Here is a 72089-nt window from a genome sequence, read left to right on the forward strand (position 1 = left end):
GTGTGGGAAAGTGTAATTTATACATGTAGGTTTGTTACCTGCTGTTACTGATTAGATGTATAACACTGGCTCAAACATGATCTATCTATCAATCTATTGATCTATCGTAATCTCTGAGTTTCTGCCTCTAGTTTATTTTTGCTTTACGACGTTAGAAAAGTTCAGGAAACCTTACATGTTTCTCTTGCTTAAACCACAGATGGGAGTCTGTATATAAATACTGGCAAAGTGCTCTGCATGTCCTTCATTTACCCGAACCATATCTCGCCAAGCATGTAGTTCTTCAATGGCACTGTAGTCATTCAGAAAATGCAAACTGCTCAACAAGTATATTTAATTTTCCTAGAAGACAGCATTGGTACCATACAAAGAAGACTTTTGCATCACATAAGTGACAAATCCCATTAGTGATTTGTCATCCCAGTAGAGATTTGTCACTAAACCTATTCAAACAGACCTGGAGCACAAACAGACCTTAAAGGACACACAAATGGTAAACAGTAAATATTAATCACACAGATCATACAATTGTCCCTCAGAGTTTTTAGATTTGCTCTTCTGTGATGTCCCCGTTTTCATGCACTAACACTACTAGCACTGCAGAGCAATCATTTCTTTTTGAAAAGACTTCGGAGTAAAAAGAGTTCTGGTTTCACGGGTCAAGTCTCAAATTAGCACTAAGGTGTGTATTGTCACTGTTATCTTTTTTTTCCTCCAAGTTATACAAAGCTCAGTTGTAGTGCTTAGGAGGTTGTGGTCTCCATTGCTGGACAGCATCTCCAACACTGACACACCCAAGTTTAGGGGGAAAAAAACAACCTTGATTTTTAGCACAAAAGTTTTTTTGCTCACATTTGTGTTCGTGCCACCTTTTCCTCCACTGGGGATTTCTTAATGAGCCCATCATGACCATGTCTCCTTTAGCCTTTTATGTAATTCTTATAATTTTCCAGTGTCGTGCTCTTTAACATACAGTTTGTTGTCCCTCTGAGCACTGACAGCATTTCATATGTGACATTTAATTTCCTTAACATAACAATTGGGTGTTGGGTCAGCTTCTACGGCGGCTCGCTTTACAGGGTGATATATCATCTGGTGTGAACCAGGTCAGTGCCTACAATTGCTGAGCAGCCGTCAGCCAACAGAGGAGGAAAATGGCCAAGGAAAGTATAAAACAGATGAGCTTTCAATTAGTACACAGCTTTACATTTGAAGAGCCACAGCCTGTGTGTGTGCGTGAGTGAATAAAGTAAAGCTTCCTGTGAGGAAGTTAGTGCTGCTCACCAAACCTCTCCTAGAAATTCCCCTTTTTAGTAAATGTAAACTTTGATTAGGTAGCTCATGTATCCTGAAATATCAAACTGTTTATTTTTTACTTTCTCCAAGTTTCCACGTCTTGTATTTTTCTTTTTTCTAATGTGGGAAAAAATATAAAGCTTTTGTTAGACCGAAGCCACAGAGATACAAACTTGGAAGTTGTGTTGACTTTCTTTAAGGACTAACCTGCGTGAGTTTCAGATACGAAGTCAAATCAAACTAAAAACTCTCACATTGTCAGTTAAGACCTGACCCTTGATCACAGCTTGCCTTTTTCATTTTCCAGATTATAGTTTTTTATTTAAAAGTTAAAATATCTTTTCAATCCATTCAAAATATAAAATTAAAAATAAAAAGCTAACAGAAAAATCACAAAAATTCTTTCATATTTAGCAGGAGTAATAAATAATGAGCAAAAGAACATATGAAAACAAATGCAAACTACAGTTAAAGAACTTGCACACTCTTGCTGATCTCACTTCACTTCCTCTGTTTCAAAAACTATCGTCACCTTGCTTCTGCTAGCCGCTAGACAAAATAATCCGTAAGGTCCAATCAAAACACAGGGTCGTTTGGTCACGACCTGCGTAGTAAAAGAGAGACAGGGGTTGTATTTTTCCTCCAAAGAGAATTCCCACCTCGTTTCTCCGTCTTTCTCCATGTTTCCGCCTCTGCGACTCTTCAATGCCACAGACCCTCTGGCTGATTTGGCGGCTCAGGCTATTAATCACATGGTTTTAACGGTGCTGCTAAGGCAGAGGTGAGCGAGCAGCAGAGCAGGTGACCCTCCCTAACCGCGCTCCCGACCCCCATCAACCCCCAAACACCATGTCTGTGCCCCGATAAATTCACAGCAGGACTTTGACTGAGTCTGTTTTTCATCCTTCCTCTCACTTCCTGCCTGATGTCATCACTATATACTTAATAATGGACAACAAGGAGATCTAATGAGACTGACAGAAGGTGTGTGTGTTTGTGTGAGTGAGTGTGCAAAACAGAAATAACTAATAATGTAGAGCACTCACATTTATATAGTGCTTTTCTATTTGACATTCATGGCTGATTTAGAATCACCTGGAAATTCACACACATACAGAGAGAAAATGCGAACTCCACACAGGAAAACCCGGGTGGGGTTTGAGCTAGGAGCTTTCATGGCGAACCTTCTTGCACCGCATACATGGTTAAATTTCTTTATTAAATCATTTTTTAAACGTTTTTGGAATATATGTTAAAAAAAAAAAGAATAAATAAACTTCTCAAATTGGACATTTTTATTATTTTCTTTGTTTTATTTTCAGTGTAATATGAAGTTTAAATGATTGTCTGAATAGGCTACTGCATTTTATTTTTATTGGTTTAACTTGTGTCTGCCAGGAGGAAAGAAGAATGTAAGGATTTGGGCAGAAATACAGTGCAATGTAAACTACCTTGGTTTTATATACAGTGGTCTCTCGCTATAATGCGGTTCACCTTCCGCGGCCTTGCTGTTTCGCGGATTTTTTTGTGCAATTTTGCATGCTTCTTTTTTTTTTCTCTACAGCGCATTGTGTTCTGTGTCCTGATCGGCTATAGAGCATTGTCAATCAATCTCGTGCCGTACAGTACAGAATGCGTTCAGATTCAAATTTACATAAATCTGCGATCGCTAGCTTGATGAAGACTAGTGTCTTAGTGTGACTTTGAAGTGCTGTACTGTAGGTTTGTAAGTTTTCTCCCCAACAAACACAACGTCGATGAAACATTTTGCACCGTCAAAGGCACCTGCGGCAGCACCCAAAATGCAGAGGAAGATGCTAACCATCGCACAAAAAGTTGGACTTCTGGACATGCTAAAGGAAGGTAGAAGTTACCATATTGTTCAGACCATCAGGCACACCAGATTATAAGGTGCACTAAGCAAAACAAAACAGTCAGATAAGTCAAACTTTACTCAACTCATTCTTCTTGCTTCCTCTACCTCCATACCATTGATTCATTAATGCTGAATTCTCTGACAGCTTCTCTGTTCCCATGTTCTGGACCTGAAAACAAGGTTTGATCTTTGGTTTCATTTTATAATACTGGACTTATTTTTCTACGAAGGTTTGATCGTTGAGAGTGTTTGAACAAGAGAGAAAAGTGTATAAATGTTCATGCCTGTATAGTGTGTAGTGAGGGGTTTTACAGCTGGCTACTTCGCAGATTTCGCTTATCGCGGGTTATTTTTAGTAACTCTCGCGATAAACGAGGGACCACTGTATTTGCATATTCTGGTATAGTATGCTGTGTATATGTAAATTTAATTTATCTGACTACTTTTTAGATTGCAGTTGTTCTACTGTTCTTCTTGCCTTTTTACCGACTATTAATATAACAACATAACAGGCTGATTCCCTTCCCACATATGATGGTCATTGATATTGCCTTCTAATTTACATTTAAAATGGCTTCTAAAGTGAGTTTTTCTGTCAATACGTTGTCAAGAAACCCACACAGGATTTCAACCAGGTCATTACTATTGTTTGTGGCACTCAAATGAGGTAGGAGAACTGTCACAGCATTGTAATTGCTGGTCAGTGACTCAGCTCATGTTTACCTACTGAAATGGGGTTTTGTAAAAGAGGACATGGAATTTTATATTTAAAAACATAATCAACAAAAGAACAAGCCCATTGCTTCTGCATTAAAGAAGGTAAGGTGCTTCAGTTACTGCCCTTAGGATACAGTCCAGATTGGAGTTCTTCTGCTACATACAATGCAGTTGTTACAAAGAAAATGAATGCTTGACCTTGTTTTGGGCCAATCCCAAAGCACATACTTGTGTATAAAGAGCTTTGAAAACATAACTTTGACTTCATGCAAACTATGAAGGCTTTCCAGCTCATGTACAAGTCGAGATTTTTAGCATGTTGAAGACAAGGCTGCAAAAGAATGATGAAGATTATTTTACCTTTTCTTTCTCTGATAGTTACAAGTAGTCAGAGTGTGGAAAAGAGGCACGATGGCCACGGATCAATGACATCGCAGTGCAATGCGGCACTTCAGCCATTGAGCTTGCAATTGAAATCTGCCCGGTTATCTACGCTGGCTACAATGAGACCCTCCTGATCCTTAAACACATGTTGGACCCACTTTGTCGAGCCACCCTAGATCAATCTGTGACTCCACCAGTTGCTCGTTTTCACTTTCCACTAAATATGACCCACGGCTGTGGAAGCATATTCAGGACCACCAGCGCTCCTGGGACAGGTATATTCTCTGACTTTTCCAGCATTGAGACAATGAACATCAGTGGTGTGGTCCAGTCTTTTGAGCCCACAACAGGAAAAATTTCCTACAAAACTGAGTTGATGTACTACTATTCCTGTTCCTACCCCTTAGAATATATGATCAACTACACCCAGCTTAATGTGTCAGCCACCTCTATCATAGTCAAGGACAACAATGGCAGTTTCATCAGCACCTTGAGCATGAAGCTGTTTAGTGATGCCAACTACACCCAACCACTGGTAATCCCACAGTGGGGAATTGAACTGAGGACCGATGTGTATGTTGAGATCAAGGCCACCAACCTCACACGCCAGTATAATGTCCTGCTGGACCGATGCTATGCCACCATTTCCCCTCTGCCATCCAACTCTAGCATCTTCAACTTGTTTGTCTCCTGCTCTAAGGATCAGTTCACAAACATGATTGAGAATGGAGACAGCCAAAGAGCTCGCTTTAAGTTCCCAGCCTTCCGCTTCATCGAACACGAGAAGGAGCCTGTGTCCACCTACTACATCCACTGTGTCATTCGTCTATGTGAAAGGAGCACCTGCAGCACATTCAAGCACTGTGCACAAAGAATGAAGAGGAGCACCCTTGATACTTCTGAAGTGGGCATAACCAAGGCTTACACCATCATCTCTCCAAAGATCATTACCAAAGCTGAAAATGTTGAGTCCAAAGAGCAGCCAATTGTTGTAGAAAAATATAATTCTGATGTCGGGCTCGGTGTGGGTGTTGGTGTCCTTGCCTTTGCTTTCTTAATTGCTCTCATTATTGCAGCTGTGTTTTATAAAAGGTTCAGGAAACATTAAAAAATAGTAGGGAAAACAGCAATCAAATGTCAAATTCAAATATTTGTAAGATTTGTGAATGTGTGTGAGGTCTTTTAAAGCAGTCAGAGTATCCTAAAAAAAAAGCTTTTTGTCTTTCGCAAAGCAACTTGTCAACTTTCTGTCTAAGACTAACCATTACAGCATTGATGATACTGATTTTTGAAAATGACTCTAAAATCCAGCATTGACTTTGTAATCTCTATACTCTATTTATTTATATTTACATTGATGTGTCAAAGCATAGGTCAAAGGCTCATGCTTTTTAGGACTTATTGTTCCTCGTGCATATCTGTAGATAAAGTTATCAGTGTGCCTGTAGGACAGGGTTACGAGTCCAAGATGCATAAATACAAAAAAGGTAACATGACAATATATCCTGTAAAATCCATGAACTTGTATATTAGCTTGAAAGAAATGTAGTTTGCACAATATCTAAAGGATGGAAGAGATAATATATGTAAAACATAATTAAAAAAATAAAAGCAAGAATACCAAATTAACTATATTGTTAATAAAGCTAATTGAGATAAAGATATCCTGATGTAAGAGAGGCTTGAGAACAAATTACACTAAACCCAAAATTACAACAAAGAAATGTATTCATCAAACTAGAATCTTAGTATGTCAAACTCTAAGGTTTCTCTCCATATCTTTTCCTTTGTGAAAGTACTCACTGGTTTTTCAAACTGACGTCATGCCCCATAAGGCCAGTGTATATGTCAGAGGAGGAAGCTGCCTACCTATGTGCAGTATATCTCTGACCCCACTGGGCTACAACTGCCCCATTGCTGTGTGATGTCGTCTGGAGACAGGCTGATAAATGGAAAGAAGAGCCAGAGCTCCCTCGTGAGAGATTCTTGACATGTGACATCTTTAGTAACAACTCCCTGTTTCTCATTTAGTGCTTTTGTGATGCTAGACGGATTGTTTCCTGCTTCAAATAAAAACAAAGAAAGATATGCCAAAAGTCATCACCATCAAATGATCATTTAAGAATTAAATGCAAAATGCTTTAGATTAGATGGAGGACCTGTAGTTAGGAGTAATTACATAACTTGAAGAAGGTTAAAATTGTAAATTCATTTCAAAGTACCTCAGTTATCTAATTATGATAAAACTTATTAAAGTTGGCTATAGGTAGTTTTGGTCACTTACTAAAATCCTGGTTAATCGCAAATGAAACAACCACATCACATCCTGGAAATATAAGACAGGCAAACAGAGAACATTAAATCTTCTTTGACTGGAAACACTGTTACTGTTTCAGCTGCTGTTGTGATACACTGACTGAGATGGCCATGAAGTGTGAAAGTTCACAATACAAATGAAATACATAAATCACAACTACAAAACAAAGCCAGAAGTGAAAATAAGAATGAGAATAGGTAAATCTAAAATTTAATATCCATTTGGCAGGTTTTGGATCCATCCAGTTCTCAAGTAAGTTAAGTTTACTTCAAAAAATTTCACTTCAGCATTTGGGTCCATAGCGACGCCATACCAGTTGTAAATGATGGGCTAGTCATCACTATCTGTCAGTGAAATATAGACTGGATAAAAGTGAGGTGGAAAATTCAGAGTTTCAACAGAAACATTTGGCATTGTTGTACAGCCTTTACTGTAAACCTACCCACATATGCGGGTCACTTTCACACACAGCACATGGAGCAAGTTATTCACGGGCTTCATACTAAACCCCGAACCTGATCAGATCATTATTTTTGCTGTAGCAACGGGCAAATCTGGAATTGAACCACTTCCCAGAGTCATGCAGGATTTGATCTATGGCAGTTTAGCACCAACAAGGTTTGGCAGGGAAATGATAAGAGCCAAAGACCAAGAGGAAGGAGGCCCATTTTTTGATTGGTCTCCTGTGTATAGGTATTATATATTTTGAGATATATTCTCTAAGGCTTTATTCAAGGGAGTTTAGTTTACTGGGAAGTCAATTTATCTGCTCGACTGTCCCTGACTCCAGCTGGCATGTGCATGTATGTACATAGCAGATTGAATTTCATTTATGCACAGAATGGAACTTAAGTTCAATCTCAGAGACAGAGATCCTCTGGAGGCAGAAAAGCTCACTGGCTGAGTTAAATTTCAAAGAGATTTTTCTTGTTGGCTTGCAATATACTACAAAAGAAGAGAAAGGGACAAAAACAAAGTTGTTTGCTCATTCTGAAGATACAAAAATAGATACAAAATGAGGTGAACAGGTCTGCTAACTAAGAGTGATCTTTTTAGGGTTAAGAAAAACAAGTCCTTAGATTTAGATTAGGTAAATAGTGTAAAAGTATTAAAACATTGTCCCAAAACTTGCAATGAGTTGGGTAGAAGGACAAATATGAATTGTGCTAACATGTTAGCTTGCCAGAGGAGTCCCTAACAGCCATGAAGTACTCTATTAATTCTCAGATGATATATACTTAATAAGCTCCTCCAGAATACTATATTTTTATCTTCTCTCTCAGTGGTTACCACCTTGGCTGCATAACACAAATGGAGAGACCACAGAACAATTTTCATCTAGTAGATGAGCACTTATTGTCAGCAGCACCAGTGATGGTGGAAATCTAGCTAGCTAGCTAACAACAGATTGATTTTTAGGTACATAAAGTGACACTTTAGATGCTTTATCGCATTAGTTCATGCATCATTGTGCTGTTCAGTATTTGCAAATTGTCATTTCAGGCAAGTGCACAACCTGTTCTTTTCTGTGAGATACCACTCTGTTAAAATTCAAATGCTACATATGGATTTATGTAAGCTATGTCTTTACTATGTGAAAGGATATCGAATAAAAAAAGAAATATTGAAATTGACTACCTACTGTTAGTGTTGCTCATGTCATTAGCAATAGCTCATTGTGCTGTTAAGCATGAATGACACCATATCTGAAGAAGAACTACAGTTCCTCTTAGCTAGCTGGCTAGCCAAAAGGCTATTTAGAGGCTTTTGTCCAGATGCAGGGCTGAAAGGTCTAAAAAGGGGGCTAAGGTCTGAAAATGTAACAGACTCAACATTAATCATATTGTATTTTTTATTGAAATCAATATGATACTTTCTGGTTCACACTCAGTAGCTAAATATTTATGTATAAATGGTAGGTAGTTTGAATCGCAGAATCTGAGAAGAAATAAACAACATACATAAAACAAAACAGCTGCAATATAAGCCTGAAAAGGAAAAAGAAACTATCTGACTTCTTTGATATTTCATTACAGATACTTAATATTAGTGTTCCATATCCTTGTGACGGCCTATTACGACCCGGCTGTGCTGATATGGTTACACCCAGTGGCCTTCAGAAGCGGTAGTGAGATGACGGCTGAGCTACAATATGCTAAACATATTATGTGAGTTTATGACTGAACAGCAGGAGGCAGGCAGGCGGGAATCAGGAAACAGGAGGAGGAAGGCCTGCTGTCCATAAACATTGCCGTGTATGCATGTGTGGGAAAGTTTGTGAATGTATAAGAATGTTCCTGAGAGAAAAAGAGAAAAAAATAAACATTTTGAACCCCATAATTTTAATCATTTATTCTTTGGTAGGTTTATGCATTAAGGCCTGATTCTCACAGTAATAATAATAAGAGAAACAAGATCAAATAAATTTAGTTTTTATATCATATACGAAGAAAATTTTGTAATCCATGTTGACTGAGGTCTGTCTCCTTATCTTTTTGTTACCCTTCCTCACTGTGTGCAGATAGTGAAGATGGAAGGGGAAAATAAAAGCATGCAGTTTCAGATCCATAAATCTGGACTTCCCTGCAGAGAGAGATGAAACTGCCTCCTAAGGAGCTGGCATGGGCAGACAGTGGGAGCCTCATATCTCATATCAGCAGCACATGGACATCCTGCAGTTTGAGTTAGAGATGGACAACCTTACTGCTCTCTCAGTCGCTGTCTATGTTTATGTTTAACTTCCAGTCTCCAAATTTACTCCCTTTTTCTCTGGCCTTTAGTCCAATAAAATGCCATACGAATGACAAATGATTTTATAAACATATTTTGTTTGTAAAACTGGTTTATCTTGCTCTGGGTCATATCAAACCCGGTCCAATGGGCACTGTAGCTCCTTAAATTCAGGACTGAGCTTGGAAAAACTCCTTTTCAGTTTTTATGCTCAGATCATCTGGAACTCTTATTCAATCTAAATTCATGACTACAAGCCATATTTTACAATATTAAACTATTTATGGGAATTACAATACAAACAAACATTGAAAATGGTCAGGGGAGATAGGATTAGAAATGAGTACATCAGAGGGAAAGCTTACGTTGAGTAGTTTGGAGGTAAAACTATACAAGCGTGGCTGAGATGGTTTGGACATGTGCAGAGGAGAGATAATGGATATATTGGGCAAAGTATGTTGAATATGAAGCTGCTCGTCAAAGTCAATTAAAAACTTAACATCACTGAAAATGAAGGCTAGTCTCCTGTGATTTTTTTAAAAAAGTTGATTACATTGAATTAAAATTTGTTAATGTCTGTTAAAAATATCAAAGTCTATTTTTGCAAGGTCTGATTGCTAAACACTAGACAGCTTCACCAGGCTAAAGGTCCTTGGTCATATGTGATTCAATGGAAATAATAATGTTATGAATATTGTAAATGCTGAGACCCTAAATCAGGCTGAATTATGACATTGTGTGGGCCAAACATCAGGACATTAGCAATGTAAACACATTGGCTGTTGCAGCACAATACCATTAACAGTTTTGTTACCACTTGTGATATCTGAAGAGTCCAGTATCCCATCAGAACAGCTTGTCATATGGTCAAATAATCAAACAGCAACCTCCTGGCTAGTGCTGAAAGCTACAGTTGCTGGAATGACTGTCCACTTAGACTATGCTTAAGGGGAGGGCCCTTAGACACCCATGTTAAAATGTCCAATTTGATACAAATAAAAGCATCTCTATATCCTGGTCATTCAGGCCTGTTTACACTGTAGTCAGTTTAACCTCCTCCAACTGTCTAACATTACCGTTTCTCATTTATCCATTCAGTCTCTGTAGTATATTCACTGAGCACTTTATTAAGATCACCTTTTATCTTCTGAACTGCCTTAATTTTTAGTGGCATAGATTCAACAAAGAGCTGGAGACATTCTTCAGAGATTTTGGTCTATAGCAGTGGTAGGCAACCTTTCTGATGGCGAGGGCCATTTAAAATTTCCTCAGAAGTCAGTGTGCCGTATGATTGCATTAGCAATAAATTTAATAACGCTCTATGAACAGTTACACAATATATAGAACCACTTTATAGAATTATATTTGTTTGCAGATGTTGGCAGCTATCAGCGAATAGTTATCAGCTATTTTGAAACAAAAAAGACACTTTTTATCCATAACAAGAACTCCATAACAGCAAATGAACTGTACAACGGAAAATACAAATGCTATTTATGGTCTCCTCACAACAATGATAAGAAAAATAAACTAAGCCAATATGGCATGTTTGTTAATACAGAGACACATATGTTAATGTGATCTCTGGCTACCTGAGGACACAACCTGAGATATGTAGAGCCAAGTACTGTCAATAAGGCCTGTGCAATGTTCTGAAGACAGTTAAACTTGTCAGGTAGTGATGTCCAGCAGGTGAAAATGAAAGCTCCATGCATTAACTCAGCCAGTTAATGCGAGACAAATCTAGCTGCTCATTAAAGCTTTCTGGTTTGATCAGAAAATAAAACATTGGTCCATACACCTGAAAGTCCCAAAAATGCATTGTGTCTCGAGTCTACGGATGTATCCGTGTATTTCCGTGGTGCTGATGCTGCGCTGAGCGGAAACCTCCTGAAGCTTTTGAAGTGTCGGAATGTGGAAAGCTAACAACGTCCCTCTTACCAGTAGGCCAAGTTATTTTTAGCCAATTACAAGTTGAATCTGGTAGCTGGGGTTGTTAGCTAAGATACCGTCATTAAGAAGAGGAACAACTAATGTGTCTATGCGAGCTGATTTGCGATGTGTACCTCTGGTGCGGCCATTTATTTTTTGATGCACATTCTCAGATTAATTCACTGCGTGTCGTGCCCAGGGCTGGACTGGGACAAAAAAAAAACAGCCCGGGCATTTTGACTAAAGACCGGCCCACCAGGTATTAAAGCCATAAAGCCTTTGAATGAAAACAAACGCTGTTGTGACAGTGATGTACAATCTTGTTGGTATATGTATGATTTCTATACATTTTATGTCAGATAAAAACTTTGGTTGTAAGCTTCAGATAATTATTTGATAACAGCCAGACATTTTAAATGAGAATAAGAAAGTATTTCTTTGTGCCCCTCTTTCCCTGCCCCACCTGGCCCCCCTGGCAGAACTTTGCTAGACCCACCCCTACACAGTTACCAGCCGTCAGCTACATAGAAAAGTATCCTGATGTTATTTGTCTCTCAGAAACAGTTCATAACTTCCCTTCAACTCATTCATGTCACCTAAAAGGTAAACCTGTTTCTCCATCATCTGTTCAGCTCTGATGATTCAGTAAGGACATCTCCTGGTTTCATCTTCATGTTTCCCTCTCACCAGCAGTGTTGGGAAGGTTACTTTTAAAATGTATTCCATTACAGATTACAGAATACATGCCCCAAAATGTACTCTGTAACGTATTCCGTTACGTTACTCAATGAGAGTAACGTATTCTGAATACTTTGGATTACTTAATATATTATCATGCTTTTTACAACTACATGAATGTACTATTGCTGTGATTTATTACTATTACTGAAGGTCCACGGCTCCGAACCGTAGTAAAGGGACCTCTGGCTAATATGTCGGGTTCTATGTCAGGCTCATAGCTGAAAAATAGCTTTACTTTGTTGTCTGGGTCAAGTTTGCTAGCGAGAGACAGAGAGAGGCGTTGAAAGGCTGCTGCAACGGAACTTATTGTTTCGGAGGAAAACACGAACACAGCGTACAGTCGAGTCTTAATCCGGTTGTTCAGTGATGACGCGACGAATCCTACTTCCGGGTCTAAAGTAGTCTGCGTTTAATATGGCTTTTGTGTTGTTAACATGTTTAATGTTATGTATTTTCTTCTATTTGATCTCAAAAAGCTCCTAAAACAGTCAGTGATCCCTGTTGACCTCCCTCGGCTTTTATTACCGCTAATCATTTATTTAAGCTCAGTTTTTAAAACCTTAGGATGTAACTACAGCCCAGCCCATGCAGCAGTATATGAATGACTAACCTCGTATTGTGGATGGATTATCTCAGTTGTTCTCCTGGCTGAAGTTTGGTCCTTTTACAGCATCCTGCCATGCGATTACATTTGTTTCTGACCACCGAGAACACTCACGTTAACTTTTATCGAGTGGAAAAAAAAGTTAGCTTGTTTATATTATGCTAACATAGCTATGTCGCTAGCGGTCACGTAGCACATCATTATATACCAGCTAGCCCAACTTCAGTAACCCTACAAACGTCACTGCTGTTTAGTTTTCTGTCTTCATTTATGCTGGAAGTGATAGCAGAGCTGTACGTTTTAATTTGTTTCCAAAACCCCGCAGTCAGGACATGCTATATTGTATTTAGATAGAAGCTAGCGAGCTAACTCCCTGCTAACTTCTAACTCCGTTAAATGTCATAAATTCCGTTTTCATGGATGCCTGGATGTTAAACTCAATTGTTACACCTGGTAGAGCAGAACGCTGATCATTTTATTAAAGATGAAAGACTTTAGACAGTTTTTCAACTCTCAGTAATGCCACAGTGATCGTTTGATATATGGACCTGCAGCGGAGTTTAGACCCAGACACGGCTAGTGACGTCAGACTGAACAACCAGATAGCTTACTTACAACTGGGCTCGTCAGGCACTCTTCTTGGCTGAAGTGGTTATTATTATATTTACATGCTTCCAGCTCCCGTTTCTACTCGATGACAGCTCGTACTTTTCCACTCTCATTTTTCTCCCTCCTTGCGTTCACAGACACATAACGGGTATGGCAGTCCATTCTCCCTGCAGCACGGACTACACTGCCCATGATGCTACATTCTTTAGGGCTATGCCTGTAGCATTCTGCCTATTAGCTTAGCACAACAACAACAACAACAAAAAAAGGCGCTCTCTCACCCGGGAAACACGCAGTCGCAGAGAGTGCGTGTCACCATGGCAACCGTAACGCTGCCGCCTGGAACAACAGAACTTGGCTGTCAAACAAAACCCAAACAGTCCTGACAGTACCGCCGTGTAATCCATTTATTTCAACAAAGTAACTGTATTCTAAATACCACCGTTTTAAACGGCAACTGTAACGGAATACAGTTACTCATATTTTGTATTTTAAATACGTAACTGCGGCACATGTATTCCATTACTCCCCAACACTGCTCACCAGATATACAAACTGACATCATGGCCAGCAGCTTTACAGCTGTGACTCCAGCAAACATCAGCTGATACTAGAAACTAATATTAAATAAATTCTAACAACAGCTGATCAAGCTTAAACATGCTGCTGTTGTTTAGCGTGACATCTAGCGCAAAGTGGGCAATAAACAAACAAGAGAGAAAAGCCGATCAGCTGATCATTGATCAGTTTCATGATTAAAGTAGCAACAGGAGAGGGAGGGGAGAGAATGAGAGAAGAAGAGGCAGCCGTGCAGCAAAGACAGAATAACTCCAGCTTTGTGTCTTTTTCCATTCTAGCTGAAGTATGGGACAAACTGCGTCCCTTCTCAGCTCAACACGAAACACGTAATAATTTCTCTGAATGCGGGAGGATTCCGTCTTTTTACAGGACGATTGGCAACTCTACTAACTAACCTTATGAATAAAATAAAGTTCACTATCAGTAACATCAAAGCACCCACCCAGCTGTATAGAAACTGTCATGCTAGCTAGTACGCAGTACGAGTTATTGTAACTGACTGTAAAAAGTTAGCACAACGAAAATAAACTCCACCTAAACTTGGTTTATATCTGACCCAGATAGACTGCAGGTCATAACTTCTTACCTGAAGTTCAGTTCACCTGACAGTCGGAGCGGCGCTGCCTCGGGTCTCTGCTCCTCCTGCCTCCCCTGCTGGCCTCCACCACTCGCTAATGTTACTGAATCTGTGGAAGCTCCGCCACAGCCACCACCAAACAACTGAGTTATTTTTACACACCGGCCAGCATCTGGCCAATCCACCACCTTTCGTTGTTTATATACTGTTACAAAAAAATAAAATAAAAATAATCGGCCCACCGAGCATGCCCGATGGCCAGTCCAGCTATGGTCGTGCCATCAGTTAACCCTTCAGGTGCCAACTGTGGCACGCGTACCTGGTCTATAGTGATATGACAACAGATTTGTGAGCTGTAAATCCATGATGCATATTTCTTGTTCCCAAACACCTATAACAGCAGCTTGCACAAACTGCAGCCTCAGTTTTCTGTTCTTAGCTAACAGGTGTGGCACCAGGTGTGGTCTCCTGCTGCTGCAGCCCATCTGCTTCAAGGTTGTGCATTCAGAGATGCTCTTCTGCATACCTTGGTTGTGGTTATTTGAGTTACTGTTGCCTTCCTATTAGCTCAAAGCAGTTTGGCCATTCTCCTCTGACCTCTGGGATCAACAAGGCATTTTCACTAATACAACTGGTGCTCACTGGATATTTTCTCTTTTTCGGATCATAAACATGGCTGTGTGGGAAAATCCCAGTAGACCTGGAAACACTCAGACCAGCCCATCTGGCACCAACAACCATGAAGCTTTCAAAGTCACGTAAATCACCTTTCTTCTCTATTCTAACACTTGATTTTAACATCTGCACGTTCTCTTGTCCATGTTTGCATGATTAAATGCACTGCCATGTGCGAGTTGCTGCCATGTGATTGGATAATAGATATTTGTGTTAACGGGCAGTTAAACAGGTGTACCTAACAAAGTAGCTGCTGAGGCTAAACCTCCTGTATAGCACTCCCCAGCTGACAAATTTTGTTTGCATAACCTTGTTTCCTATGTTCTTCTAGTTTTTCCTCGTGTTCCTGTCATGTTTATTATTGATCGCCTCCAGTATAAGCATGTTTTTCTGTTTTATGGACTTTTACTGATATACCAGTGTATATGACTCCCGCCTGGAAATAAGTCTCAGTTGTCCTCTTCTACTGATTGCTACAACAAAAATGTTAACCTCAAAGTTTGAGAAAGTTTAGAAAAAATAAGGATTACCACTTTCATGGAGTTGAGGTTTAAACTAATCTATTGATATAACTAATGAAACTCTATGCTTTCTGTTTTTATTGAGACTTTGTGCTGGTTCTTTTAACATGACATTCACAGTCCTCAGTTTCAAAAGAAAAGGATTTGAGAGTGTAGTGGTCATGTGGTGCAGAAAAGGACCCAAATGTAGAGTCTTTGAGGCAGAAGTTACTAACCAAAAAAAGAAATAAACAAAACCAACCTTTATATTTGTGGGTCATGAAGTTCATTAAAATTAAAATCAGCTGCAGAATATAAAGGTCTGAAGCAAATGCATATAAGGCATAGGAGAGTAAAATAGGCCTGGAGCATAGACCATCTGACATAGGATAAAGAAAGACAGTGACTATACATAGCAAAGTGCAGACACCTAGATACAGGTGGACAGAATCAGGTAATAAGACATCGGGAAGTAAAACTAAAGCGTGGCACAAGAAACAAATTAATATCGACATAAAACAAAGTAACAAGACACAGAGGTAAAGACTTGGCAGCAAGACATGAGAAGACACTGGGGAACTAGACCAAAATGATGAAACTAGTATGAGTAACTATATTAGCAGAGACCAGAACAAACATCAAGTAATAATAGCTAGAGACATGACACAGCAACAATGAGCCTGATACAAAATGAAAGTACAGAATACAATGGAATGAAAAACCCTGGGAATAAGAAGAAACAGGAAATAACAAGAATAAACACTAGAACTGGTAAACAGAGGCCAAGACAAAGAACAACACAAACCTATTCAATTCAATTTTATTTAAATAGCGCCAAATCACAACAACAGTCGCATCAGGGTGCTTTATATTGTAAGGAAGGCCCTACAATAATACATACAGAGAAAAACCCAGCAATCAGATCACCCCCTATGAGCAAGCACTTTAGTGACTGTGGGAAGGAAAAACTCCCTTTTAACAGGAAGAAACCTCCAGTAGAACCAGGCTCAGGGACGATTGGGGCCATCTGCCATGATTGGTTGGGGTAAGAGAAGGAAGACAGGATAAAAGACATGCTGTGGAAGAGAGCCAGAGATTAATAACAAGCAATTTCAATGCAGAGAGGTCTATTAACACATAGTGAGTGAGAAATGTGACTGAAAAAGAAATACTCAATGCATCATGCATCAAACCTAAAAACCAGACTGACGGTTACAGAAGTAAAGAAAAACTGGACTATAAGCATTCTAAACAATGAGATTCTAAAACCATAAACAGAATATTTAATAATAATCCAGAATTCAAAATAAAAAAACAACTCAAGCTTACAGTTCAAAACCCCAGAACCATGACAATATTCTGGATCATAGCTTCATTAAAAATGTACTTACGTGGACTTGGATGAAGCCCGCTAAACCAGTTGAAGTGGAATTTCACACACATGTCGTTTGAGTGCAGCATGTAATAAGTACCACACACAAGAAAATATAGCATTTATAAGGGCATCAAACCCCTGATTGAGCCAAGCTTTCCGTTGGTCTCACTGCTTGTTGAGATGCCAAGTCTTCAAGTGTCCCAGTTAGACTCCACAAACGTGACCCTACAAACTGAAGGGAGATTTATGGTTTGGTTAACAGCATCATGATCTGGGATCATGTGTTTTGGATTTCAGTCTAAAAAAGGTTTTCATTATTTTGATCATTAAAACAAAGCGGGAAACATTTCAGCATTAAATTCTCCTAACCTCAACCAAACACAGTTGTGTTTTCTTTTTAAAGCAATCCAGCCTGGAGTCTGAGTTTGAAATTTCACCCACTTGTGTTCTCCAGTGGGGTGTGTGGCTTTTAGTATATAAGAAACTAACTAAAAAGGACATCTAGTTTGTTCTATTAAGAAAATTAGATGATCTGCTACTGATCCCTCATAAATAACTGAAATGTAAGTGCCACTAGACAAGTGCTTGAACTTGGCTGTGGTAAAGTAGTTTCCACAGGTGTCATCAGATGTAAAACATATGATGAAGAAACAGCTGTCTTATGTGATTTTAAAGGCATAATAAATCAGAGATTACAGGTATAAAAGATAACTTATCTATAATTGGGCATTAAAATGGGTAACAAATAACAATAATAATATTAGAAGAAGAAGAAGAAGAAGAAGAAGAGAACAAGATTCGGAGCAATTCTGGACTGCATTATTGCATAGGTTATCAGCAGAGTCTCTAAATTTCTTTCACTGTGTAACCCACTTCAAGGTCCAACCTATGTTTACAGTACAAAGTGTATAACTACACAAGTAATCCAAACCACATGTCCAAATCAGTGGGTATTCCCCACTTTAAATCCAGACACAATGGGTCTGGGCCATATCTTAGAACAATTCTAAATCAGTAGATTTTTAAGCGCTCTACGTATGCATGTGGGTGGTTCGGGAGATCCTGGAGCAGAGCCTGACAAATAAAAATATTGCTTGGAATTAGTTTGTATAAACTTTATATAAAAATACACTTTAGCAATGATAAAATATCTGTAATCAGTTTACTTTTAAGACAGGCTTGTTTGTTTTTTTTAATCATTTGCATCAGACCTGAGGATCTAGCCACAGCTTTCCAAGCAAGAGGCTGTCAAATGGGTGGATTTGTGTGGATGAATGTCTAGGCAAAAAAAAAAAGAGGCAGCAACTGTATGATGCTATCATGTCAACATGGACCAAAATCTCTGAGTAATGGCAGATGTACCTAATAAAGTGTGTAACCAAAGACTTGAGAGGCTGAGAGTAGCAGTCCTTATCTAATTTTATTTTAAAAAGCCCCAAGCATTAAATAGTTCCTCACTGCTTCTCACAGTAGACATTTCATCCCTCTGTTAAGGTGAATAAACCCTGTTCTAGTGTAAATAAAAATCGATATAATAAACTGCTGTGGATCATCTGGATAAAAGGGATCTGAAAATCTGTAACAAAATTGGAAGCCAAACAAAATCAAAAAGTCCAAAAACAAAAATTATACAATAATTTTTACTTCCAAAATTTCCAATTTAACTTCCTGGACCCCATTTAGACCAAATGCCTGTACTTCTATAGACACACACCTTGAACCTCACGTTTCTATATGTTCAAGTGTGAGCAGAGAGCGACGTGGTGAGTGAGGACTCCATGTTTATTCCTCCATGGGGAGACAGCTGTCATTGCTGAATTCCTGTGAATGAAGTATGGAGTCCAATTCCTGTGAGCTGGATAATTCACCTACGTTATATGTCTGATTTATCCAACGTGGACACGACACTTCCACAACAGTGCTGAGAATTCACACGAGGCCCAGCCGCGCAGACTCCCACGGAGCCACTAATGCCGGCAGTTTAAGAGGGGCAATCACCAGCAGATATGACGAGCAGCCCGCAAAGGTGTTGAGTTATTTAGATGCCCAATCCAAGCTGTAACAATACCAGAGGAGGTGAAGGAAGAATGTGCCACTGGGGAGCTTTCAGTAACAAATTAAGTAGGATAAATATGAATGTGTTCCTGAATTATAATCAGTGTGTAAATCCCATAAAACAAATGGACAAGCTCAAGATAAACGTCCTTTAGGTTTAGGTATTAGTAGCTGTAGTAGCTAGTTTTATATCAACGTGCCATTTTTACATTTGTCAAAAATTTGTTGTGACTTGCTCAGCAGTTCAGATCAGTAACTTTTCTGTAATTAACTAATGGAAATGTACTGTATGTAAACATTTTCTTGAATGCATAGTATTCAAGAAATACAAACATACATAATTACAATAAGGTACTTCTAACAGGCTTAATAGTGATTATGGTAAGTTACTAATATTGATATTAGTGCTCTTGTAAAATGTCTAAATTACATGAGGTAAGCTGGTAAAACTAGACATGCACATGTATTTATTTATTTATTTTTAACTTAGAATAATGTGATAAGTCATTTTAATTCATGCATGTGACAGAAAACTGGCTAAGCATTTTTTTTAAAGGCACATTCTGTGGTGCTGGAGAGGTGTCTTAGGCTACGTCCACACGTACACGGGTATTTTTGAAAACTGAGATTTTCCGTTTTTGTTTTAAAAAATAATCCCGTCCACACGTAAAGGCAGAAATGAAGGAAAACGCTGCTAGGAACATGCCAAAGTAAAAGGTGGCAATATATTCCTAACCGTGCAGAAATGTTGGCCAATCAGAAGTCTAGAAGCCTCGGTGGGAAAAAGTAAACAAAGCTGGGGCATAGTCAAAGGAGCTTGCAAAGAAAAGTGTCTGGACTTCTTTAAGTTACTTGAAGATGTTTCACCTCTCATCTGAGAAGCTTCTTCAGTTCTAAGGTCAAATGATGGAGAGTCCCAGATATAAGCCTAGTGGGAGTTTCCCCCCACAGAGGGACAAAAGGACCCCTGATGATCCTCTAATCGCCTGAGCCAAGGTGTGAAACTGGGTGTGGGTCCCAATCAGCCAGAGTTTCGGGTGAGTTCATTGTGAAACCTGGCCCCACCTTATCATGCGAATTCCTGAGATCAGATGGCCCAGGATGTGAGTGGGCGTTAAGGCGTCTGGGAAGAGATCTCAAAACTGGATTATAGATGGCAGAGAGTTGGTGTCGTAAACCCCCGCCTCTGTTCAAAGATGGTCGCTCACAGTGGACATAGATGGCTTCTTTCACTCCTCTTTCAAACCATCTGTCCTCTCTGTCCAAAATGTGAACATTGGCATCCTCGAAAGAGTGTCCTTTATACTTAAGATCTCACAACATGGCTGTGCCATGGGCTCCCCCGTGTCACCTATTGTAGCCAACCTTTACATGGAGGAAGTGGAAAGGAAGGCTCTTGGCTCTTTCAAAGGAAGAGTACCCAGCCACTGGTACAGATATGTGGACGACACCTGGGTCAAAATCAAGACACAAGAAGTGGAATCCTTCACTGCGCACATTAACGCTGTGGATAAAAACATCAAGTTCACCAGTGAAGACACAAAGGACAACTGTTTGCCTTTCCTGGACTGCGCTGTGCACATTGAAGAGAACGGCAACCTCAACATCGAAGTTTACCGGAAGCCCACACACACGGACCAGTACCTCCTGTTTGACCCCCATCACCCTCTGGAACACAAACTTGGAGTAATTAGGACCCTACACCACCGGGCAGAACATGTTCCCTCTAAGCCTGAAGGGGAAAAAAAGGAACACACACATGTAAAGGAAGCACTCAAAACGTGCGGCTATCCTAAATGGGTGTTCTTAAAGTCAGCAAAGAGGCACAGAAAAGAAGACCAGACACCAGCGAGGGAGGATAAGAAAGACAGACGCAACAACATTGTCATCCCCTATGTAGCCGGTGTATCAGAAAAACTCAGGAGGGTTTTCTCCAAGCATGACATCCCAGTGAATTTCAGACCCAGCAACACGCTCAGACAAAAACTGGTTCACCCGAAAGACAAAACGCCAAAACACAGACTTAACAATGTGGTGTATGCTGTACAGTGCAGCGAGGAATGCTCAGACCTCTACATTGGAGAGACCAAACAGCCACTTCACAAGCGCATGGCACAACACAGAAGAGCCACCTCCACAGGACAAGACTCAGCTGTCCATCTGCATCTTAAGGATAAAGGACACTCTTTCGAGGATGCCAATGTTCACATTTTGGACAGAGAGGACAGATGGTTTGAAAGAGGAGTGAAAGAAGCATCTATGTCCACTGTGAGCGACCATCTTTGAACAGAGGCGGTGGTTTACGACACCAACTCTCTGCCATCTATAATCCAGTTTTGAGATCCCTTCCCAGACGCCTTAACGCCCACTCACATCCTGGGCCATCTGATCTCAGGAATTCGCATGATAAGGTGGGGCCAGGTTTCACAATGAACTCACCCGAAACTCTGGCTGATTGGGACCCACACCCAGTTTCACACCTTGGCTCAGGCGATTAGAGGATCATCAGGGGGTCCTTTTGTCCCTCTGTGGGGGGTTACTCCCACTAGGTTTATATCTGGGACTCTCCACCATTTGACCTTAGAACTGAAGAACCTTCTCGGATGAGAGGTGAAACATCTTCAAGTAACTTAAAGAAGTCCAGAAGCTTTTCTTTGCAAGCTCCTTTGACTACGATGACCTGGATGACTGAGAACCTTCACAGACACAAGCTGGGGCATAGAAGCCGAACCGAGTCGTATGTGTGGAGGGACAGTAACTGTTTGTGTATATGTAAACATTTAAACACTGCAGAGACTACAATTAACAGTAACAGTATTGTAGAAATTCATTTCACCGAAACAATAACGTGGCGCACAGTGTGAAGTCAAAAAAGGCGCACACCTTTGACGCTGCATTTTCTGCGTTTTTCTCGTCCACACGTAAATGCAAAAACTGAGTTTTCAAAAATATCCACCCTGGCCGGAGTTTTTAAAGATCTCCGTTTTCAGTGACCAAAAACGCCGTTTACGTGTGGACGTAAATCTGCGTTTTCAAAAATACCCGGGTACGTGTGGACGTAGCCTTAATGTCATGAGACTTGCTAGAGTTTCCTCCCTGCTTCGGTTTGTGTCACATCCAGAAAGATGTTTTCTCTCATCAAACATGAAATCCAACTTAGCCTGTCGCTTCTGGGCTTCCTGGGGTTCTTTGGCTCTGCTGAGCAGAGACAGAATTCCTGTGCAGCCCCCCGAAGGCTGGCCCCGAGGCTTCAGTCCTGTTCTCTTACTGACAGTTTTTCTAAGCAATTGTAAACTGTCTCAGGTTTTCACCTACTGTGGCCATGAAACCCAAACTGGCTGTAAAAGCCAAAAACAAACCAAAAAAGAACACGAGAAAAAAATGACTTTGTCCTTAGTCTCTTCCTGCTTGGAGAGCAAGTTATTTGCTGCTTTAGAGCGACGCACTGTTTGCTTTAAAACACACTCAACTCTCTCCAGTATTCATGAGTGGGAGGCCATTGTACCGGAAATGAAGACAGCGCACTGGACTCCACTGCCATGAAAATGAAATGAGCATTTTTCCAGTGCTTTTGCCATATTATACCTGTGGCACAGCTATCAGTGTTGCTGTATTTTACAAGGATAGAGGAAGATAGAGCTGTACTCCATGAAAGGTATTTAAAAGGTCTACACCCTTAGTTCCCATACTCACACATACACACTATCACCCTACATCTTGGCATGTCGGACCTGCAGTGGAGCGTGTAATCGTAACACCATGTCCAAGGCTGGAGAGAACTCACAGGACAAATTGTCCATGTCATCGCCCGCTTCTGGCTGTGAAATACTGGATCTGACATCATCAAGGGCACAGAGGGGTGAGAGGTTGTAGTAGGGTGGGTGCTTATATAGAATACAGAAAGATGGGGGAGTGATGAAGCTGTGGGGAATGTATCTGTAGAAGTCATTACGTCAGGTTTTCTGTGTAGACACATAACATTATATCTTGGTTTCTTTTTAGCCTCACCGTTGCTTTCTTCCACTTTCTTTTTCTGTCTTCTTAATAATCTGCTTCACATCCTCCTACTTTACCTCTCTCATTCGTTACTTCCTGTTTTTTTCTATATCTGGATTGTCTTCTCAGGATATGTACACTCAGACTCTTCTACTATGAAGCCATGCTACTGTAATAGCTCCAGTATGCAGTTGAGCATTGTCTTGCTCAAATATGCAAGAGCTTCGCAGAAAAAGCTGTCATCTAGGTGGGACTATATGCTGCTCTGAAACCTGTATATACCTTTGAGTACTTTTACCAAAATTCAACCCTCCATTACAGTTCCTTGCATCTTGGTTGTATTGTCCAGAGGGTATGTATCCCAATGCACATCAACATTTCAGTGTAATAGCAACAGTCTTCTTTATTCCCATCAAAGTGACAACAACCCAACAAAAATCTAGTCATTGCAATTTGGAGCTTTTTGTAGTTATGTTTTAAAGTTTGGACCATGCATGTGATTGCAAAAATAATATTAATAAAAGTTTGATTGCACTTAACAACATTCATTTTCCTGAAGTTTACTTTTGTACACTTCCGGGAAGTGAAGATGACTCACAGAGAGCCTTCAGAACAAGAAACATTGCTGTTATTTTCTCATATTTCATAAAATGTGGCAAAATCGGACGTTGATATTAAACAATCTGATGTCAGTGAACTGCTCACGTCTCAGGAGTCTTACTGTATTTGGGAGGAACTGATTTAGAACCTTTTAACTAATAGTGGATGGTAACATATTAAAAAAAAGATTAAAATGCACTAAATAAAGGAGTAAATAAAAACTGAAGCATCACAAGTAAAAAACTGAGTCCATTATGGCACTGACATTTCTTATTAATTGGTTAATATCAGGTGGTGTTCAACTTAGATCAACATGCCTTTTCTGGGGCCTCTGTCATGATTGTTGTAGATGGGCAGCTGCGACCTCAGGAGACCCACTGGCTCGCACTGGTTCTTTTTAAGTGCTTGACAGGTGAAATATGACAACCTAATCTCTCTGTCCCCCTCAGGGACACGGACAAAGAGAAAAACATTAGTCCTGACCTTGGCGTTTCAGATTCAAATATATTCTAGAGGAGACAACCAGTTGACACCCTGTGATCTCCATAGTTTACAATACACGTGTAGATATGTAGATAAACACACATACAGAGGTATTTTCTCAGAAGAGAACAATGACTCCGTTAGGTTAGGGAAAGCAAGTCCACACACATCCATAAAAACACAGCCACACACAGGTAACTGTACACCTGTTAATACTTATTCATGCCTGTTTAAGAAGAGGCATTTCCACAAACTATAAAAGGTCCCACACTGTTTTCATTAATCCCACAAAATATAAAACCATGCATAATACAAGCTAAGGCCAGTCTTCACTTAGACGCCAAATATGTGAAATCAACAGTGTTATAAACAACCACTCTTTTTGGTGAATAAAAACTCACAGTCCTTCTATTTGTAAGGTGTTTTTTATGTAACAAAGTAATCTTCCAGGTTTGTATCCAGCCAATGTGAGAGCTCACACACAGTGAATCCCACTGCAAGGCTCTAAAGATGGGCTCTGTTACATTTTGGCTGTTTTACATGGAAATGGCTGTACCATATGTATTTCCCAACATTTTAATAAAGCAAAAAGTTTTTCTGTGACTGCTGCTCTTGACTTGTTTTAAGACCAGGAGATAACTTGAGATGCTTTCATAAAACATTAAGTGTAAACTGTCAATTCTATCTTCAGGATATTTTGGGATGTTTGTTAAATCTAGCCGGGTAAATTTATTGAAGTAAAAGTACTTTAATTTTATAGTAAAATCACCTGCCTAAATGTAAAATGACTTGTGTAAAAACAGTCTGGGATAAAGGTAAATAAAAGCGTGTCATTTAAAGGTACAGTGTGTAAAATTTAACCACTAGATGTCAGTAGATTCCAGATTGCAGTCAACTGAATTCAGCTTTTTTTACCACTCCCAATTCAAGTGCATAATCCTATCCATGGTGACTTCTTCAGGAAAAACAACTCAAGCTGCTATTCATCTTTAGTGAGTGTAAGCTGTCAGTCTGCTGCTTACCTCAGCCGTCAATATGTGTTGACATCACTTCTGCACTCACCTCTGCTGTGGCCTAGAATGTCTCAGGGGGATTGTTACTTGCCCCGTGCAATGCAGCGTCACTGATAACGGTGGGGCAGGGAGACCTAGTAACTGGGTCTGGTGCTTGGCCTGGTCCTGTAGTTTGTCAAGTTGTGCTCCCTGCGTCACCTCCTGCCTTTTTTGTATTGCCACAATCTCAGCCAGCATCTGGCCCAGCAGCTGGACTGGCTGTGCGGGCTGCGGATCCAATATTGTCAATGGGGTTTTGGCACCACTTGTTACCCCAGTAAGGACCCAAGACACTCAGTGTGCTTGTGATGGTTTTTATTCACAGTTACGTGCAAGATTTTTTTTTTTTCTCATCCCGTCAGCTTTCCAGCTGTCTCCACCTGTTCCTCCCTCCTCCACGTCCCAGAGTCACTGAAAAAGGGAGAGTGTAATTGTTGAATTGCTTCCAGCTGCTCTGCCAGCCTCCCTGGCACTGCCCCTTTGAGCCCGCTGCACCACCACCTCCTCTGCAGCAGAGTCACAGACAATACCTCCGCCACATGCTGTTAGCCCAAGTTCACAGAATGACTGCAGCTGTGAGATGAGTCAGAATGGTGGAGTGCCCGCTGAATTCTCCAGTGAAAGAAAGGGGTGACTGATTGCAGATTCCATTCAAGATTTTCTTAACAGTTACCATACGTTAAGACTATTTCACACTTCCTGTTGCTGTTTGCAAAAGTTAAATAAAAACGCAGCTTTCTACTTATGGCCATTGAATCTGAACTTTCTGGCAGCTGGACTTCACCTATTTTATGCACTTAGAGTTGGAATACTTTTAAAAATAAGGATGTTAATTAGCTTCATGCATCTGTCCCCTCCCTTTCAAAAGCATGGGCATATGTGCATGCATCATATGTGATCAAATCAATGCAGAACCTTTGGCTTCATGTGATATTTAAACCCCAATGTCTTTAGCTCTTTCCCTGCCTACTCATTCCCTCTTACTGCTCGCTGGTACATTGGCATTAATAGCAGACACTCTACACCAGTTAAACATGTTATTAATTGAAGGCTGAATTGAGATTTCATGTGTTAAACAGCTTAGGATGAGATTGGGTTACACAACGTCTGCTCTATCTGTCATGTCTGACAGGGACCTTTTGAAAAAGTCTTTGAGATTTCAGGTTGGGTTAGTTACAGAGAACAGGTGGCGGACACCTGCTTCATATAGCCTTCTTCTTTTTTATACAGTAAAACTCTTTCATCAAAAGACTTGCAGCGCCTTTTGTAACAGGAAAAATCTGGGTGGTGAAGAGGACAAAGGAAGTTCTGCTTAATGGACGTTTATACCCCGTATCCTCTTTGAAAGTACAATCTGTCAAGTTGAATATTGTAAACATGTCCATGTCTAGGTTATATCAAACAAGAGCTAAGTTAGAAAGGAAATAAAATGAAGGTTGGACAAAAATCAAGAAATGAGGAAGATGGCAGGGAAAGAAAGAAAATGTGGGCGACAGAAAAAAGGAAGATGAGCAAAGCCTTACACTACTCGTTTTCTAATACATGATATCTGAGTGAAGAGATTGAAAGAAACAACGGGAAAAGGCTAGGACCACACAAAACCTGTGTACAACACGTGCTTTCTCTGAATCTCAGGGGAACCCTAAGACTTACATGGATGTAATTCAGACCATCTGCAGGGAGATCATGCTGAAATGGGGGCCCTGCATTTTAGCAGAGCACGGTAAACCAGAACTGGAGGGACGTCTTTCTAATATAGCACCAGAGATTATTTCATCAGCAGAAAGAAGAAACTGGAACATCCAGAGAGAATCTCAATGGAGATACCAGTATTTAAAAACAGCATAATACTAGTTTACTGTTAAAACTTTGTTTGTATTGTATTCTTATCTTCTTTCTTCTTTATTTAGGAGTCCCCACAATGCATCATCTGCCTCCATTGCAGATGATGCACCCTATCCCATGCATCCTCTCTTGTCTTCGTGCCTCTACATGTCACCTTTACATCCATGTGCCTTCTCTGTGGTTTTCCTCTGTTCGACCTGCCTGGCAGCTTCGACACATTTTGACCATCATACCCAGTATCTCTCCTCTGCATAATTTAACTTTAAGCCCCATTAGTAGTTTATTATTGTTAAATATAACTGTATTTGCATTTCTTGTCCTTACTGTACACAAGAACAACTAAAGACAAAATAGTGAAAAACTCATAACAAGAATTCAAAATCAATGTGGTATTGATTTCAGTATTCTCTCTATATGAACCAATTTTCTTGTCAGTGTCTTGTTTCCTATGAAAACAAATGTTGAGGACTCTGACAGGGTGTGGTTTGTGGCTCAGCTGCAGGGGAGGGGTGGACCTGTGGGTTCAGGCTGTGGTGTCAGGGTAGGCTGATTAGAACAGCTGATCTCCACCATCTAATCAGGCCTCTTCTATTCTGTGTGGGATGCCAGGACCTGAGAGGTGTGTAAGCTGCCCAAACTACAGCGTGAAAAGGCAGCTGGAAATAAACTTACACATGCACTTCAAGCCTGTGTGTGTCGGGTCCTTTTTATCACAATTAGGTTTTTTTTTTAAATGAAATTATTACTTTTCTTTGTCAGTACCTGTAAGTGCTCAGTACAGTGAATAAGTCAGTGAGATAGTCTGTACAGAGGACACCAGTGTATAAGAACCTGACTGAGTGTTTGCAGGAATAGAGTACTGTGCAAAAGTCTTAAGCCACCCCTTATTTCTTTATATTTTACAAGAACAATGGGAAATAGCTGTAGTTGTTTATTGAAACTTGCAAACATATATGGAAATACCATATATAACCAATTCTGTACAGTTCTAACAAGCTTGTTGAACTGAAGGACAAAGCTCTTCTGGATGGTGCCAAGATGATCACACACTACTTCATTCAAGTTGATTGGATTGAGGAGGCCAATCCTCAAGACTGATAGTGATTCATTGTGTTTTTCTATTGAGCTATGCGTTTTTTCATTGGCAGTTTGGGATGACTGTCATGCTGGAAAATGAAATAAAAGTCAATCAGACACTTTACAGATAGTATTACACGGTGATTGCCAACACCACCAGCTGAACTGCAGCCCCAAACCATGACAGAGCCTCGACTGAGACACAGATTTAAACCAATCCAATTCCAACTCATTACGCCGTCAAACCTGTTGCCACTGATTTTCAGTCCAGTTCTTTTGCAATGTGCCGTACATGGGCCTTTTTCTCCACGTTCCCCTTCCTTAAGAATGGTTTCTTGACAGCCACTCTTCCTCTGAGATCGTTTCTAATGGATCAGCTGACAGCCAGATGCATATCTTAGGTCCTGTGTCAGGTATTTGCTGTTGTGTCTGCTGTGGATAGATTTTTTGGTTTCTTTTTTGTCCCCCACTTCTCCAATTTCCTCAAATTTTTAGATTTCAAATTCATTTAATCAAAATGTCAGCAAGTCACCCTGCTAAAGCTTTGCAATGTAAAGGCTCTATGATTTTATGACTTGTGAAGTCCTAAAAGTTTTGAGAAAACATATCTCAGTACCTACTCACACACATACGTGCACACACACACAGACAGAGAGAGGAAAGAGACACACGTACTCATGTTCACTTGATCTCAGAGTCTATCAGTGAACCTCATATAGAATATCCCTCACCAAAGCCCAGAGTCACATTCAATTTCCTAATGATCGGCCAGTGGATATTCTTGGAAAAGGACTTGTAGCGAATATGTGCATGCTTAGTGAAATGCTAGGAGATACTTTAACCTCGCTTTTGGAGGGGGTCTTTTATGAGTGTGTGTGTGTGTGTCTGTGAGACCTCTGTTGTCATCTTCTTCTGTTTTTCAAGATTAGTGTCAATCACTCAATAAATTTAGCATAAAACTTTTTCTTTATAGATTATATGATTTAAACTCTTAGTGCAGCAAGATGAATTTCAGTGAGTGTAGCATGTAGTTCATGTCAAATACTTGCTTTGTTGTTACTCTCTCATTTCACTGCTGGAGCCTATCCCAGCTGCCATAGGGTGAGAAACAAGAGGCATAGTTTATTTTAACTTTAACTTGTGAATCCTTTCCATCTTTAAGCTGTCCACAACATTGGTAAACATTTGATCAAAACTCCACCTCAGACCTGACTGGACTTAGACATCAACAATGAATGAAGACAAAAGGATTGAATCAGATCCAAGCAGTTTTAGCACCTGAACCCTGGTGAGTACAATAAACGTCACAGGGATATTTATAGCACAGTATATGGAGAATGTGCAATTCCCCTCTCCGCAATAACACACTTGCATCTGCTAACAGCATCAGAGCAAAAACCCTTGCTCCATCTGAGAGGGATGAGGGGGGCTTTGGGAAGTGAAAATAGAAAAGTGCATCGTGTCAGCTCGTCTGTGGGCCACTGTGCACTTTCTATTAACTTACTCTTTAAGCCCCTCGTAACACAAACCCCAGCCAACTGCAAGCCATGCAGGCCCAGAAGGACCTCAAGACTAATATCGCTCTCTCTCCCTATATCTAACACTCACCTTTACAACTGCTGAGAGAGCACACCACACAGCAAGCTGTAACTCCATCACACTATACAGGAGCTTTCCTGACTGAGATCAACAGCAAAACAGCTGCTATAAGCAGCATGTGAATCCTTTAGTTTAAAAAAAAAGAATGAAGCACATATACAGACCACATAAAACTCTGAAGATCTTGTGAAGTTAATCTTTGTTAAGTTAATCTCCAAATGAAGCATCATTACACTGAAATGAAGGCATGCATTTTAAAGGAATAAAATATGACACTTTACATCATTTCTTGTTTGGCAGTGCACAGAGACAATAGATGATACCTCAGGGTGTTGTGACAAAGTGGATGAGCAGTTGCAATGGTCTCCATTTGTCCCATATGTGTTGACCTTTTTTTATACACATTCTTCTGTTTCTATTTATTTGCTATTTGTCAAGTAACATCGCTGCACTCACTACCCCGGGTTTGTTTGTGTAAGCGTTCTGTTGCCGGCAAATCAAACATTCTGCAAAATAAGGCAAATACTCAGTTACATGTTTCTTTATATTTTCTTATGTTACTCCTTAGGTCATTTGTTCATACTTACTTTGTTCTGTGTTTTCAGTCTTCACGAGGGTCAGGTGTGGGGAAACGCCCGCCTAGCGTTTCCTCATTTTAAAGTCCTGCTGATGTCACACATGACATCAGCAGGTTGAACCAAGTGGAGGGGTTTCTTTGTCAATATAAATGCTTCCTTTGGTTTGTGTCAAGGTTTAAAGGGATTTGTTGAATCTTTTTCTTTTTGTTAATACAGCCATTTAGTTGTGTAAATGTGCCAGTTAGAAGTGTGAGGTTTTGTGTCTTTTAGATCATCTGTGTAGAGTTTTAGTTCCCTCAGTTCAAGTGAGTGGTACTGGCTGGGCTAATTGAAGGGAAATTGATGGCCCTACTTAAAGCCAGTCTTTGCCAGATTCAGAGGAGAGGTGAGCTGTGTTACAGATCCATTGGCTGTTGAGGTTTGTTAAGTGAGCTGATTTTGTGGGGGGAGTTTTGTTAAGTTATACGTTAAATTAAGTTCACTGTAAATAAATTGCTCACCTCTGGAAACCTGAAATGTCTGCGTAGTCTGCTTCCCAACCACCTTCCTTGACGTTCGAGTCTGACTACCTCACAGGTGTACTCACGCTAGGTATGCTTGCCTAATCCCATGCCTGCGCATGATTATCACCACTCCCTGACTGGTCTGCAGTCACCCTGCAGTTAATGATACATTTCACAAGTATTGTCGAGTTGTCCTGGCAACTCCCCTCTCTGTCTTTCATGCGCACAAGCTTTTCCAAAATGCTTTAGGAGGGTCAACGAGGCATTTTCAGCATAAAACATTGCTCAGTTGGAGCGATTAGGCATGTGACACACGTTCCTCTCACAGGCCTTATAGATCTGTTAATTACTTAATATAGTTATTTCCATGGAGGCAGCTGTCACACTACATGCATATTGTCGTAGGTCGACATTGTCAAGCAGCACAGAGCACATATCCATGCCCAGGCACGGTACACAGTGATCATACGACTCAAACAAACTGGACTTTGAGGGTCAAACGTGCTTTGGCATTGTATAGATGGCTTAGTGTGAGTACACACTTAGATTAGCACACCTTAAATGGATAAAACACTGGCTCAGAACAAAGCCACGAAGATAAAGTCTTTACAGCAGATAACAGGGATGCTGTGTTCTTGCTAATAAATGCAACACAGTCAGGTTGTCACCTATTTGACAATAAGCGGCGCAAAACTAACCATATAGTAAATATATCAGTGTCACAAATGATGACAAATGCCAAAAATATTTCTATTGTTTATAGTTTTCAGCCACTATTGTTACTATACATTATTATACTTTTAATATCTGATACAGGCCCCAAAATGTAATTTCATTTCATATGTTCATTTAAAGTGAAAACACTTCTACATGTGATTTTAGGACTTTTAGGAACAGACAACCAGCGCAGTGTTTTAGTTTGAGTACTTATCAGCAACCACATCGTTAGCAAATCAGCACAGTGAATGTTTTGGCGTTTCTCAGGCTGTCTGGTATGATCAGATTGACTCTATCTCTGCCCACCAGTGCTCGGTCAGAGATATCACAGAATGTCCAAAAACAAAAGAAAAATTAACCTACTGTAATATTCTTAAATTGACTTGCAAACATGGTTCATTGCTATTATAATATCCCTGTTTGTGCAATATCAAGTTTTTCTTTTTGCTAGGTTGTTTGGAGTCAGTGTGTGAAGTGGCTCAGTGTTACTATAACAGATCAGAGCTTTATTAAAGAAATGAATCCTCTCCTTTCCTTTCTTCCAGCCTACCAACCTTCTCTGAGAACATTTTTTTTACTTTCAGTGTGTTACATGGTGAAATTGGACTGCTGAAAGAGTGTGCAGGCTGCTGCGACGGCTCGTTCGGGTATCTGAGAAAGTGTGGATGCAGTGTGAAAGTGTTGTGAATGCGACGGATCTCAGTGTGCTGACAGCATCACCAGAGATCCACCTGTGGCTTCACTCAGTCTCCTTTTGCCAGGAGGACATCAGACTGACTGACAGACTGCTGTTCAGACTTGTATCTGGATACTGTGTGTCCAGATTGTGTACACAGGAAGATGACTTACATTTCACACCTGTCATGCAAAGGCTACAGAAAAAAAACCCTTCTGAAGTGACAACTTGTAATCAGGTTTCATTTCCTAACTCGTATTTGATTTTTTAGAATTTATGGGTATGGTCTATTAAGTAAAGGAGTGTATTATATTATTACATTATAATATGGTAAAAACATACAAAAACACTTTCTATAGGGAAACTGATTGCTTTATCTCATACTGTGCATTATCTGGTCCCGTACAGAGGATAGGTAAGTATGTTATTCTGTTTTAGGAGGGCTTTTTTAGCATTAACACACCATTCCCACAAACACTGGGATTGCCACTGTGGTACCTCAGTGATCGATGTTTTTGGACCACAACTTTATAATTTGTATTTCAGCCCCTGGGCAGTGTCACAAGTATGCACGGCATCCCCTTGGCTTTTTACCAGAATGTAAAAGTTGGCTTTAGTGATTTTTCTCATATAACTACCACTCATGATTGTAGTTGAGGTTTCCAGATGCCAATCCAGTTCACCCCAAACACAATGATTTAGTCAGGCCATTCAAGTTCTTCCGCACTATAGTGGGAAAATGAATTGTTTTACTACCAAGCTAGGAGATGGGAGGACTGTCATATCCAAGCAGAACAGGAACACACAAGCTTTGCCATAAAATGAGTAAGTACACTGAACAAGTACACTGCATGTTGTTGGAGCATTTTTTTCAGTTGCTTATGCTGAATACATGCAAACATCCAGACAACATATTTTAAGCACGTAATGCATTCAGTAACACAGAACTTTAATGTTTAGTTTTCACTCAGCTCAGACTGGTCTTTGAAATGTTGAGCAGTATAAACATCTGCAGATAAAGAGAATATTGTAAATGCTGCTATTGTATAGTGTGACTAAAGCCAGCTAGTAATGTACTTACATTAGGCTTTTCGTCACACACTAGAGTGCAAATTGATTTTACAGGTAAGAATTGGTATCGTGTGCAATTCCGCTGCAATAACATGCACTTGTGTTTCACACACACACTCGCAAATGTCCGAGGCTTCAAAAAAGCAAGTGTGTGTTTCTGCTGATATAAATCATTTCTGCACAGCTGCAGTCTGCCGCTCTATCTATCCTCAGATAAGCCTTCTCAAATCTCCCTCCAACCATCATGTGGCCTCACAGCACTCACAGCCTGGCTGCCTCTCAAAGTTCTCAAGTTTGTATGTGTTTGTGTGACAGCATATGTTTGCCCTTGTGTTTAAGAGAATGTGCAAGTGCACGGGATGCTTAGCAGCAAATGCGGGTATGTGAGAGAACGTGTTAGAGTGAGTGAGTGTGTGATTATTGGCGTAACTAGTACCTACTAATCCCTGCAAGCTGAAAAAAAGAAATCCTCTGCTCTTTCTGTCTTGGCAATGGCAGCCAATGGGAAGAGGCCTTTCTTACCAGTTCACCAATTTTCCACTTTAGTTTTTTTTCAAATGAAAACACATTTACGTACTGCAAGATAATCCTGCGTATCCCTGCAATTTGTGATATATTGGCAAATGGCAACAGTTTAAGAAAGGTTGGTGCAAGACATGCAGAGAGACAGGTTGTGCACACAGTTTATTAGCTGCGCTGGTGACAAAACAAAATACCAGAGAAACCTGAGCAAGTAAAGCAGACTATCAGACTGTACACAGTGTGGAAATGTGAGAAATGAGTATCTTAAAGGGGGGCTGGTGAGAGAAGTGCGGGTGCACAGAGGCCACAAAGGCAGATGGAGTTTGCATTTAGGCTGCTGTGGATGGACCCGTCACATTTCATTCTTCACTGCTGCTGAGTGCACACACACATGCACACACATACACACACATGCATACAAATGCTCAACAAACACATGAATCCATAAATCCATGCATTCAGATAAAACTTTGATAAAACTACAGGAAACACATGAATATGTTGAGGACAAACTGTTGATATTCAAGACTGTTTAAATAAGAGAGATGCGTAATAATAGCAAGTATAAGTATCGATATCCAAATAAGTGAAATAAGATGCATTTCTTGAATGCTCGCTATTGAGGATTTACAGAAATGTGACCACTACCCATATGGCGTTACCAGTCATGATCAGTGCTCGGTTATCTGCGGGTGGATAGAAAAAGAAAAAAACATCAGAAGAGCTTTTTTCTTGCTACAATCAGCTCATTTCAGTTCGTGTGTGGGAGGAGGAAAATGGTGGAGCAGCCTGGAGATATGGAAATTAATTTGATTTTTATTGTGCAAAGAGTGGACATCATCATGGAAAAGTGCAAAATGAATTAAGGACAGAAACAACTGATTTTTTGCAAGCATCTACACCGACAGCATGCTAACACCATGCTAGCCAAAAACCCCAAGTGTTGTGAGAGCTGACTGAGTGGTGACCCTGGCCCATAAACCTGTATTTCAACAGGTAACAAAGGCATTGATTAGCAGTCAGGCTTGCAGCCTCAGTCTCTCTGGGCTGGTTTTCCATGTTTCCTCTGCGTTCATATGTAAAAACTAAAAGAAAGATCCTGTGTGTCCTCATTAGGATAGGGATTTGTGTTGGTGTGAGGGACTTTAGCCTCAGCTTTATCTTGTTCTACTAGTAATTATGTTATAATGCATTTCAGGTTTATTTACGGCATAACAAGAAAGTAATGTAAAGAGTAGCATAACAAATTTATTTCTTCAACGAGTAATTACATAATATACAGCATTAATTTTAGGAAAAGTGACCAGTAATATGACTAATGAATTCCGTACTGTTATCAGAGTTGGACTTTTCTGTTGGGAAAGGGGGCCATATGTCAGATTTAAATCAAATCTCACCTAGCATTTTTTCCTCTGTTTATTCAGAGCAGCACTGCTATGTGAATTAGTCTGTACACAAATGTGCACACACTAAAACACATACAGCCAAATGACATGTGCTTCTACTTGAAGCAGCCTGGGTGAGACCAAGTGGTTTTTGGATGAAGGCCTTCTTGCATGCACAATATAGTTCAATGAGTCCCCAACTCCCCTGAGAGTCCCTAATGACCTTCACTACTCATATACAGTTCACAGTACCACATTTACAAGTGAAACACACAATGCACACACATTAGCAATGCCTTTGGACTAACACGCATAACCTAACTGGTGTGGGATTTTGCAAGGCGGAAAGTGAAAACATGTTAGGTGAAGGGAAACAGATTTCACCTTCTTTTGATAAAATATACTGAAGTAGTTCTCAGTAATCTAATCAACAGCAAGGGGTACAGTATAGGCTCTAATAACAGCAGTGAAGTTTTTAAAAAAAGGCTATAGCAAAGTAATATGAAGTGCCAGACAAAGTGTACGCAATCTTTTTGATGACCCTACAGTTTATCTGCCTCTGACAAACAGTATAGAAGCCAGCAGACCAGGACCACCCGACACAGGAACAGTTTCTTACGCCTCACCATCTCCCTCCCAAACAGTTGAACTGTCACACTGGTTCACACTGCTAGACTGCAACTGCACTTTATATACACTCTGTGGTTTTCATTTCATTTCTGTAATCCTGTATTTTCTGTATATAAGATTAAAATTGGTTAGTCTAGCTCAAAAGGCTCCTTTTGATCAGGAGTAGCAGCTCCACCCCCCACCTCTGAGGGTGAACCCAGCCAGTTCGATTTTAAAGGGATATTTTTTTTTAAGGTTATCAGCAGAAGACACATTGTTGCGATTTTTAAAATTAAAATTCAACCTACAAAAACACTATGTTTTCCACAATGCTGCTTTAATTGGACTTACAATTTAAAAAATCTGTCCTCATTTTGTACATTTGTATGTGCATTTGACATTTGTAGTTTCGCAAACCAAACTGGAATAACCCTGGCATCACACATAATAAAAGCACTTGTGCAGTAGTTTCATCTTCTCCTCTATGGCGGTTCTGTAATTCTTAGTACAAGATGTTGTTGCAGCAAATAAAATGAATATACCTCATTTTATTTATCTCTACCAGGATTTGACTTAAAGTTAACTAATGATACTTATCAGCTTCCCATATTATAAATCCATGACTACTTTCTACTGAGGTACTTCATCAGTATCATTCAATATAGCCTTTAAAGATGTGTTTCAGTATAGCACAAGCCAAATTCCATTCAAGTCCTTTGTTATGAGGTGGAGTAAGTGTTGTAAAAAACAACATGACGAGATATCACAGGATTTCACTGAGGAAATAGAACTTGGGGTGTTTGAGTGAACTAACCCTTTGAACATCTTTAACACATTAGAGATGCATTATTGCTCTCACACATTTTTCTGCAGCTCTAGACAAATCCACTAGACTGCATCTCTTTGGAATTAACACATAATAAACAAACAACTTAATACCGATGCTAGGAACAAACTGCACATTGAGCTTGTTTACTGGTGTGCTTTAAATTTCTGCTGTGACTTGGCCAGGTCTGCATCAGTTTGTGGCTTTGCACAGCCTGCACGAGAGAGGGGAAGGCACACTGGACTTGCAAGTGCTATTCCTTATCTACATTATTTCCTTTACCTGCATTAGGCTCAGCTTGACAGAATTACTCAGTACGGGTGATTTTCATCATGGTTTAAGGTCTAACATTACACAACACAAAACACATGTAAGAAGAGGGGAATGTCACTGATCAGCACAAAGTCACAAGGCTTATCGCCCCTCATATTTAACCGCTGTGAGGCTATTTTCTTCCTTCCCACAGGTGTTAGGAGTTAATGCTGCCGGTCATGTGATGGTTGCTTGGCTTTGGTCCCTCAGGATGCCGCAGAAGCTTCAGGGCTATGAGCAACCAGCCCAGGGGCCTTCATCTGGGTTAGGAATAACAGTGTTAACAACTTCTCACACAGCACAGCCATACAGCAGCATTAGCTGCACACAACAAGGGAGATGGAGAAGGAAAACAAACCTGAAGCGTACTGTGTTGTGACACATGAAAGGGCAAGTTTACCCATATTGTAAAGTTTCCCAGGACTCCACTTAGAGGGACCTCGACCTGCATTTTTGAAATATTTTATTTTATAAATGCAGAACAGCCCGGTGACAACTGCAGCAACTGTGTGTCTGAAGAATATTATATCACCCTCACACTAAATATTACAATCCATCAACAACATTTAGCATTGGAATGATCCCTCAAACGAAGCATTGTTTGCTTTGTTTTTAAATTTAAGTTAGGGGTTTTTGTAGTTTGTTTATTGCCTTCTTTGTGTTTTTCTGTGTTTTTATTGTTTAATTTAGATCTAAAGGCCTTTGCACACCAGGTGTGTAAAATTTATGCAATGTTTTGTTCTTTTTTTCCCCTATTTTTTGTATGTTTACAAACATATATGACTTATCAGACCATTGCATTTGACAGGAAGTGCACTCACAGCTCCAAACATGCACCAGTATTAAGTACAAAATAATGTGGAAATAGCAAAATAATACTGTTTTACCCCAGACACTGTTCCAGGACAATGAGCTCTCAGAGATTATTAATCTGTCTTTCTGTGGACTCAACTGTGCAAACAAGACTTTAACTGCCCCGCTGACATCATGAAATATGTACAAAAGTGGTCACAAATTCACAAAATTCTCCCTGCTGCCGCCTTCTCTTGAGTGTTTAATGAACTCAGAATCTCTGTTTCCTCCTTTTCTTGTTCAGGAACATCAGGACCCGCTCATCGTCACTTGATGTCGATTTCATGTTTTTTTACTGTGCGTTTTTTTAGGACAAATTATTCATAAAAAACACACTGAAGAAATTAAGTTAACATCAAGCGGTGTACATATATGTTGCACAACAAATTCTGAAAAATTGGGAATTTATTTTGTTTTTTTGGATTCTGCTGGGTGCGTACTGACCTAGAGACCAGTCAGGCCTAGAGGCCAGTAAGCAACCGCCTGGCAACCACTAACCACAAAGTTAAAAAAATTGTAGTCCTTGACCATTTGGTGAGCGGTTCATGGAGGTTGTCGCTAAGTGAAACACACAAATACTGTGCTGCACCAAGAAGCTTCTTGCAGTTGCTTTGGTTGCTATCAGATGCTAACTTGTTTTGCAAAACCTTGCTGACTACTAGCCAACAGTGGTAAAACTCAAAGTCAACATAAACTGAGAAAAAGTTGTGTTTCACCGTTGCACCCAACATCTTTCAAAAGGTGCAATTTTGACTAGGGATGGGTATCGTTTAGGTTTTATCCGATACCAGTAAACCGGTACTTTTGAAACGGTGCCGGTGCTTAAACGGTGCTCAAACCGGTGCTTAAAGAATCAAGAACACAAACTTTGTCCAAAAATCTTTCATGTTTAGCTGTTTTTTTTGTAAAAAAGATAACAATGTTAGCCTTTTCTGCAGCTATAGGGGATTTATGGCATCGCTCTTGGCTGGAAGCAGTGCTTAAACAATGGAACAATGGAACAAACTTTGTCCAAAAACCTGTTTAGCTGTTTTCCACTTTTTCTTTGGTCATTTTAGCCTTTTTGGCCAGGGTGAAGGGAGTATCTGCCATCAAACAAGAAGACAGCCGCATGTAACTACGACGGTGTTTGCTAGGTCACCTTACATGCGTTAATGTAATAATGTGGTTAGCCTACTCAACGTAAATTACACACGCACAACATTAAGCTACTCAGGCAGAGAAGAACGGCTGCTGCTGCATCATCATCCATAATCATTTGTGCTACACTGGTGGGGCTACGGGGCAGGACTCTACTCTTCGTGTTTTTGGGGATGTTGCTAACTCCGGGTCTGATAACAGGCACCACACCCGCAGTAGATGTGCTCGGTGTGAGGTCTCGCAGCAAGCTATTAAATACGGCGCATTTCTCGGCTTTTAACAAAATGCTATACGTCGCCAGGTGTTTCATCAGATTCGAGGTGTTACCTCCTTTGCACAGTATCACCTTAAAGCACATGTTGCAGGCTGCTGAGTTTGCATATTTTGCTGTGAAGTACAGCCAGACTTTGACCGCTTCGCTTTGGGCATTTTTAATCTGTAGCTCTGCTCTAAAAGAACGGACGTACCTGGGCCCGTCTTCTACGCTTGCAAAGGTAAAATGATTGGCTGGAATCCAAAGTGTATGACATCTCAGGGAAAAAAGCACCGAAAAAAAAAAAAAGCACCGAAATAAAGCACCGAAATGTGCGCTGCTTTTCGGTCTGGTTACTACCGTTTATGTCAGAACCGTTGCCATCATGGCACCAGATACCGGTACCCATCCCTAATTTTGACCTTTCTCTCATTGCAGTTTATATCACAGTCTTGCACAGTCTTATATCATAGTTAGCGTGCGTTTCCAAACAAGTTGTTTAAGATGGGCCAGTTTCACTTTTTATCACTTTTGCAAAGATTTGTACAGTAACAGGAACGTCGCACTATACAGATGTGAACGCAGCATTATGTTTGCCTGTCTCTAAAGTCACTGACTAATTGGGACAAACACTTGTGGTCTCAGTGTTGATCAACAATAATTGTGATAATCTGTTAGCCATAATCCTCTGGCTGTATGTCCACACATCAATGTTTTTTTTTCAGAATATAACAGTACAAACTGAAAAAATGCTCAAGTAGACATTAACTTCCCTCATCTTGAAACCTCTTGTCTTCAGCTCCTGGTTGCTTGCTTTTGTTCCTTCCTCTGGACCCCCTCTATCCACTCCAGTTTGTTTCTTTGCCCGTGGCCAACTTTCCAACAATTTTCATTTCCCCCTTGATAGACCAGGCTAAAAATACATCTCTTTTGGCTGTGGTAAAAGAAATTTGATGTTTAAATTCAGACTCTCTATTTTAGGTTATGCAGCAGTTGTCTTCACTCTGTGCATACATGCAGACATTTACAAATCTTTTCATCAAATCCTTTCATCTAATTGCAGACTCCCCTCTCCGGTGGTGGATATAATGGTGTTTCCAGGCTAAACTGAAAAGCATACTTTCACCATCCAGAAATGTAAATACAAAGAAATAGACAAAAGGCAGAAAAATTTGAGAGCCTGACAGCAACCAGATAATAATGATGCAATGAAAGAAGCTGAGGACATCTCCAGGGACTTACTTCTGAGCTGCAAAGGAGCTCTTGGTCAGAATCTTGAAGAATCAAAGACACAAAAATTCTGCCTTTTAAATGAACATTTGTTGGCAATCAGTGAATATGTATTTCATATCAATGATGCAGTGATGAGCTGTAAAATACATGTATTAAATTATGAATACATAATCATCAAAGCACAAAGCGCAACGTTTTATGAACTACATTTGTTTTGTTGTTTATTTTGTTTTCAGCGGTGATTAAATAGCACTGTAGGCATATTGAGATGAAAACATGAACTTGCAATTGTTAACATGACGGATATTTGTACTGTCTCTGGAGATGCATGCACAGTGGCAGCCACCAGGGGGGAGCTGTGAGTTTTCAGTCTGAATTCCTTGCAGGAGCTGCTGATGTGCTTGAGTCAGGAATGTTTAAAATTTGAGCTAGACTCAGAAAACACAAATGCTGTCTTGTTTTGGAAGAAGAGGCCACACAAAGCCCAGTGTTTTCCAGGCATGAATACTTTAAGAAGAGCTTCCATTTCTCCTGGTAATAGCAACCACAGCTAATTAACCACATGCAATTAATATGACCCAGTCGAGGCTAGAGTCTTGCCCTGAAAGGGTCCCTGGAGAAAAAATAGGGATGAGGGAAAAGGACCAATGAAAATGAGCAGGATTTAGAGTCGGGGGCCAGGGCAGAGGTTTGGATGTGAGCACCTGTCACACACAGCCTGTAAGTGATAACTGCTATCAATGAAGGTCAGCTCGAAACACATCAGGGCCTCTCAGACTCTTTGGATCTCCGGTGCAAAGCCAGTGAGATTGTTGGACACCTGTCAATCAGGATGGTGAGGGAAACAATCTGGACAAGGCTGCTGTGTCTCTGCTGTTAGACAGTTAAGCTGATCCAAGGCGGTCTCACGGCATTCTCACGGAAAACCCTGTAACAAGATAACGAGCTTACAATATCACACCAATATCACGCATCATTTTGGACACTAGCACATTATGAAGGGCGTAATATGTAACAGACTCCCAAGCGGTAAAGGGACTTTTGATTATCTGTAAAGATTCTGAGCTTTAACAAAGCACAGCAACACCCAGAATTTTCTGATTTTATTTGAATCCTAGAAACATTGTAGGCAAATCGAATCAGATCTGAGTGTGCAAATGTGTATATTTCCATCATATGATCAGTAGTGGCTGTTATGTGAACCATCCTGCATGTTGTCCTAAATTGAGAGTTCTACACAATGGCTTGCTGCTGGGTTCATTGCACCATTTTGAGGGAGCCACAAAGGACAGAGCAAAGTAGACAAAGCCTGAAGGTCCATAGCTCTTTTCCTCATTCTTCATTTTGGAAGCTCTGCAGAGCTACTGCGTGGAATTCCTAACAAAGCTTAATGATCCAAGCTGAGCTACAGGCCTGTTTAAAAACACCTGGCACACCTACTTAGTCAGAAATCTGCTCCCTAGAAACATTTTGCCTCCTGTGGTGCAGATGCAAATTCAAACATATGTTGAATAATTAGCTAAAATCAGACACTTGATATGAACTTTTTTTCTCCAGCAACACGAGTCAGCAGATTAGAGGTCGTGACTATATCCAACACTGATTTCACTGGCACTGGATTTTGCCAATGCTGTCCAGTGTTTATGTGTGAAAGCAGAATTAATGTGGGATCTTTGGGACCCCTGGGAATTTAGAGACCCTGAGCAGTTGTCTTCTTTGGTAGTTAAACCAAACGTGCAGTGTTTGTTAGTGAGTAATTCTTTCCGTTCTGGAATTAAATTAATCTTGTATCTGTACCAGTTACTCTGCCTTTATATAAGACTTTATAAACTCTTCATGTGTGACAGAACAATCTGAGACTTGTGGTCTTCTTCTTTCAATTCTTCTTTAAAAAAGTATAATTTTATCTAGACTTATGATAAAGGCTCTATCCTATTCTCTTTTGGTTTGTGCACACAGGTGTCAGTATGTGTGTGACGAGATAGCGGTTGATTCACTCTGGGGAGGCCTCAGTTCTTTTCTAGCTGCTGGCTAAGCTTCCTTAAGGAAATGGCATTAGTTCAGGGAAAAGATGCAACGTTCCTTAAAACCTGTGGTTATCCTATCTGGGGATGACCTCTGACATGTCTGAGAGGACCATGGAGGCAGTGGGGCTGGATTGAGAAGGGGGATAAGAGAGTAAGAACGACACCACGATGATTGAATTTTGTTTTTTTTGGTTCAAGGAGGGGGTCTGAGGATTTAGCAAGAAATCAAACCCCCTCCTCTTCTTCCCTCTGTCATCCCCAGGACCTTGCAGCTGTCCCTTTTCCCTCTAATTTTTCTGTCAGAATTTAGCCTATAATTAGCAGAAAGACCCCAGTGACTCTCCACACATATGCGAGTGTGTGCCCAGGCAGCCCAGAACTAATGGTCTAAATCCACCCACCATACACACACACACCCTCCTCCCCATCAAGCCTCCAGATTGCAAGAGTGACAGGTTCACATGTAGAGACTTAAAGCTGAACTTCGGACTCACTGACTGTGCAGCCTTAAAGGGCAACCCCACTGAGGTCTCCTCGACAGTGCCAAGGGGCATCTTTAAGCTCCCACACAGTCCTTCCCACTGCTCGGCATTCCTGTCGTGGCATGAAGCCCCCACCTGCTGCCCGCATCGCATTTAAAGACCGGTTTTATAGAACCGGCTAAGATTCGGGGCCTGTGAAGTTACAAAGGGAAAGCAGAGCCCACCAAGTGTTCACTCCCTATGCTTTCACTGGGAAAAGGGTGGCAGGAAACTATAAGACCTTTTCCATTACATCCCATCTGAGCCCATCCGTGTCAAGCTGCAGTTGTGTAATCAAAGAGCAAGGTCGTGCTGTTATAGGTCGGCGGTCAGTCAATGATGAATTGAGATATGTGTCCTGCTGCTGTGACTGGGATGTGTAGTTCAGTCACTGGGCTTTCCAAGAAATCAATAAGAAGAGTCATTCTAATTTTGTAACCTGTAACCTGTTACAATTGCGCCTCGTAAGCCAGGAAACATATCGATACTGCATATCATGTGTCAAATAATCAACGTATTTAAGTACATTTATCTCATTATATCAGTTATAACATCTAAGAAATTAAGTTCCTTTTAAAAAATTACTTCGTAGCGTTTCCTGTTACTCCTGACCCCATGTTAATCTCAGCCAAGGTTTTCCTAATAATTACCGGCCAGGCTGTATGGCAGAGACTATAAATAGTTCATCCTGTTATTAAAACTTTAAAACATTAAAACAGATGCATAGCATAATATCTGTTTTAATATAACACCTGTAACTGGTAACTATAGTTATAAAATAAATGTGCTTAAATAAAATGCAAAATGCTTTCCAGTATATTCCAGTACTGCAAAATCATCATCTTTAACTATGTTGCACTGTAGTTTAATTAATGTCAGTTCATAGTGTTTAATACGTTTAACGTGTGAGCACATAAAAAATCTTTTTCTTTTTTGTTATTGTTATTGAGAAAAAAAACTAATTTTTTGGGGGAAAATGTCTTTCATGAAAATACTACTCCTACTCAAAAGTCCTCCCTCACCAATAAACTCATACCATGGGAGAACAGTATATTTTTAATGGAAGTGGAAGAAGGTCGGTGCAATATCACACCAGCCTGAAATCCAAGCATAACTATTTCCAGTGTAATACCAAAGCATAAGTCAGCGTGCAAAATGAGACAAATGCCAGCCCATATTTCGGACGCAGCAATATTTCCGAGGAAACACGACACTCATCCTAGTGTAAACCGTGTCGTTAAAGGTATTACAAAGTCATTCTTTTCCCCCTTTTTCTCACACTTCATTTGGGCATTACTCTCGTTTACAGAGGCTTTCTGTGGTTATGGAGGATTTGTGTGGTTTATCAAGTTTTCCTGGCTTTTCTCCCTTGAAGCCATGACACTAAATCACACATTTGTCTAAACAGATGTGGGTTTTACCCACCGTGACGTACGAATTGTACTGAGCACCTTTCCACGTTTTGTTACACGCAAACGTGTGATTGATTCAGCACTGGGATGATATTTCCCGGCATCCACGGGAAGTGCACATCCATAATCTGTCTTTTTTTTTAAAAAAAAGCTGTAATTCGTTCAAAACCCAGAAATGTGTTTGGCCTTTGGGGCTAAAAAAAATAAAACTCTTTTCCTTTTGCTTTGGTTTACTCAGAACTGTCTCACAGCCACAGTGTAATGAATGTAGAGGCAGCTAAATTTAGCTGAAGAATATTATAAGAGAATATACGATTTATAATTACAATACTGGAAATGAAGCAGAACTCAAAGAAAGTTTGAAAAAAAGTGTGTGTGTGTGTGTGTGTGTGTGTGTGTGTGTGTGTGTGTGTGTGTGTGTGTGTGTGTGTGTGTGTGTGTGCGCGCGCGCGCAGTGGGGCAAAACAACAAAAACATAAAAGGTGCTGCAGCTTGATTGACAAGTTCATGTGGGAAATCTTTACCATAGCAACGTAACTTTGGTTGCTAGGAATAACACAAGCAGATGGATGGACGGTCTGATTTTCCGCACTGACCCACAGTAAGCGAGCATCTGCTAGTGTGTTTATTTGTGTGTGTGCTTGCATCTGAGCTTATGTGCCTGCGAGTGCCTGCCCATATGACCATATGTAAGTGTAAGGACCTTGGTTCTCCGTGCCCAGAGTTTTGGCACAGGGAAAAAGTATTAGATTCAGAGGACAAATAATTAACTGACATCAGCTGGTGAGGTCCAGCGAAAGGTTGCTGCTACAAATATAGAAGCTTTTTTTTTTTCCCAATAAATCGTTGCTGGTGCATGCAGAGGCCTTTGGATTGACAGAAAACATTGTCCGGCATTCACTACAGCTCTGATTAATGTGACAGAGAGGTCTTTCAAGTGTGCACCGAAATAGAACATCAAATGGTTTGGACAACAGCAAACGCTGGCCTCCCTCATATAACAGGAGAATTTGCCTAGTGCCCTGTCACACTGGAGGACACAAGGAGTCCCACAACTTTTGATTACACCCAAGAAATGTTCTTACCAGTAGTGTCCCTTTTTTGAGTAATAGATACTAATAGTTTGAATGATGCCTGGCAGCCTGTCTGATTATGACTATGATTGTGATGGTGTCATTTTATTTATCATGCAGCTAAATTTAGTTATAGTGGTTTTGTGGATGGATATTTAGTTTTAACTTCAATGTGCAGAAGCCCAAGGTACTGTCCAGTCTTTCACCTCAACTTTGGTTGGTATTGGTTTAAAAACACCTTTTGCACGTCACAACAATAGTAAGATATGCAAGTTAATAGAGTCTTGTGATATTTCTTTAACAATTCACTTTATAAATGTGATAAAAGCAAATGTGTCCAATGTTTGTTTGTTTTTTACATCAGGATTTTTAGAAGTTATAATGTAATGGCCAAGGTGTTAGAAGAGACGTGGTTGTGGTCACAATAGAATGAATATTCTTCGCTCGCATGAAGCTCGTTGCTTCGAATGTCTGGTACTACAGGTAAATAAAGTTGGGTGCCTACACGTCTGAAGATTAGCAGTAGTAAAAGTTAGTGTGTGCATATAGTAAGACTGCTGCTAGAGTGAGCTGCGACAGCAGTTTTGCCCACTGTAATACACGTGTGAAGACTGTCAGTAAACACCTCAACGTATCAGGGTGTTGAGAGATAGTAGCGAGGTGGTCTGGACACTCAGTTACCAGTCAGTAACATGGTGATATGTGGGCAGCTTCTCAGGCACCCAATGTCAGCATCACTGGGACCAGAACTGCCACAAGCAGGGGAAGGACAAGCAACCCGGTTTTCAAATTGGGTACACTGGCACTGAACTCGCTGGCGTATCTGTGGGTTCAAACATTCTGGTGTCATAAAATTAGCACCTTCTAAAAAGACGGAGGGTGATGTTTGGAGAGGAGCCTGCCAGCATGATGGTCGGGGATATTTTGACAGCTGCCTAGAGCCATGGTTAATAATGAAGCTGATATTTTTTGCTTTTATTGACCTGTCAGTTCTTATCAGAGACTTTCACCGTGAACAGCCATGTTGGCACGTTGAGACCCTGGAAAGATGAGCGGGCCTGCAAGGTGACAGTGTGTGATCGTAGGCGCAGAGAGCCCCATTTTGATTCTGGATTTGAAAACACAAGCTGCTGTCACAAGTAGAGTTTTAGTTACCTCAAATGAGAGTCAGATCATTGAGAATAAATTCAGAGTAAATATACACAGCTGTGGGAATCATTACCAAATTATTTACAGCAATCTTTTAATAATTGTGTCAGTTCATCTTAGATTTTTTTTCATGGAAATGTTGAAAAAAAAGGACGCACTTTAAAATCAACAAAATTTCTACTCACAAGTTCAAGTGCAAACACACAAACATGCCCTCTATATACTACTGTATGCACACACACATACACAGAGACCGGTTCACAAACGGGTTATGCTCTGCAAACAAGGTACAAATCCTGACAACTTTGCACACAAAGTTGAGCCCAATATTAGCCTCCAAGGTAAACCATCATCCCGGGTCCAGCTCTTGGGCTTCACAAAGACCCACTGTAGTTATCACCTAAAGTGTGAATTGACTGCTCTCTCTGCTTTTTATAAACAATGTGGGCAGCCAAGAAAAACATCATAATTCCATTTATTTACTTTGAAAAAAGATGTAATCTCTGGCCCTGGATATCTTTTAGTGTATCTTTGGCCAAAACAGGGTGTACATTTTTACGCACCCCTGACTCCCGCAGTCCAGTGCTCTCAATCCTCAACGCTTTTATTTAATTTTCACATTCCTACTCTATGGCTCGCTTGGATTGAAAAGTTGGGGGGTGGGGGGCAACGCTGGTAGCCTAAAGGTTAAAGAAGCTGGCTTGTGATCACATTTTGGGAGGATAACAGCAGGATGGGGAAAATGAATGAACATGTAGAAAAAAAAATTCTGCAGCCGTTCTGTGCACGTCTTAAGCAGTAATGTGTGTATTTGTGAGGAGGGCAGGAGCAGTTCTCAACACCAAAAAGTGAGCAATGCATTAAACATGTACAAAACAGAATCTGTGGCAAAACTGGATGAAGTTAAATAAAGGAGAGAGGAAAAATAAGAGGCTAGTTGGTTTAATTCAGTTTCACATCATCTGGATAGCTCCACGCCGCCTCAGTGCTGTAATGTTTATCTAGTCCAACTTAAAGAGTAGGGGACAAAGGACAGTTGTTATTCTTTTGTGGTGTCATCAGGATACAATTAAGCTGTGTATCGCGAAGCATGGCTACATATCAGAAACAACCACACACACGCACACTCCTGCTGAGATACGCTGTACAATATGCAGGAGTCTTTACTGAGTCCCAGTAAAGCATCATGGTGAGAGATTAATGTGTGTAGTGAGGAATCTTCATGTGATGTGACGATATCTGGAACATGCGACGGCTGCCCACTCGCATGCCCGGGGCGCGCTCACTAGCCTCCTTTTAGCTTTCCACTGGCCTTTAATGTGTAAAGCCTACCCTGCTGTAATTTGCGCTCCTCTAAAACTGAGAAGTGACTCAATGACTGGCAAGGTTACACTGACCCTGTGAATGCTGTGCTGTCCCAGCAGCACAGCATTAAAATGCAACTGATGGAGAATGGAGTAATATAAACTTTATTGCAACCGCAAGTGTTCCCATCCAGCAATGTGGAAGCTCGGTACACTTAATCTTTCATCAGCGTATATTGAGATATAATACACATATATAAATATAATATATTTGATGTATTGTTGACAACAGAAAAAAAGAAAACGGTGCCTTAGATTACTGACCTCACATGGGCTGCCCCATTCTGAAAACAGCATTTAAAAAATAAATACATATAAATACATAAAAAAACAACTTCAAGATGTATTACTATGCTGGCTTTCTATTTATATTCTGTGTGTATTGTATATATGCTCTGTACCTTGTGGACTATCTATATCTCCATCTGGCTGAACAGGTGCAACCTTATATGCAGTCAAAGCGTTCTGGAAATGTATCCCCATAAATCAATTTAGATATAATTACAGACAACACTATTCATCAGTCAGCATGGGCTCATATCATGTCGTCTGAAATGATTATCATAGCAAGCTATTTTCACTGATGGAGTGATCAAATCGTGGTCTTCTCTTTCATCTAATGTACCTTCAGACATTTGTACCTTGGAATGAGAAGCCATGCAATTGCATATAGAATGTATTATTATGTAGGCTCCTGTGTGTTAATGCATATAATGCATTGTGTATAGCTGAGCACTGACATTTGGATGACACTTATACAAGATGGATTAGAAATGAAATGTTCTAATGCCCAAATAAATGCTTTAATTTGGTGCAAGATTTTTTTAAGATAAAACTAATCAGTTGGCTCAGTTTATGAACAGTTGGCTTATCTTTTTGCTTGATGTTCGAATCGTATTTATTCTCGATGCATCATTCGGTCTGATTTACTGATTTGCTTAATTTGGAATTTATCCTAAACAGTAACATTGTAGCACTCCACACTGTATATAAATGCCACTTGTTTTGCACATTTTCAACTCTGTATATTTTATATATTTTATTATTATTATTATTATTATTGTTATTATTATTATTATTATTTTTACTATTTAATTTGTAAAAATGTGTATACACACACACACACACACACACACACACACACACACACACACACACACACACACACACACACACGTAGGAAAATATTTAGTATACACATCCAGAAATGCATACACTATTATATATTGTACATATATTTATTAGTTTCAGGTTGGCCATTCTTGTATTTTGCTCGTTTGTGTTGTTGTGTTTGCACATCTCTGTTGCTTGTGGGGCTCGCACACAAGAATTTCACTCGCATGTGCTGTGCCAGTGTGCCTGCACATGTGATGTGACAATAAAAGTGATTTGATTTGATTTGACATTGGGTAAAATGCCCATCATTTAATTTTAAGAATTTGTTGCCAGGTACAAACATGGGGAATAGTAATTGAATGCACTTGGTTAGGTGTGAGCACCTGCATAAAAGCAGATGTTTTGGGAATTTGATGGTCTTGTGTTTGTGAACATAGTGCCACTATCTTCCTGGATTGAAGTTCACCCCAAAGTCAGACCATGCAATGCTCAAAAACACAAGTTAGCATGATAAATGTTAATGTTTGTGAGGGTGCACGAGTATGGCTTGTTTGGGGGAGAATTCCTTTTCTCTGTAAAAAAAAAATGCAAGTGTGGCAATTGAGCTTAGATTTGATAGACCCCACAGGACTTCTGGAACAATGTCTTTGCACAGATGAGACCAACTTAGTGACGTTTAGCCACAATGCACAGCACGAATCACAAAGCACAGATACCTCTTGTCAAGCACAGTGGTGGAGGTGTGATGACTTGTGCACAAGACTTGAGCACCTTACAATCGTTGAGTTGACCATGAACTTCTTTTTATGTGAAAGTATTCTAGAGTCAAATGTGAAGCCATCTGTCCATTAGTTAAAGCTTAGTGAGTATTGGGTCAGGCAACAGGACAATGATCCCATGCATACCCAGAAAATCTAGAAATAGAATGGGTGAAAATGAAAAGAGTCAAGTCCAGACCTCAACCTGATTGAAATGCTGTGGTGAGACCTTAAAAGAGCTGTGGACAAATGAATGCTGACAAATCTCAGTGAACTGAAGCAATGCTAAAGACCAGCTTTTGTGATGGCATACAGTAAAATTAAATGTGACGTTACAAAGTGTTTGTAATGCCAAGACTGTCAACTGTTCAACAGTTAGATCAAAATAAAATGACAATTATATTAAAAGTAGAACATTTTCAGCAGAGAAACAGAAAGAACAGTACTATGCAGCCAATCTCATTGGTGCACTGTCCAAATGAGCAAAGATGGATCACACTCTTCTTAGTTGACAATCATAAAACTATTGGTCCACGTCCACTCTGGTGACGGACTCAACTTGTGTGGCAATCAGGCAAAGTGCTGATTAATTAGAAGCCAGCTAATTGGTGGTCATCTGAAATAAATGTAACGACCTGCTGACACACAGTATGAGCAGTGTAAATGATCTGGTCCATGGCACCATGACAGGAGGGTGAAGACGGAGGTGCAGTGGAGAGAGAAAGAGGGAGAGAGAGGCACAGTGTATAATATTACATTTTATGCACGGACGACTGGTTTTCCAGGACAAGCAGCACACGATCTACTATAGAAGGATGAGATCTGTCCTCAGATCTGATGGGGCAACTGCCATAGTTTGGCTTAAGGTTAAACAGAACACACTATGTTCATGTCTACTACGCATTCTAATACAAGTTTTTTGATAATCAGTTTCAATGGTGAGCCAACTGGCAGAGTGAATGTGTCACAATTGTCAGTACCAGAAATATGATGATCTTAATCATTTACTCGAATACTCCACATGTTTATGTTTATACAGTGGCTGTCAGTAAGTCTCTGAAAAACACAACATAATCCTTTGGGTTTGGGCCAATATATCATGTGCTTATGACACATGTAGACTGTAGTTTGTGTCTCAATTAAGACATAAACTGTGGCCAGTATTCCCAGCAGGCTAGAATTAAAGCCAGCTGGTAATGTTAGCTTATTTTCTGATTATCCTTACTACCCTTACCATTACCATTATCCTAAGTTCTTTCTTTTTCTAACTTGTAACTGGCCATTAAATATGGTAGGTGAAGAGCCAGATGTTTCCCTTTGGAGTGTGTGGCGGAGACAGACATGGACAACAGTGGATAATGGACTTAAAATAAGACCCATATCAGTTGCATTTTAAGACAATGACAAACAGCCTTTGTTGTTTGGTGCATTTGTTTTATGGTACTTACTATGTTTGTGTTAAAAGTCTGACTGGGAGCTAAATTTACCAGACAGGACCATAGAAATGTGAAGGACCTCACTTTAAAAACGTGAAACCTGTGCCAGTTGATATGAATACATTCTGACCCTATAAAACTTGGCTTGGCCCACTGATGGTAAAGTAATTCTGTGGTCCACTCTCTTACTCTCTTTTTCTCTCTGTCTTTCCCTGGTACTGACACTCTATATCTGCAGCTCAGCCATTGCTGAGGTGATTAAAGTAGATCTGAGCCAACAGAGTGAAATGCAGTCTGCAGGAATGTTCCACTTGACCATCCAGAGCATACCAAGTGAGAACGAGAGGTAATGTTTGGGAGGGGGCTTAAGTTTCACTAGACCTTCTAATGTCAAAGCAGTCAACAAAACATTTAAGCTAATAAAAAATTAGATGGGTAGTGACGTTGGCCAAGATAGCCAACTGATGTAAAAAATGTTGTTTTAATATTAATGGAACAGGCCTGAAAGCATGAACATGCTTAATGCTGCTTTATTTGTTTTTATGATGTAAAGTGTTGCCTAGATTAAAATTCTTTAGTGAGAGCTGAGAAGTTAATGCAACAAATTACAACTTGCTTGTAGTTAACAGTAACTATAATTGCAACTCTCACTTAATATGCAGTATCATTTGTTACATTGTTACATGAACATACAGGCACTTTCTGTCATTGTTGTGAACAGATTTCAGCACCTGCTCTTACGCACAGATGATTGACACACACACACACACACACACACACACACACACACACACACACACACACACACACACACACACACACACACACCTTCATGTAGAGGTCACTGTTACATTCTTTAGACAAAGACAGATTGCCTGTTGCACAGGTGCTCTTCGAACTTACCCCCTCCCTGCTTTCAGCCACACACATACACATATACGCGCTCACATGCACACACCAATCCAAGACCCTTATTCTATGAGTTCGGTTCTCTATTCTCTCGTTTCCTGCTGTTAAAGGACAGTCATTCATAAACTGTAATTCAGAACGAATACATAAATCAAAGATCACACAGTGGGCTGAGAGCTGTGAAGGGATCTGCAGACTTTTGCCCCTTGGGTCACCGGTGCTATCCAAACCCAGTAAAGCTCAACCACCAGGGGAAAGAGGAGAAGGGTATGGAATAGGAGGGGCAGGAAGGTGTCACGGCACTGTTGGTGGACCAAAACAGAGCCACCACAGTGGATAAAACAATAGCGATTGTATTACTTCATACATGAGGAAATATTGGTTGATTCTTTGTCGATGCTGAAATAAATCCTACCTTATGTCCTTAGCATTCTCCTTTATTTGGAGGTAACAATATAAATGTGATGTTTGATGCTGTGGCTTATCACCTGGAAAAAATGTGGTAGTTTCTGTGTAATAACAAGGAAATCTGCAAATCTGCAATAAACAGGTATCAGGGCTGGAAAATGGAAAACTCCACCTTTTATAGTAATACTTCCTGCAACTGAAAACTTAGGACCAGAAAATCAAGTCTGTATTTGCTGAATGCAAATGTCATAATCGTGAAGCAAATTACTAGGAAGCAAGTCATTTATGGATAGTATAGTACTGTATATGCAGCTATACAGGCTGAATAATGGTCTAACATATCAACTCATGTCCGCTCCTATTATTTGTCTTTTGGTTTCCACCAAGTAAAAAGTAAAAAGTATTAAAGACGCTTAAAAATCACCAATCTAGGTCTAGACACAAGTAAATACCTGCTAAAATAAATAGGCAGTTGTCGGCATCAGTGTAAAAGTTGTGTTAGTATGGTTTGAACATTAACTTTGGAAAGGGGAGCAGAAAGAGAATTTACATGTAGATAAAGTTTCACATTTAACTACAGCTCTGCAGAGCTTTGTGAACACATGGAGGTGGAGATTAAACTCTCCATCAGCAGTTCAGACCAAAGGAAAGAAATTCTAGCTGTGACCATGCAGAGACTGAGATTGTTTAACGCTTGATGCCCGGGCACATGGCTTGGTGGAAGAGATTTGTTTTTCCCAAAACCTGTGTTGCAACAAGATGCCCTGTCCTCCTCACCTTCCATCTGATCTGCTCTTCTCCCACTGATCCATCATCAGATGACAGTAGTGCCCATAGCTGAATTTCTGCTCCACAAATAGCCCAGCCAGACAAGCCTCACTTTTTTGAGCCTCTGCAATCTCCTGCTATCTACAGTTAGTCATGCGTTATGTGTGTTGGTCTGTGAACACACTGAATCTGCAAGCATGACAAACCCTGTGGCTGTCCTCGCCGAACCCCCACGCCAAGATATTTTAGGCCCATAACCCCCTGCTCTCTCTTTCTGTCCTCCTCTCTCCTTCTACTATTTCTCCAGTCTTGCATCTCTCCCTATTCTATCGTCCCATCATGCTATTAATTATTTGCCTGGTGAAAGAATACAAGACAATACACCTTTAAGGACATAAGGGATCATTTCCACATGGTGCCAGCAACTTTGCAACTTTTAGGAAATATTCTTTCCCAGCAAGATGTTTCATCAATGAGCATCGTGAATCTGCCAACTGACAAAAGTTAGCAGATTTCCGGTTGAGTGAACGCTGGCGCGACTGGCTGCCGCTACTCACCGGCCGCCACTCACCACTATCGCTAAACGTTAACGCTACTGGACTCTGGACTTCTGGACTTTTTTTTTTTTTTTTTTTTTTTTTTTTTTTTTTTTTTTTTCAGTGCGCATGCGCCAACCAGCGTGCAGCCTGTTACAGTCGCTCCTGCTTTTCTCTTAGTTTAGCTCTTTTTTCTTACGTATTCTTTTTTTTTCTGACTTGTATTTTCCTCCGTTTTCTATCTCTTACTCAATCATGTGGATTGAGAGAGTTTTTGTTCTTCTGGTGGCCGTGGAACTGTTACTTTTATCATGGAACGGGACCGCGGCACATCTCCTACACGCACGGACTGTTTACTCCAGAGATCAGCTGATCGCCCTGATGCCGGCCGGCTCGCTGGCCAGGCCCGCAGAAGTGCCCGCAGAAGTACCAGCTGAAATTTGGAGGAAAACACATCGGGGATGCAGAGGTCAAGGACAGAAGAGAAGAAAAAAGGTGACGGTGAGACAGCGGAGGCTCGAAGCGAGGAGGAGGTTTAAACCGTGTCTGCCGTCTATCGTGATGGGAAATGTGCGATCGTTGGCAATTAAAATCGACGAGCTCTCAGCACTGGTACGGAGTCAGAGGGAATACCGAGAGTGTAGCCTGATGTGTTTCACCGAATCATGGCTGCACCAGGTCATTCCCGATGAGAATGCTTCCGTGGAAGGCTTCCACACTGTTCGGGCGGACAGGGACAGCATCGCTAGCGGTAAGCGTAAAGGAGGTGGGCTTGCTGTTTTAGTTAACAACCGGTGGTGTAACCCTGCCAACATAACAATCAAAGAAAGGATTTGTTGCCCGGACACTGAACTGTGTGCTGTTGGACTCAGGCCGTATTATTTACCCAGGGAATTCTCTCACGTCATCTTGGTGGCTGTTTATGTTCCCCCCTCTGCTAACCCCACAGCTGCATGTGACACTATCCACTCTGCCATAGCTCGGCTACAGACTCAGCACCCGAGTGCCTTTATTGTGATCTCGGGTGACTTCAACCATGTATCACTGGACAATACACTACCAACATTCAAACAATATGTGGACTGTCCCACCAGGGGAGAGAAAACTTTAGACTTACTGTATGCTAACGTCAAGGATGCATACAGCTCCTCCTCCCTCCCCCCACTTGGTAGGTCAGATCATAACCTGATTCACCTCACCCCCCGCTATGTGCCAATTGTGAGGAGGGAACCTGTGACCACCAGGACTGTTAGGAGGTGGTCAGAGGAGGCAATAGCGGAACTACAGGGCTGTTTCGAGGTGACCGACTGGGAAACACTCTGTGAGCCTCACGCCGAGGACATCAATGGGCTTACTGAGTGTATCACAGGCTACATAACTTTCTGCACCGACTCCATTGTTCCAGCTCAGACTGTTCATTGTTACCCAAATAACAAGCCGTGGGTGACTAAGGACATCAAAGCCCTCCTCAACAACAAGAAGAGGGCTTTCAGAGGGGGCAACAAAGAGGAGGTGAGGAAGGTCCAGGTGTTACTAAAGGACAAGATCAGAGAGGCTAAGGACAATTACAGGAGGAAGCTGGAGTGGAAACTCCAGCAGAACAGCATGAGAGAGGTGTGGAGGGGCATGAAGACCATCACTGGATTCAGGCCAACCAACAGCAGGGGAGCTGAGGGAGGTGAGAATAGAGCCGACGAGTTGAATCTGTTTTTCAATAGATTCGACACCACAGTGTCTGCTCCCACCCCCACAACCTCACCTGCAGTCAGCCTGGAATCCAGAGCCACACCACTGTGCCAGCCTCTCTCTTCACATGTTGCCTCCTGTGAGATTCCTGACACCCCTCCCCCACCCATCACCTTCACTCAATACCAGGTTGAGATGCAAATGAGGAGACTTCACTCAGGCAAGTCTGCTGGACCAGACGGAGTGAGTCCCCTTGTCCTCAAGACCTGTGCCCCCCAGCTGTGTGGAGTCTTTCATAAACTGTTTATGCTGAGTCTGAGTCTGCAGAGGGTCCCGGTGATGTGGAAGACATCATGCCTCGTCCCTGTACCAAAGACGCCTCGTCCCAGTGGCCCCCAGGATTACAGGCCCGTGGCACTGACCTCCCACATCATGAAGACCCTGGAAAGGCTCATCCTGGACCAGCTGCGACCCATAGTAAGACCACATCTGGATCCCCTTCAGTTCGCTTATCAGCCTCGTCTCGGAACAGAGGACGCCATCATCTACCTGCTCAATCGTGTCTACACCCATCTGGACCAGCCGGCGAGCACTGTGAGGGTCATGTTTTTTGACTTTTCCAGTGCTTTCAACACCATCAGGCCGACCCTCCTGGGTGATAAGTTAGCAGCGATGCAGGTGGATGCTTCTCTGGTGTCCTGGATTGTTGATTACCTGACAGGAAGACCACAATATGTACGTCTCCCACAGTGTGTGTCTGACAAGGTGATTAGCAACACAGGGGCACCACAGGGGACTGTCCTCTCCCCCTTCCTCTTCACCCTCTACACCACAGACTTCAGCCACTGCACAGAGACCTGCCATCTTCAGAAGTTTTCTGATGACTCTGCGGTGGTTGGATGCATCAGCAGGGATGATGAGACAGAGTACCGGGCTGTGGTCGACTCCTTTGTCACGTGGTGTGAGCAGAATCATCTGCAGCTCAACGTGGCAAAGACTAAGGAACTGATCGTGGACTTCAGGAAGACCAGGAAACACTTGACCCCTGTTTCAATCCAGGGGGTCAGTGTTGACATTGTGGAGGACTATAAATACCTTGGAGTACACATTGACAATAAACTGGACTGGGCTAAAAACACCACAGCACTTTACAGGAAGGGCCAGAGTCGTCTCTATTTTTTGAGGCGACTGAGGTCCTTCAACATCTGCCAGAAAATGCTGAGGATTTTCTATGAGTCTGTGGTGGCCAGTGCGATCCTCTATGCTGTTGCATGCTGGGGGAGCAGGCTGAGGGTCGCAGATGCCAACAGACTTAATAAACTGATCCGTAAGGCCAGCAATGTTGTGGGGATGGAGCTGGACTCCCTCAAGGTGGTGTCGGAGAGGCGGATGCTGTCCAAGATAAAGACAATGTTGGATAACACCTCCCACCCACTCCATGACATGTTGGTCAGTCACAGGAGCTCGTTCAGTGAGAGACTGAGATTACCGAAAAGCACCACTGAACGACACAGGAAATCATTCCTGCCTGTGGCCATCTCCCTGTACAACGCATCCACTTAACACACTGTTTGCTGCTACAACTACACATGTTTCTTTTCCAAATATTTATTTATAAGTGACTTATGTATGTATGTATGTATATGTATATATTGTACTATTCTTAGTTAGCGTATTGTCTGTCTTGTCTTAATGTTGGTTTAAAATGGAGCACTGTAACAAAAAATAATTTCCCCCAGGGATCAATAAAGTATTCTGATTCTGATTCTGATTCTGTCCTACTCCTGTTTCTAAGGCCCACCGGTGTCCCTACCCGGCTGTTCCTGTCCATGATGTGGCCTTTCAGGATCTATGTACTCTCAGTGTGGGTCTGGATCCTTATGTCATCGATCTACCGACTCGGCACTGGACTTCATCAATATACAGCTGATGAGCTCCTCCGGCTCCGCTTCTCTTTAGCTGCTCCGCCGCTGGCTGCTCTTCATTTCCACACGGACATTGCCTTCCTCCCTCGTCGAAAGTACGTACATCGAGGCTCCCGTCGGTATTTCCATCAGGATAATTCCAAACCAATTCAGTCCTTCTGGTCCACCTCTGGTCGCTCTCAACGGAACCCCTGCAGGTCTATTGACCACAATGTTCTGACTGGTCTGCCTAGGTCGGCTAACACTCTCATCCAGTCCGACAGTATTTCTGTCAACTTCGGCCTGCTTAATATCCGTTCGCTTACGAACAAAGGACATCTCATCCAGGATCTCCTAACAGACCGTAAGTTTGACTTTTTCTGCTTGACTGAGACATGGCAACAGCCCAATGACTTTTCGCAACTCAACGACTCCACCCCCCCGGGGTTTGTTTACACCTGCCAACCTCGCGAGTCCGGCCGTGGTGGTGGCCTCGCGATAATCTATCGCGAGAACTGGAAAGTCTCGCCGCTGTCCGCCCCTACGTACAGCTCCTTTGAATCTGTTGTTTGTCAACTTTCAGGACCTACCCCAACTGTAATAGCTGTCATCTACCGCCCCCCAAAATTTAATTCTGTTTTTATCAGTGACTTTGCCGATCTGCTGACCAATCTAGCTACTGTCTCCCCTAATATAATATTGCTGGGTGACTTTAACGTTCACGTGGATAACTGCGACCATCCTCTTACCAAGGACCTTCTATCCTGCCTTGATAGTTTCAGCCTTAAACAATACATAAACTTCCCTACCCACATTAAGGGCCACACTTTGGACCTAGTCTGCTGTTCTGGACTTACCCCCTCCATCTGTACAGCTGACGAACTGCTAATTTCGGATCATCTACTTCTCTCCTTTAATGTTCACATGACCCTCTCTGTAATTAACAATCCCCGTATTATCTCTTTCCGGAATATCAAGAATATAAATCTTGATATCCTTTCCTCTGCTTTTTCTAGCTGCTTGTCTTCTAACAACTTAGCTATTCAAGAGGACCTAGTACTTTTTTATAATCATAGCCTTAGTAGTATTTTAAATTCCCTGGCTCCACAAAAAACCAGAACTGTACTTTTTTCTCGCTCTGCACCCTGGTACACCCCTGAACTCCGGCTACTGAAAGCTAAAGGCCGACAGCTTGAACGTCTCTATAAGAAAACTGGCCTTACTATTCATAAGGATATGTTTAATAACCACGTTCTGTTTTACCAGGAATGTATTAGTCAAACCAAATCTGCTTATTACTCTGCTATTGTCTACTCAAGTGAGAACTCTACCAAGACCCTTTTCTCACTATTCAACTCTTTTAACAGGCCACCTGATTCTCTCCCTGCTCATCTCTATTCATCTAATTTCTGTGATGCTCTAATGCTATTCTTTATTGATAAAATTCATAAAATACACTTAGACCTGGACCCTAATGCTCAATGTAGCTTCTCTGTCCTAACTTCTCCCCCTTCTCACTTCTTCTCTGTTTTTCAACTTCCATCCTTAGTTGATATTGCTGATCTCATCCATAAATCAAAGCCTTCTACCTGCCAGCTCGATCCTATCCCCACTGTCCTCGTCAAAGCCTGCTTACTCCCTCTCCTTCCCCTCATATCTGCTATTATTCACTCTTCACTCACCACTGGAACTGTTCCTGCTTCTTTCAAAGTTGCTGCTATTACCCCAATTCTGAAAAAAACTGGTCTAGATCCCAACAACTTTAATAATTTTCGTCCTATCTCCAATCTACCATTTCTCTCAAAAATCCTTGAAAAAATAGTTGCTTCACAAGTCCATCTTCACCTAACTGATAATAACCTTTATGAACAGTTCCAGTCTGGCTTTCGTCCTCTACATAGCACTGAAACTGCTCTTATAAAAATAACAAACGACCTTCTTATAGCAGCTGATTCTGGTCTCCTCTCCATCCTTATCCTTCTTGATCTGAGTGCAGCTTTTGACACCATCTCTCATCCCATTCTCCTTAGCAGATTAGCTTCTATTGGTCTCTCTCACACTCCACTAGCCTGGTTTAAATCATACCTATCTGACCGCACTCAGTTCATTCAATTAAAATCCTTCACTTCTCAGCTTTCCCCTCTATCCACTGGGGTGCCCCAGGGATCTGTCCTCGGGCCCCTTCTTTTCATCATCTACCTTCTTCCACTCGGACATATTTTTCGTAAATATAATATTCAGTTCCACTGCTACGCCGATGACACCCAGCTCTATCCCTCTACCAAACCTGACTCTACTCTTCCTCCACCCTCCCTCATCCTCTGTCTAGCTGAACTTAATTCTTGGTTCTCCTCCAACTTTCTTAAACTCAACAGCAATAAATCGGAACTTCTTCTGGTTGGCACTAAACGACTGCTATCCAGAATTAACAATTTCTCTCTCACCATCAATAACTCGCTGGTCCCTATCTCTCCCTCTGTGAAAAGCTTGGGTGTCATTCTCGATAGCACATTATCCTTTAACTCACATATCAATAATATTACACGTGCAGCATATTTCCAACTCCGTAACATTAATCGCCTCCGCCCCTTCCTCACACCTCACGCCACTGCCATTCTCATCCATAATCTTGTTATCTCTAGAATTGACTACTGCAACTCATTATTATTTGGCCTCACACAAAAATCTATCAACAAGCTCCAACGTGTCCAGAACTCTGCTGCCCGTATTATTACTAGGACTTCTTCTACCCACCACATCTCCCCAATCCTGAAGCAACTTCACTGGCTCCCGGTCAAATTTCGCATCCATTTTAAAATAATTCTGTATACATTCAAGGCTATTCATTCTCTCTCTCCACCGTACCTCTCTGACTTATTACAGATGAAGCTCCCATCCCGCTGCCTCAGATCTTCATCTTCTCTTTCTCTCTCTGTTCCCTCTGCTCGTCTGATCACAATGGGAGGGAGGGCCTTTAGCTGCTCTGCCCCTCGACTTTGGAATTCCCTACCCCCGGACCTCAGAAATATTAGTTCATTCTCTCTTTTTAAGTCCACCCTCAAAACTCATCTGTTTAAAATTGCCTATTCTTAAATTTCTGTATGTTTTAACTTTTATCTTCTATTTTTACCATTGTGTATATTTCCAGTTTTTATCTGTTGTACAGTGTCCTTGGGTGCTTTGAAAGGCGCTATTTAAATAAAATGTATTATTATTATTATTATTATGGTGTTAAGAGTTTATATATTAACTCTCAAAGAGTATTTTAGTTTAACTACGTAAGAGTTATCTTCTAATTCATTCTAAAAAGCGGGAATTTTACTGTTCTGAACTTCTAGAAATTTCTTTTGGAAATAAACATTTACTAAAAAGACGCAATGGTTTTTGAAAAACATTTATTCTGAACTGTGCACCACAATTTCAAAACATTGTCTGAAAGATGTAACAGTGTACATGTTCTCACTTTCATTAGAATTGTGTTTATCAAAAGGTCTGACATAGGTGAGCTGGTAAATGCAAATAACAGCATTCTCATCACTTATTTCTTCAATACAATATGCATGTCCTTCATTCATCCCTTTGTGGAACTTCAACGCACTTCTGCTCTCCCCCATACTCCATCTTCACAAGCATATCCTCTGTGGAGATTGAATAAAAATTAGTTGACACTAATTAATGGCACAAATAATCCAGTAAACAATTGCAGCACAGTAAAAAAAAAAAAAGGAATCTCCTTTGAGCCATTACTTGTGTAAAGTATTTTTCCAAAAGACAAGGACACAGGCAACAGGTAATACTGAACTAAATGTAAAACCTCAACCTTTTTCATTTTTACCTAAACCGTGTGCACAAAACTCTGGAGGGATCTATGCTAACGTAGAACCCAGTCAGGACGCCTGCTACTGCTGTTTGCTCGTTTTTTTTGGGGTTTTTTTATGGGCGATCGGTTTCAGGCTTCAAGTAGCACCATTATACCAACATTTCACATTCTAGACATTGTTTTAGGTGTATTTGACCAAAGATTTGACTGAAAATTCACATGCAAGCTTTTTTTCAAGGCTGTGGTATTTGCCCGCAAACAATACCTTTCAGCTAGCTAAAACAGAATATTATGCTATCAGCGAGCAACATGGCTAATGCCTTTCACACAGCTTTGTCTCAACTCCAAAGAACCACAGAAGTAAAAGCTCATAATAATAATTGAAACAATCTTTGAAAAAATGACTTACCAAGCATGGCAAACAACTCAAATATGTAGAGCAAAATGTTCTGAAACGGCTTCACTTCAGCTTCGATTGGAGCCGTGCTGGGGGCGGAGTCTGTGAATTTGCTCTATTGGTGTCATAGCCCCTGTGGGAGTTCAGAGTTAAGAGGTCAAGAGTTAATGTTTCCATTGTAACACCTCCAGATTTGAAATAGAAACACTCATTTTTAACACTCGATTTTAACTACTATCATTTTACACCTCAGAGTTACATTAAAAGAATGTGACTCTACTTAGAGTAAAATTAACTCTACTTTTGCAAGAAGACTATTAACACCAAAACATTTAACACTTTTGAATTTGCTGTGTATAGATACATAGGTGTGTGTGTTTTTGTGTGTGCGTGTTGGGGGGGTTATATGTGCATTCCCCCGTCTAAGCACCTGGCGTGAATGAGAGCTTATAAATTCCAATGATAAGGAGAGGGGAAGTGTCACATAGCAGGGTGTCATTTTTTTAAGATGTGAGGAAATGCCACCCAGCTTGATTTCCTTTTCAAATACAGCAATTCTGAAAATAGTTCTAAATTTCCTATGTTCTATAATCTTGACAATCTAGCTAAAAAGTGAAAACAGTGGAATATTTAGCAACTATCAGTCTCATTAAGACATCTAATCATTCATTATAACCCTTGTCTCAAAGGTTGCTGATAGCCAGCAGACACAGTGTATTAGTCATAGTGTTTGTGTGTACCTGATGAATATATCTTCCAAATTCACAGTAGTGTTATTCTAACTGAAGGAAAGAAAACCCATGTAGAAAACTGTTTAGCCCACTGAGCAATGGGTTAAGATCATTGAATGTATATAAAAGTTTACCGCAGTGCAAGCAAGGCAAGCAATGTTTGTCCACTGAAAAAAACAAAACAGAGATCAATGAATCCTGTAAAGCCTGAACCATGAAATCATTTCCAAATTTTTCAAAAAATTGAAGTGAATAGAAAATAAGTTAATAATAATAATAATAATAATAATAATAATAATAATAATAAATTTTATTTATGAGCGCCCAAGGACACTTTACAATAGGATAAAACAATTCATACATGCAAATTAAACAAAGTATTAATTTGCATGAGTTATGATTTGTATAATTTTTACTACATTTGGCATTTTTGTGCAATTATTGGACAAAAACAGCCTGATTGTGTGATTTTATGCATCAGGTTTTTCAGAAACAAAATCATACTATCACACTAATGATGCAGAGATCTCAAAAACCCATGTATCAAATATGATACAAGTTTAACCAGCTGTTTTACTAACACCACTCTTATTTTTCATTAATATTTTAATCCATCCATCCATTCTTTTCCGGTTGTCCTTATCGGGGTCGTGGGAGGCTGGAGCCTATCCCAACTGCCATAGGGCGAAAGGTAGGGTGCAACCTGGCCAGGTTGCCAATCTGACGCAGGGCTAACACGGAGAGGCAGACTTTTTTAATCCCATGTAGGTGTTAACAGATAAGAATATCACACAGTGCCTAAGCCACTTTATTCAATTCTATGCTTGCTTATTGTAAAAGTCACAGAAAAAAAACCCAGCACCGAGTGACAGTCACTGCTCTCCCACTTGTTGCCAGTGCTAATGTGCCTTTTTTGTATTCTGGCCACCAACTGAAGGAAAGTCAAATTATACCATTTTGTGAATATCATTCCTCATTAGAATAAAAAGCAGTAAACTCGAGCATGCAGGAGCAGACCTACCTTATGTTTGATAACTTGCTACCATATGAGAACATACTGTCCTTCAGATTCTGAAGCTGAGCACCCCTGGCTTGTAGCATGCATGTAAAATGCTTAGCTTGAGGTTTCACAACCTGTTTAACGAGTAGCTATATCTATCTTTTATTTACAGTCTGTGATTCAGGTGGCAGTGGATCTGGCTTTATAAGCTTTGCTTTAACGATCCACAAAATAAAACAAATGTGAAAAGGCTACAGTTCTCTTTTACACTAAAGTGAAACGAGAGACTATCTGTGAGTTCAGCACAAACATACCCTCGAACAACAAACACATGAAAATATTAGAATTATATAAACTCTGGATTACTCACAAATGTTGTTGAGTTAACACAATGAAAAGCATGGTAAACTGCATAGCCTCTACCAGCCTGGACTTTGTATTTTTAAATTAAAACTTTCAGTTGTTTCCCAATATGTGCTTCCTAAAATAGCGCATCCCCTCAGTCCCCTCAGTGACCTTTCTGAAAGCCTCCTGGCACACAACCCTGTGATGACTCTCCTATTAAAAGGGATGCTCCACACATAATCTCCTCATTAATTGCTGGTCAGACAAGATTATTAAATTTAATTCTATGGTCAGTCGTGATACTGCTTAATTTATAATTGCTAAATCAGGCAATTTATCAACTGAGGTTTTCTTATGTTTACATATCAGTATTAATTCAACATCTGAGTGGATCAGAGAGATTACAAGAACTTTTTTTGAATCATAGCAAGTTACAATGACAGGCTCCTCTGGTAAAAAGCAATTTTACCTGATCTTAGTTAACCTACTTCAAGTTTCCATCAGATGATCGGTGCACTTAAAGTACCGGTAAGTCAAGAAAATATCCCTCACACCATGATACAGCACAATTCAAGACTCATTAGAGCAAGCAACAATTCTCCAAACTTCTAATAAACTATTTTAGTGAGCCTGTGGAAACTGTAGCTTCAGTTTCCTGTTCTTAGATGACAGGAGTGGCAACCGGTGTGGTCTCTGCCGGTATAACCCATGTGTTTCAAAGTCGCATGACTTGTGTGTTCAGCGTTGTTACGAGTGGTCATTTGAGTTATTGTTACCTTCCTCTTGGCTCAAAGCAGTCTGACTGTTCACCTCTAACCTCTGACATCAAAAAGGCATTATCGCCCAGAGGCTTGCTGCTCACAGGATACTTTCCCTTCTCTCATCCCATTCCCTTTAAACCCTGGAAATAGTTGTGTGGAAAACTCCCAATAGACCAAGGGTTTCTGAAATACAGCAGACCGTCTGGCACCAACAACCATGCCACATTCAAATTTATTTAAATCACCATTCCTCCCCATTCTGATGGTCGCTGTGAACTTCAGTAGGTCATACTGACTATGTCTACATGCAATGTAAATGGCTGATCAGACATTTGTGTTAACAGAGGCTGTGAGTGTAAATGAAGTGCTTTGCTATTTAAAGGGATGAAAAAAGATACTGAGGTTGTCTGCTTGAGCAGTGGTATAACCCTATGCTGTTTTTGTGATGATAGTTTTTAGCAGTGGGAGAGTTCTAAGTGCCATAAACCTGCAACAAAAGTGATTACAATATAGTTGTTTAATACGCAGATTTCATCACATAATCACGAGGAAGTTGCAACAGCTACTCATGGCAGCCTATGCACAACCTCTAACTTGAGGTGTGCATCTAGTTGTAAGTGGAACCTTTTCACTGACTGAGCAAAAGCAGGAAACTTTACCAATCAGACAAAATTGCACAAAAATATGCGTAATTACAATGTAATAAATCAAACAGTGCTTATTATTTGTACCACACTTTCCCAGTAAAGAAGTGCACAGCAGGAGGACTTGGTGTGAATGTTGTAGCTAGGTGCATGATGGTCTGGGGAAAACGATCCTTTGTGGTGAAAGTAATAGATAAACAAACAATTTTGCCGAATGTCATCATCTTCCCGCTGGGTGTTTGTCAGCGGAGGTCAAGAGGGTAGAGGAGAAAACAGGAGTGGAAACATCATAAATCAGAAGGATTTTAGAATCTGATGACAAACCTAATTCCTGTCTGAAAAGGGCCGAGCTGCTCCCCCCTTCGACTGTCATCGAAGTTGGCCTATAAACATCGCAGCTGTCACCCAAACGCGCCTGGACTGCGAAGGACATGCCATCGTTCCTCTCACATGCTCGTTCCGTGGGCCAATTCTGGACTGCGGGGGCCGTCGAATTCCACTTTGCATTTTGTCACATTCGGCCACAGTGGGGGCTTGAGCAGAACTTCACCAACGCTGCCACCACCACCCACTATTCCCTGTCACGTCTGACCATCTGTTGAAGGGCATTGGCTCCCCCAAAATCAATTTATTTATCTATCACTCCGAAAACAGTTTGTAAAGCGTTAAAAACCGTAATAGCGTAAGGGTGAGGGCTAAAGGCGGGGAGAGGAGAGAGAGAGGGTGGTGAGTGGGTGAGAAAGGGGAACGGGGTGGGCACGCGGTGCTAAATGTTGTCACTGCGAAAGGTGAGTAGGCGAGCTTTAGAGGCCATTTTCCACTCAACAGACGCTTTGCCTGCCTCCCGTTGCCCGTTCTCCCCACCACGCACACGCCACAGGCAGCGGTAACTAGATAGCTCCCATTGAGCCCACTCTGTAACCTATACAACCAAAGCTGGTAACTCACTCACTAAAGGTTTTTTTAAAAAGACATAAAATTGCACTCAGACATCCAGGAATCTGGGGAGCACATCTCACTGTTCCAAAACAGCTTCATTACCTTTAACCTAAAGCAAGATGAAACCCATGATGTACAGGCAATGGTTTGACTGTCAAACAATTCTATTCGTTCTGGACACAAACAGAAAGGCATGCAATTCATTTTTCATTATTCAAGCAACACTCCATTTAACATAAAGCAGATTAGAGAACAAATTCTCATTTTTGTCCTCATGCATGACCGATCTGATGTCCCAGCGACAGTGTCATTTGTCTGTGACTTTTAAAACTGTAACGTCTCATTAATTAAAAATAAAATGATGGAAATTACTTTCAGGTCATCAATTCTGATGATTCTACAGAGCAGGAAAATTGCATCACTGATCTTTAGATAAAAACAAATAATCCGTTCGCACTGTGTCAAAAACCCAAAATGTGCTGATTTTCAAAGCATTTTTTATGAGTCATTGCTGTAACAGCGTATTTTCCCGACACAAGTGGTCGAAATTCCTGACTAACTGCTGTCCTGGATTTTTCCCTCTCACATGGCTTAGATGTAAATGGCCACAACACATCATAAATAAGAAGACTGTCGCAGGCCCTACTTCCTGTGTAATTAAATCAACGTGTTGTACTATATGTGATGCTAGAGAATGCCTTCATGTGTGTTCACCATATGTGAGATGATACCCACACATTCTGTCTTTATCTGTCTACTTGCTTTCTCACAAACACTCACACACACGTGAATGTGTTGTATGACTGCACATTGAACTGTTTCTGTATCTCTTAATGAAGACCTCTGAAGGTTTGCATCCAGCTGCTGGGTTTATTGAACCCCCAGGAGCAATTTTGGGAAGACCCTCTGTAGCTGTTTGTTTTTGGTTTTAGTTTTAAAAGAGGCTAAGGCATTCGTCAAGACTGACAAAGATGAACACTAGCTGACTAGGCATTTATTGCGTCTTACAAGAAGTGCTGTTTTTTTGTTGTTGGGGTTTTTTTTTCCACATGTATTAAGTGTTTCTGGAAATTACAGCTAGTGGTTTAAATCATGGTTAGAGATTCCAGCTCACTATGTATCATCCCTTTTCTTGTCATTGATTCACTGATGTGATACTCTGCACTGTTGTAAATTCTAAAATTTTGGTGCTACAATTAGAGCAGGGCGATATGGCCAAAAATATTTATCACGATATATATTTGAAAATTTGCGATAACGATATAACTGATGATATAATTGATGCGAGTCAAAATACAACTCCACAACATTACTAGCGCAAAAAGACAACCTTCCATTTATTTTCACTTAAACAAGAAGCTGGTTTTTATGTACATTAAAGCTTTATAAAAATGTAACAGTGCAAATGCTAATTCCTTGCTGAAAGTTTAACCAAAAGGCATTTCCAGTAGAAATGGGCTGACATATCCTGAGCATAACCATGTATAATATCCACTGAAGTTAAAAAGAGGTGCTTTGCAACATTAAACTGCAGTGTGCAGTACGTATTTTTCGGACCATAAGGTGCACACAAATGATACAATGCTAGGCAACATGATAACATTGTGTTATCTGATATGGAAAATAACCTTCAGTGGCCTAAGATGAAACTGTGTGAATATTTTGGTTCCTCAAATTCTGATCATATAGAAGGAATTTGTGGACACACAAACAAGCAAACAGACAGACAGTTTGTGTATTATAATAAAATGCAATCGATTAAAGGCGACATGAAATGCTTTACATATAAAGGCTAATTTACACCACTGTGCCCTGCTCTCACAAACTGAAACAGATGTAACACTATCTGTGAAGCTGGGTTTAAGAAACAAGTGTTCAAAGTTAAAGTTTTAAAAACAGGTTCAGCACCATCTTCTGTCAGTACGGAACGTGACATTCTGTGATTGATTGTTGTGGCTAGGGATGGGTACCGGTAGCACCGGTTCTGACATAAACGGTAGTAACCAGACCGAAAAGCAGCGCACATTTCGGTGCTTTATTTCGGTGCTTTTTTTTTCCTGAGATGTCATACACTTTGGATTCCAGCCAATCATTTTACCTTTGCGAGCGTAGTCGGCGGGCCCAGGCATGTACGTTCTTTTAGAGCAGAGCTACAGATTAAAAATGCCCAAAGCGAAGCGGTCAAAAGTCTGGCTGTACTTCACAGCAAAAGATGCAAACTCAGCAACCTGCAACAAGTGCTATTATGCTGATACTGATACGGATGATGATGGCAGCAGCAGCCGCTCTTCTCTGCCTGAGTAGCTTAATGTTGTTTGTGTGTAATTTACGTTGAGTAGGCTAACCACGTTATTACATTAATGCATGTAAGGTGAACTAGCAAACACCGTCGTAGTTACATGCGGCTGTCTTCTTGTTTGATGGCAGATACTCCCTTCACGCTGGCCAAAAAGGCTAAAATGACCAAAGAAAAAGTGGAAAACAGCTAAACAGGTTTTTGGACAAAGTTTGTTTTTTCCATTGTTTAAGCACTGCTTCCAGCCAAGAGCGATGCCATAAATCCCCTATAGCTGCAGAAAAGGCTAACATTGTTATCCTTTTACAAAAAAACAGCTGAACATGAGAGTTTTTTGGACCAATTTTGTGTTCTCCATTCTTTAAGCACAGGTTCGAGCACCGGTTTGAGCACCGTTTAAGCACCGGCACCGTTTCAAAAGTACCGGTTTGGTACTGGTATCGGATAAAACCTAAACGACACCCATCCCTAGTTGTGGCTAATAGCTAACATAAACATTCGCTAACTAGTGACAGAATCTATAACTCAGAGGAAATAACAACACTAAAAGTTTAAGGGGATCACATTTGTGCTGTCGCTGCCTGCAACAATGAGTTTATGTTAAGAAACTGATGGTATACTGTCCATTTTCACTGTCTGTGTCTTTAGCAGTAGGTGGCTGTTCGTTGTTTGGCTAGCTGCACTCAAATGGCAAAATACAGCTGTTAGCCGTAATGTTCGAGTTTGTAAAGCACTTTATAATTAAGAACCCAGCCATGCAATCAGCTGGCAAAGCTAAGCAGATCTGAGGATACAATCAGCACTATTTTAAGGAATTAAATAATCCCTCTTTTCCCAACACAACCAAAAAGTTAACTACATAACTGTTTACTACATGCATATCACACCAAAAACATAACTGTTTCTCACTGAAAACAATCAGAAATCCTTACATCCTTACATACAAGAACCTAGAATCCATCAGCTTGTCTGCAGGGGGTGGGGGGGAATCTCCAGTCTCCAATATTACAGACTCCTTCATTTACATTTGGGCTTCACTTTTCCTCACTTTTAATATGAAGTAATCCAGTCAGTGAGATGATGTAAGGGGGGGTTCTCCAAAAATTGTGGCATCTCTTCCTCGGGGCCTCCTCTTTTTCCCCCCCACATGGATCTACTTTCCCTGCATATCTCCTTGTGGGATTCCCAATCGTGCTTCAGTAAGAAACTTAGTTATATTTGTGGTGTGATTTGCATGTAATGGGCTGTTATGTTGTAAACTCTCTGGATTAGTGATGGGTCGTTCGCGAACGAAATGGCTCTTAGAGCCGACTCTTTGACGTGAACGACGCGAGCCGGCTCCTTATCGCGAGCCGTCACGTGGGTTTTTTTTTTTTCTTTCTCTCAGCCTCTCTCTCGCACTTTTTTTCCGCTTCACTCTGCACGCGAGCCTTGTGCTTTACGCTGGGCAGAGGGGGGAGGGGCGGTAGTTACACTCAGTAGCACAGGAACAGAGCCAGAGAGAGAGAAAGAGAGGCAGGGACAACAACATTAGAAAGGTATAGTAATCATCCACAACTATTTTCGGTTGCAGATGATAAAGGATTGAGAAAGTTTATTCATGCAGGTCCATATGACAGAGAATATGCATGTTCTTTTAGTTTTCATATTATAATTTATATTTAATTGTGTTGTGGTTTGCAGTGTTTTGTGTTCTTTTCACTTTAAATTTGTGAAAGGAAAAAGCTGAAAATTTAAATAGTTAAAACTTGAAATGTGAATAGTTGATTTTTGTATTATATGATTTATTTATTACATTTTATGTGGAGTGAATAAATAAAAGTATATTTACGGTGGCCCCTAGAGACAAAGCACATACAAACTTCAAATCACGTACGAACTCTGAAGCATGTACAAACTCCAAAACACGTAAAAACACGTACAAACTCCAAAACACGTAAAAACTCCAAAACACGTAAAAACACATACAAACTCAGAAGCACGTAAAAACTCAGAAGCATATAAAAACTCAGAAGCACATAAAAACTCAAAACACGTACAAAAGACAACAGAAGTGCTCCAGGATGCTGGGCGCAGTGTTGAGCCTTTGTTATCTTGTGGCTACACAAGCCAGCAAGTACCAACGACCGGATTTGGTGTGTGGTAATAACAGGTAAATGAACTTTTTTTTAAATTATTTGAATATATATATGAGTGCCTGTGTATAAATACACAAACAATACACACATGCTTTCAATTGTGTAATTTAAGTGATCTAGTAGCTCTGCTTTGGAAGTTCAGTTCATGATAGAAATGTGTTTTGGAGTTTGTACGTGTTTTGTCTCTAGGGGCCACCGCATATATTTATATATAAACATATATAAATAAAACCACTTGTTTTTACGTTAGTAATTCCTTTTGTGCATAATTTTATATTATTGTTAATAATAAATTAATTAAAGCAACAAAACAACCTGAAGAGCCGGTTCGGAGCCGAAAGAGCCGGCTCTTTTTAGTGAGCCGAACCGAAAGAGCCGGATTTCTAAAAAGAGCCGGAAATCCCATCACTACTCTGGATTTGCTTGGGAAGAGAAAGATTATTATTTTATTGCATGAAGCTGACAGACAGTGGAAGTGGACAGTATGTCCTCAGTTTCTTAACATAAAACCCATTGTTACAGCCACGAGATGGACAAATGTGATTCCCTTAAATTGATTTTTAGCTTTAGTGTTGTTATTTTCCTCTGAGTTATCGATTTTGTCCTGAGTTTGCTAACACAAACTGATGTAAGTCTATTAGCTTTAACCAACCACATGATGTCAACTTCTGTACTGACAGACAGTGTTGGGAAGGTTACTTTTAAAATGTATTCCACTACAGACTACAGAATACATGCCCCAAAATGTATTACGTTACTCAATGAGAGTAACGTATTCTGAATACTTTGGATTACTTAATATATTATCATGCTTTTTACAACTACATGAATGTACTATTGCTGTGTGATTTATTACTGTTACTGAAGGTCCGCGGCTCCAAACCGTAGTAAAGGACCTCTGACTAATACGTCGGGTTTCGTGTCGGAATCATAGCTGAAAAATAACTTTACTATGTTGTCTGGGTCAACTTTGCTAGCGAGAGACAGAGAGAGGCGTTGAAAGGCTGCTGCAACGGAACTTATTGTTTCGGTGGAAAACACGAACACAGTGTACAGTCGAGTCTTAATAGCTTACTTACAACTGGGCTCGTCAGGCACTCTTCTTGGCTGCAGTGGTTATTATTATATTTACATGCTTCCAGCTCCCGTTTCTGCTCGATGACAGCTCGTACTTTTCCTTTTTCTCCCTCCCTCGCTCACAGACACATAACGGGTATGGCAGTCCATTCTCCCTGCAGCACGGACTACACTGCCTATGATGCTACATTCTTTAGGGCTATGCTTGTAGCATTCTGCCTGTTAGCTTAGCACAACAACAAAAAAAGGCGCTCTCTCTCACCCAGGAAACACGCAGTCGCAGAGAGTGCGCGTCACCATGGCAACCGTAACGCTGCCGCCTGGAACAACAGAACTTGGCTGTCAAACAAAACCCAAACAGTCCTGACAGTACCGCCGTGTAATCCATTTATTTCAACAAAGTAACTGTATTCTAAATACCACCTTTTTAAACGGCAACTGTAACGGAATACAGTTACTCATATTTTGTATTTTAAATACGTAACGGTGGCACATGTATTCCGTTACTCCCCAACACTGCTGACAGAATATCCTGTTTTTAAAACTTACAGTGTTACATCTGTGTCGTTTTTTGAGAG

General features: G+C 40.7%; 1 long non-coding RNA gene and 1 pseudogene across 2 annotated transcripts; one reads left to right on the forward strand and one right to left on the reverse strand.

Annotated features, from left to right (window-relative positions):
* The first annotated feature begins 4233 nt into the window (after window positions 1-4233).
* On the forward strand, window positions 4234-6302 carry LOC308409513 (zona pellucida-like domain-containing protein 1; annotated as a pseudogene). The gene has a single exon. The product of its transcript is annotated as a zona pellucida-like domain-containing protein 1 (transcript).
* A 54439-nt stretch (window positions 6303-60741) lies between these two features.
* LOC308410295 lies at window positions 60742-61669 on the reverse strand. Its single transcript, XR_013974153.1, has 2 exons — window positions 61593-61669; window positions 60742-60999 (listed from the first exon to the last, which is right to left on the reverse strand). It is a non-coding gene; the product is annotated as an uncharacterized lncRNA (long non-coding RNA).
* Window positions 61670-72089: the final 10420 nt, after the last annotated feature.

Source organism: Rhamphochromis sp. 'chilingali' (genome assembly GCF_963969265.1).
Source record: "Rhamphochromis sp. 'chilingali' genome assembly, chromosome: 14".
Lineage (NCBI taxonomy): Eukaryota > Metazoa > Chordata > Actinopteri > Cichliformes > Cichlidae > Rhamphochromis > Rhamphochromis sp. 'chilingali'.